This window comes from Podarcis muralis, chromosome 1 (assembly GCF_964188315.1).
Source record: "Podarcis muralis chromosome 1, rPodMur119.hap1.1, whole genome shotgun sequence".
NCBI lineage: Eukaryota > Metazoa > Chordata > Lepidosauria > Squamata > Lacertidae > Podarcis > Podarcis muralis.
Window position 1 is genome coordinate 21,304,912 of NC_135655.1, and position 71,315 is coordinate 21,376,226.

General features: G+C 43.7%; 3 protein-coding genes across 7 annotated transcripts in view; 2 read left to right on the plus strand and 1 right to left on the minus strand.

The window, feature by feature from the left end:
• Nucleotides 1-12,961: 12,961 nt before the first annotated feature.
• LOC144326950 (alpha-1-antiproteinase-like) lies at nt 12,962-22,925 on the minus strand. 3 transcript variants are annotated; one of them, XM_077924416.1, is made up of 5 exons: nt 22,827-22,925; nt 19,076-19,735; nt 18,397-18,667; nt 15,507-15,654; nt 12,962-13,168 (listed from the first exon to the last, which is right to left on the minus strand). In XM_077924416.1, the coding sequence occupies exons 2-5, from the start codon at nt 19,713-19,715 to the stop codon at nt 12,977-12,979; spliced, it is 1,251 nt and encodes a 416-aa protein (XP_077780542.1). In that variant the 5' UTR covers nt 19,716-19,735; nt 22,827-22,925; the 3' UTR covers nt 12,962-12,976. The 3 variants fall into 3 exon arrangements, with proteins under 3 accessions (XP_077780542.1, XP_077780540.1, XP_077780546.1); XM_077924414.1 differs by having other exon boundaries at nt 22,811-22,919; XM_077924420.1 differs by having other exon boundaries at nt 22,856-22,875.
• A 24,015-nt stretch (nt 22,926-46,940) lies between these two features.
• On the plus strand, nt 46,941-58,423 carry LOC144326952 (alpha-1-antitrypsin-like). Of its 3 annotated transcripts, none has more exons than XM_077924427.1 (5): nt 46,941-47,071; nt 48,309-48,996; nt 53,875-54,145; nt 55,638-55,785; nt 58,041-58,423. In XM_077924427.1, the coding sequence occupies exons 2-5, from the start codon at nt 48,330-48,332 to the stop codon at nt 58,242-58,244; spliced, it is 1,290 nt and encodes a 429-aa protein (XP_077780553.1). In that variant the 5' UTR covers nt 46,941-47,071; nt 48,309-48,329; the 3' UTR covers nt 58,245-58,423. The 3 variants fall into 3 exon arrangements, with proteins under 3 accessions (XP_077780553.1, XP_077780549.1, XP_077780552.1); XM_077924423.1 differs by having other exon boundaries at nt 46,953-47,071; nt 48,191-48,996; XM_077924426.1 differs by lacking the exon at nt 46,941-47,071 and having other exon boundaries at nt 47,917-48,996.
• Nucleotides 58,424-67,619: 9,196 nt separating this feature from the next.
• The window catches only part of LOC144326954 (alpha-1-antitrypsin-like), a 5,857-nt gene continuing 2,161 nt past the window's right edge, over nt 67,620-71,315 (plus strand). Inside the window, exons 1-3 of the mRNA XM_077924433.1 lie at nt 67,620-67,766; nt 68,305-69,010; nt 69,903-70,173. Of these exons, the coding sequence (XP_077780559.1) occupies nt 68,341-69,010; nt 69,903-70,173 (941 nt within the window). The 5' untranslated portion in view covers nt 67,620-67,766; nt 68,305-68,340. The remainder of the gene's footprint in view (nt 67,767-68,304; nt 69,011-69,902; nt 70,174-71,315) is intronic.

Sequence of the window (71,315 nt, forward strand, 5' to 3'; positions counted from 1 at the left end):
TTGTGCCTGTTGGGTTCTCTTGGAAGCCATTATATCGCCCGCAACAGTAACCCTTGTACTCCAAGCTTTAATTGTGCAAATTGGTCAAGCAGACCGAGCACTGTTTAGAACCACAAGCCTGTGCCTTTTCCTTTTTAAATTAAGCCTTTGTTACAAGAGGACACTGTAGCCCAGCTGGCCTAGTTCAGTATTGATTAAAGTGACCACACCTGGAAAGAAATCAGATTCAAAAACCAGTAATCCCCAATGGCCAAGGTTAAGACCAGGTGCACAGGTTAAAGACCGCAGGCCTTTTTGTTTCAATTTGATCAATTTGTTTATTATTTACGTATTTTAAAAGGGTCATCTAGTCCAGCCCCCTGCAAGGCAGGAATCTTTTGCCCAATATGGGGCTCAAACTCACAACTCTGATATTAAGAGCCTCATGCTCTACTGACTGAGCTAACCCAGCTGCTTCAAGTTTATAACAACTCAATATTGAACAGAGTTGTATTACCTTTCCCCCCCTCAAAAGGGGACGTGAAAGATACTAAAACAAACACCAGCCTTTATGAACAAATAACTCCAAATCACTTATAATAAATTAATGTATTCAAGTAAACTGTGCCAGGCGTAAAGGCAATAAAACTGCAATGATATAATTAAATTTTATTATTACTATTATTGTTTAAATTATTTTATTTTATTTTTATGCTGTGTAGTCAGCTGCGTTCGGTTCTCCCTATTAACTTTAATGAAAAGCACTGTAGTTTATTTTTTATTATATATATATATATATATATATATATATATATATATATATATAAAAAATTTATTTTTGCCCCACAATCAGGCTCAACAAAACCCACGCAATAGGGACTGCAGGCTAAGAAATGTGAGGCAATTAAATACCAATGTAGCCAGCTATGAGGTGAGACAGGTATTGAGGATGGCGAATCCGAGGAAGGCGGCTGGACCTGATGGCATCACTGGAAAGGTGTTGAAGGGCTGTGCGGATCAGCTGGCGAGGGTCTTTACTAAGATCTTCAATAAGTCCTTACACCAGTCTATTGTCCCACCCTGCCTGAAGTCGTCAACTATTGTCCCTCTGCCTAAAAAATCCACAATCAGTAGTTTGAATGACTACAGACCAGTTGCACTGACTCCAATCATCATGAAGTGTTTTGAGAAACTGGTGCGCCGTCACATTATTTCCTGTCTTCCATCAACTTTTGACAACTACCAGTTTGCATACAGGGCAAATAGATCCACAGAAGACGCTATCACCACCACTCTCCATGCTGCTCTGTCCCATCTGGAGCAGCCGGGGAGTTATGTGAGGCTGCTGTTTGTGGATTTTAGCTCTGCTTTTAACACTATCCTCCCCCATAGACTGGTGTCCAAGCTAGAGGCGATTGGACTCTCCAACTCCACCTGTCTCTGGGTTTTGGATTTTTTGTCAGAACGTTCTCAGAGGGTTAGAGTAGGGTCACATATGTCCACAGCCCTTAGCCTTAACACCGGCTCACCACAGGGTTGTGTGTTGAGTCCCCTGCTCTATGCTCTCTATACGTATGACTGTACAGCCATCTATTCCAGCAACAAAATCATCAAGTTTGCTGATGACACTACGGTGGTAGGGCTCATTTCAGGAGGGGATGAGTCCGCCTATCGGGACGAGGTGGAGCGGCTCTGTGTTTGGTGTGGAGAGAACAATCTGGCTCTTAATACGGCTAAGACCAAGGAATTGGTGGTGGATTACAGGGAAAAAAAGGCGGACATTCAGCCCTTGTATATCAACGGGGAACGGGTGGAGAGGGTGGCGGAATTCAGGTTTTTGGGAGTAACTATCGATCAGGGCATGACTTGGAGCGCAAATACCACTGCTCTGGTGAAGAAGGCCCAGCAGAGAATTTATTTCCTCAGACTTTTAAAGAAGAACAATCTGAGTGAGAGACTGCTGGTGTCCTTCTACCGAGGCTCCATAGAGAGCATTCTTACATACTGTATTTGTGCTTGGTTCTCCAGTTGTACAGCTAGGGAGAGGAAGGTGCTCCAGAAGGTCATAACCACAGCCCAAAGGATTATTGGTCATCCTCTCCCATCTTTGGAAGAACTGTACGGTTCCCGTTGTCTTAGGAAAGCAAACAACATCCTGCAGGATTCATCTCACCCGGGACACAGTCTGTTTGCACTACTGCCTTCTGGCAGGAGATATAGAAACATCAAGTCAAGGACAAATAGACTGAAAAACAGTTTCTATCCAAGAGCTGTGGCCTTTTTGAATGCTGTAACTCGATAGTGTGACCTGGGAGTTTGATGGGTGTTGGTGTGGGTGTGGCTGGAATGTGGTTTGTTTGGTTGTTGTTGTTGTTTTGCTTTTGTTGTTTTTAAGGGATGGCATCCAATTTCGTTGCACTTGTGCAATGTTGCACTTGTGTAATGACAATAAAGAATCTATTCTATTCTATTCTATTCTATGTCACAATATAAAGCTGCTAGCACAGAGAAGCTAAACTAGATTTTAAACAATGTAGCCCACAGGAGGTAAGTAAAGCTGATGATCAGATAAATTCAAGTTCCCAGAGGGCCTCGCATGCAACGGAGCTTAATAATAATAATAATAATAATAAAACCCAAAATGCATCGGATGTGAAAAAGGGGGTCAGCCTTGCAAGAAACTGCCTCTCTTAAAATGGCTGCCCGTGCTGGACCACGTGGTGAAAACAAAATGGTGACGGCCAGGCAGCGGAAACCCTGACAACAATAAAGAACCAGCAGCATGTGAGCCATGGGGGGGGAGGGGAATTAGGCTGAAACCTGATAAACGGGCTGGTAATGCAGTCCGCAGAACAACCCCTTTTTCCCGCTTGCCTCACCCCCCCCAAACAAGAACAATGTACACAAAAGCAACCCCAGTGCTTCCTGACCGTGTTCTACAGTGACCAATTTAAAAGCTCCACATGCCGTGCTGCCCTTTGCAACAGCAAACAGGCTTTTGCCGGCACAACCCCGAGCCCTCGGGCGACCCTGCCACCAATAGCTTAAGCTGCTGCAACAAATTCCTCCCCAACTCCTTCTGCAGTCCCTCCTGGTCAGCCCCACACCAACTCCAAACCTTAGGAAGCGTTGGCTCCAAAGCACCCAGGGTCGAGGGGAAGGCTCCTGAAACGAGGGGAAGGCTCCAAAGCCAGGAAAAGAGACTTGCAGCAGAGGGCTGCAGGACAAAGCGCTACTCACAGGAAAAGAAACGACTCCTGCTGGCAAACTGCAGCTCTTAAGGGGGAAAGCAGCAGCCGGAAAAGGCAGGCAGCAGCAGGCACAGCAACTAAAAGCAAAGGGGGAAAGAATAAGCAGACACATGAGCTCCAGAGCAGGCAACGCAGAGATAAGATCTCCGACAAACTGAAGCAGCTGGGAGTGGCAAAGAGGGAGATCCCAGGCTGCCGCTGCGTTAAATGGAGCAGGCCATGCCCCCCAGGCCAGCCGATTGGCTGGCCAGGGGTTGACGCGATCTGGGATAGCCTCAATCGCGCGGAGGCTGAGAGCCAGCCCCTGCGCCCATGGTGAGAAGGTGAAGCCCGCAACCCCACCTCCTTTCTACGTCGGAAGTGGCTTTGTGGTTCAAGTACCCTAAATTATGTTCATTTGAACATAATTCAGACACGAGGGTACCTCTGGTGGAAAATGGAGGATGTAAGAAAATATAGATCAACCTGTAGAATTTTGAGAAGCCTACCTTGGAAATCTTCAGCTCAGGCTTCCCAGTAATTCCAGAGAGGTCTGCTTCATCTGTGAGAAACAGATCTATTCTCCTGTTGAAAGAGGAACCAGAGGCTAGTGAGGTATTGCTCTGGAATAAAAATGTGCCAGGAGGATTTTGGGTGTCATATGGCAGGGGGAGGAGGGAAAAGGAGGGAACTCATGCCTGTAGTAAAAAAAAAAACTTCCAGGGCTTAAGGGAAGGTCTTGGTTTTGGGGAGAAGTGTCTCCCTCTGTGTGTGAGTGACAGCTTTATTTCTCTGGTGACAGAAAGAAGCAAGAGATAGAACTGGCTGATGGGTGGATGTGGGTCAGAAAAATGCCGGTCACACAACTAAAGTTGAATCCTGAAAAGAAAGAGGTGCTTTGTATTCTGGGCAGTGTTGCACATCCTTGGAAGGAGCAGCTCTGTAGTTTGGCGGTACTCCTGGATACAAAATTGTCACTATCCAAATACTCCCTTCAACTACCGCACAATTGCACTCATTTCACACGCTAGCAAGGTTATGCTTAAAATTCTACAAGGAAGGCTCAAGCAGTATGTGGATCGAGAACTCCCAGAAGTGCAAGCTGGATTTAGAAGAGGCAGAGGAACCAGAGACCAAATTGCAAACATGCGCTGGATTATGGAGAAAGCTAGAGAGTTCCAGAAAGACATCTACTTCTGCTTCATTGACTATGCAAAAGCCTTTGACTGTGTCGACCACAGCAAACTATGGCAAGTTCTTAAAGAAATGGGAGTGCCTGATCACCTCATCTGTCTCCTGAGAAATCTCTATGTGGGACAAGAAGCTCCAGTTAGAACTGGATATGGAACAACTGATTGGTTCAAAATTGGGAAAGGAGTACGACAAGGCTGTATTTTGTCTCCCAGCTTATTTAATTTATATGCAGAATACATCATGCGAAAGGCTGGGCTGGAAGAATCCCAAGCTGGAATTAAGATTGCCGGAAGAAATATCAACAACCTCAGATATGCAGATGACACAACCTTGATGGCAGAAAGTGAGGAGGAATTAAAGAACCTTTTAATGAGGGTGAAAGAGGAGAGCGCAAAATATGGTCTGAAGCTCAACATCAAAAAAACGAAGATCATGGCCACTGGTCCCATCACCTCCTGGCAAATAGAAGGGGAAGAAATGGAGGCAGTGAGAGATTTTACTTTCTTGGGCTCCATGATCACTGCAGATGGTGACAGCAGCCACGAAATTAAAAGACGCCTGCTTCTTGGGAGAAGGGCAATGACAGGCCTAGACAGCATCTTGAGAAGTAGATACGTCACCTTGCCAACAAAGGTCCGTATAGTTAAAGCCATGGTTTTCCCAGTAGTGATGTATGGAAGTGAGAGCTGGACCATAAAGAAGGCTGATCGCCGAAGAATTGATGCTTTTGAATTATGGTGCTGGAGAAGACTCTTGAGAGTCCCATGGACTGCAAGAAGATCAAACGCATCCATTCTTAAGGAAATCAGCCCTGAGTGCTCACTGGAAGGACAGATCGTGAAGCTGAGGCTCCAGTACTTTGGCCACCTCATGAGAAGAGAAGACTCCCTAGAGAAGACACTGATGCTGGGAAAGATGGAGGGCACAAGGAGAAGGGGGCGACAGAGGACGAGATGGTTGGATAGTGTTTTCGAGGTTACCAGCATGAGTTTGACCAAACTGCGGGAAGAAGTGGAGAACAGAGGTGCCTGGCGTGCTCTGGTCCATGGGGTCACGAAGAGTCGGACACGACTAAACGACTAAACAACAACAACAACAAATACTCCCTTGGATATCAACTGAATTGCAGTACATTGTCCACTGCACTGATAAATTTCCCCATTCCCAGAGGGCTAAACTATCCTAAATCCCAATATCACTTTTGAATGCCGGGAAGACCATGGCAGTGATCTGCCCTCTTTGAAGATAGTCCCAGGAAATACTGGATTTCCCTCTAGATTACACCACCATCTTGCTTCCAGGCTTGCTTATAAGAAGATTTTCTTTTAATGTGAAGAGTGTCTGGTTCACACACACACACACACACACACACACACACACACACACAAAAGCATCCAATCTCAGGGGCTGGTCTGAATTGGATGCCAGAGACTGGTCTGACCCTGAAGATGGGGGAAACCAGTCGCAGACAGTTCAGCCTGTAACAGGGAAAGATGGGAAGGATTCATCCCCCATCTTCCTTCAACATTCCCAGAAGCAGTTTTAGAGGCCACACAGTCGGGGGAAGAGTTAGACAGCTTTGAGATTGCAGCTAGGCTATATACACAAGGGCCTATGAAGGAACAAGAAATAGACGAATTTCTTAAAAATTATGGACTACCCAAAATTTCAGAACAAAGTAAGTTGACATTGAATGAGAAAATAACAGAACAAGAAATAGAGGATGCCATTCAAAAAACACAATTGGGAAAATCTCCAGGACCAGATGGCTTGACGGCCAGATATTACAAAGCCCTGAAAGAATGTCTAGTGCAACCATTGAAAGAAGTATGCAACGAAATACTGGAGGGGAAAAAGGCACCCGAATCGTGGAAAGAGGCTTTTATCTCACTTATACCAAAAACTGAGACTGAAAAGAACCAGGTTAAGAACTACCGCTCGATTTCATTATTAAATGTGGATTACAAAATATTTGCAGACATTTTAGCAAAAAGATTTAAGAAAGTGTTGATAGGTGAGATTCATAAGGACCAAGCAGGCTTTCTTCCGGGAAGACACATGTCGGACAATGTGAGGAATATAATAGACATTGTGGAACTGTTGGAAACGGACATTAATAGAAAAGTGGTTTTGATTTTTGTGGACGCGGAGAAAGCCTTTGATAACATTTGTTGGAGCTTTATGAAAAAGAATCTCCAAGGGATGGGGGTAGGCCAAGGTTTTGAAAATGGTATAGGTGCGATATACTCTGAGCAGAAAGCAAAATTAATTGTGAACAATGAGGTAACGAAAGAGATAGCTATAGAGAAAGGAACACGACAGGGATGCCCTATCTCCCCTCTACTTTTTATATCGGTTCTGGAGGTTTTGTTAAACATGATTAGGAAGGATCAGTTGGTTAAAGGAATTCAGGTCGGAGTGAAAGAGTATAAATTAAGGGCATTTGCAGATGACCTAGTTTTGACTTTACAGCAGCCAAACACTAGTACAAAAAGAGTTTTAGAACTGATCGAGATATTTGGTCAAGTTGCAGGATTTAAATTGAATAAACAAAAAACTAAGGTGTTGGAGAAAAACCTAACAAATGAGGAAAAAGAGAGATTCCAGAATGAAACAGGTTTGGGGATAGCAAAAAAAGTGAAGTACCTGGGGGTGAATTTGACATCGAAAAATGTGAATTTATTTAAAGACAACTATGATAAATGTTGGACAGAAGTTAAGAAAGATCTAGACATATGGTCAAGGCTGAAACTTTCCTTGTTAGGCAGAATTGCTGTTATCAAAATGAATGTATTGCCTAGAATGCTATTTCTGTTTCAGACACTACAAATAATAGACAAGATGGACTGTTTCAAGAGGTGGCAGAAAGACATATCTAAATTTGTTTGGCAGGGCAAAAAGCCAAGAATAAAATTTAAGACATTAACAGATGCAAAAGATAGAGGAGGTTTTGCCCTGCCGGACTTAAGACTTTACTATGAATCAGCAGCGTTCTGCTGGTTGAAAGATTGGCTGCTCCTTGAGAATACAGACATTTTGGATCTTGAAGGATTTGATAATAGATTTGGTTGGCATGCATATATATGGTATGACAAGGTAAAATTGCATAAAGGCTTTAAGAACCATATGGTCAGGAAAGCATTGTATAATGTTTGGATACGGTATAAAGATTTGCTTGAAAGTAAAACCCCCAGATGGTTGTCACCAATGGAAGCTAAAGAGGTGAAAAAATTGAACATGGGTTCAAACTGGCCTAAATATTTTGAAATTATAGAACAGGATGGTGAAAAAGTAAAACTGCAAAGCTTTGAGAAACTGAAGTTTAAGGTGAGAGATTGGTTACATTATCGACAGATAAATGAATTATTTAAACAGGACAGAAAGAAAGGCTTCCAAGTGGAGAGGTCAAAACTAGAAACAGAATTGTTAGAACCCAATACTAAAAATTTGTCAAGAATGTATAACTTGTTGTTGAAGTGGAATACTCAAGACGAAATGGTGAAGTCTAGTATGATTAAATGGGCACAAGATATTGGACATGACATTGAACTCGCAGCTTGGGAGCAGTTATGGACCACTGGTGTTAAATTTACGGCATGTAATGCCTTAAGAGAAAACATTATGAAAATGATCTACAGGTGGTACATGACTCCTGTTAAGTTAGCAAGGATTTATCATTTGCCCAATAATAAATGCTGGAAATGTAATGAAGTGGAGGGAACCTTCTATCACCTTTGGTGGACCTGCCCAAAGATTAAGGCCTTCTGGGAAATGATCTACAATGAAATTAAGAAAGTTCTGAAGAGAACCTTTATTAAGAAACCAGAAGCCTTTCTCTTGGGTAGGGTGGGCCAAATGGTGCCAAAGAAGGATAAGACATTTTTTATGTATGCCACAACAGCAGCAAGAATTCTTCTAGCAAAGTATTGGAAGACACAAGAACTACCCACGTTGGAAGAATGGCAGACGAAGGTGATTGACTACATGGGACTGGCGGAGATGACTGGCAGAATTCGAGACCAGGGAAAGGAGGCGGTGGATGATGATTGGAGTAAATTTAAAGTTTACCTTAAAAATTGTTATAATTTGGATGAAAACTAGAAGATCAGGGAAATAAGAGATAAAGAACTACAGCTGTTTTAATAACTTAAGGAAGTTAAATTTATGAAACTTAATAAGTTTATGACGAAAGGGTTGCTGAAAAACTTTGAAACAAGGATGCAGAAAAGGGGTGGTATGGGGAAGTCGATTTTGTGTTTGTTAATGTTTTTGTTTTGTTTCTTTTTATCTATGGAAAATCAATAAAAATTTATATAAAAAAAAGAGATTGCAGCTAGGCAACCAGGAGGGAGGGAGTGTTTGGGAGATTCTTCAATCGAAAGTGGTGGGAAATTCCCTCCCCCCCCTCGAACTCAGAGGACTGAAAAGGCCACACAGTCAGGGCCGCTAGGGGCACCTTGGAAGATGGTGGATAATACCATCCATCCAGCCCGCACGAGGTAATTTGAGGCTGATTATGGGGAGTAAATCAGTCTCCCTAGTCTCTCCAGGGAATGGAAAGAAGCAGTTTTCACCTGCGATTGCCATAAATCACCCCCGAGTTCGGAAGAAGGAGGGGGTGCGAGGCACTGGGTGCATAACCCTCGGCGGGTTTCGGCACTCCTCCGAAGCTGCTTCCAGGAGCGAAACTAGTTGCATTACTTAAAAGGAAAAATTTGGAGAGCTAACACACATGCTTCGAGAGAGGCAGGAGGTTTTATCTGCTAATAATTTTGCCATTGAGAGGAAGAAGATTGAGACAGAAGATTACATCAAAGTACTACAGACATGCTGGTATTTGGAAGGCAACGGAACGGAAAGGAGGGGGGAAACAACTTTTTATTTTTGGTTTCATGTGATTACCTAATAACCCTCCCCCTCAGAAGATCTGTCACAATAACATTGGCAAATGGGATTAAAAATGAGCTGTGTGGGGGAAAATAATATGAATTTAAAGGTGAAGGATTTGGAAAAACAAAGGCTCTCTTTGTGATGCAGCAAGAATTGAGATTTGATAGAGAAGGACAGACATCTGTTGCAGGGAATTTGGTTTTAGGGAGGGCAGCCAAAGATTTGTTATCTGGATGAGATTGTGAACTGGAAGGGGCAGCCCTCCTGGGAAAGACTAATTTACGATGCAACAGGTCTGGAAAGTTAAGGAGCGGGCTATTAGACTGTATTTCATCGGAATGGCAAGATGGCGATTGCCCGCTCGAGTGGAAACGCCTGGACTATTGGATGAGAGTGATTCACGAGAGAGCAATACAGAATCCACACAGAAATATAAATAATTGTTTTTTTAACGCACTTGCGGAGATAATTCGGAGGTGAATGAAAAGGAAAATGAGTAACGACAAGGACTAAGAAGAGGGACTGAAAATATCATTGTAAATATGAAAGCAGCAGAAATATTCGAGGATTGGACTCCTGCCGATCAAGAAGCATGGGTACCCCCCACAAAAAAAATTTACAATTGGGAAATACCGTATTTTTTGCTCTATAAGACTCACTTTTTCCGTCCTAAAAAGTAAGAGGAAATGTGTATGCGTCTTATGGAGCGAATGCAGGCCGCGCAGCTATCCCAGAAGCCAGAACAGCAAGAGGGATTGCTGCTTTCACTGCACAGCGATCGCTCTTGCTGTTCTGGCTTCTGAGATTCAGATATTTTTTTTCTTGTTTTCCTCTTCCAAAAACTAGGTGCGGCTTGTGGTCTGGTGCGTCTTATAGAGCAAAAAATACGGTAATTGGATTATATGATGTGTATGGTTACAATTTGGATTAATTGGTTTGATATGTTTAATTTGGTAAATGGAAACTTAATAAGAATTATTTTTTTAAAAAAAGAAAAAGAAAAGGCCACACAACCGGGGGAAGAGTTAGACAGCTTTGAGATTGCAGCTAGGCATGAGAGATAATAATAAAATACTGTTAACCTGATCTTTCAAATGGCATGATCCTGGAGTGAATGCTAAAGAGCACACTTAAAATAAACAACATATTTTTTAAGATTGTGAGAAAAGAAAGAAAAACGCCGAGTGATTTTGCAGACAATTCTATCAGTGTTTTATTTGTTCGGTTTGGGAACATGTGACAGTAATCACTCTGATACCTAAAGGCATCTTATCAATCATGCTTCATATTGGAAATCCCATGTTTTCTGTGCTGCAACACAAGTTGAGCAATCATGCCTCAGTAGGATTCATGACTTTTCCCATGAAGATGACAGTATCAGTTTCCTCGTCAACAGTCACCGACAGAAAGGGGGCATTGAACACCAGTGCAGGAGGAAGGGAGGTAGGACCAATTTCAATAGCAGTAGTAGCTGCAGCTTCAGTGCCATTCTCGTCGACATTTAAATAAGCTTTGTGAGTAGCCTGCAAAGACATACAACAAAAATTAGTGCAAGATTGTGTCTGACTCAGGATTTTATCATGAGAAAATCTAGGCCTTCAAAACAAACAAATCCACTGAATGTCTTCAGAAACATCATGTGGTTGTTTCTCACACTGATTACCTATTGATCTGGTTCCTCTAACCAGTTCTAAGCATCATATTTGTGTATCAGTCAGCCTCAAGGAACTGAAGGAATTTTCTGAAAATCTTGATGTCAATCATCTCCATAATTATATTTTCCTAGTTCTTGTCTCTCTCCCTTACTGTTGATGACAAGCAAGATCCCAATACCAGGCTCATTATGCAAAAAATACGAACACTTCTTTCATATATACATCATATATAATATTACCCTTTTACTCCTATAATATTATAAACACTAGGTTTCCAAAAGTAGCCAGCACATAAACAGATAAATACAAAAGTTTATATAACTGGATAAAAGACATATTTAGTAATACGCTTTAAAATTACCGTATTTTTCGCACCATAGGATGCACTTTTTCCCTCCTAAAAAGCAAGGGAAAATGTGTGTGCGTCCTATGGAGCAAATGCAGGCTTTCGCTGAAGCCTGGAGAGTGAGAGGGGTCGGTGCGCACCGACCCCTCTCGCTCTCCAGGCTTCAGGAAGCTATCCGCTAGCCGTGGGAAACCCAGCTCTCCCACGGCTAGCGGAGCGCTGCATTAATCCCGAAGCTTGGGGCGTGCGGAGCTCAGCGCGCCCCAAGCTTCTGGGTGCCGGCAAGGTCTCCGCTAGCCCTGGGAGAGCCCCGCGACGTCGCACGGCTCTCCCAAAGCTAGCGGACCACTGCGCTAATCCCGAAGCTTGGGGCATGTGGAGCTCAGCGCACCCCAAGCTTCTGGGTGCCGGCAAGGTCTCCGCTAGCCCTGAGAGAGCCCCGCGACGTCGCGCAGCTCTCCCACGGCTAGCGGACCACTGCGCTAATCCCGAAGCTTGGGGCGTGCGGAGCTCAGCGCGCCCCAAGCTTCTGGGTGCCGGCAAGGTCTCCGCTAGCCGTGGCGAGCCAAAGATTTGTTATCTGGATGAGATTGTGAACTGGAAGGGGCAGCCCTCCTGGAAAAGACTAATTTATGATGCAACAGGTCTGGAAAGTTAAGGAGCGGGCTATTAGACTGTATTTCATCGGAATGGCAAGATGGCGATTGCCCGCTCGAGTGGAAACGCCTGGACTATTGGATGAGAGTGATTCACGAGAGAGCAATACAGAATCCACACAGAAATATAAATAATTGTTTTTTTAACGCACTTGCGGAGATAATTCGGAGGTGAATGAAAAGGAAAATGAGTAACGACAAGGACTAAGAAGAGGGACTGAAAATATCATTGTAAATATGTAAGCAGCAGAAATATTCGAGGATTGGACTCCTGCCGATCAAGAAGCATGGGTACTCCCCACAAAAAAAATTTACAATTGGGAAATACCGTATTTTTTGCTCTATAAGACTCACTTTTTCCGTCCTAAAAAGTAAGAGGAAATGTGTATGCGTCTTATGGAGCGAATGCAGGCCGCGCAGCTATCCCAGAAGCCAGAACAGCAAGAGGGATTGCTGCTTTCACTGCACAGCGATCGCTCTTGCTGTTCTGGCTTCTGAGATTCAGATATTTTTTTTCTTGTTTTCCTCCTCCAAAAACTAGGTGCGTCTTGTGGTCTGGTGCGTCTTATAGAGCAAAAAATACGGTAATTGGATTATATGATGTGTATGGTTACAATTTGGATTAATTGGTTTGATATGTTTAATTTGGTAAATGGAAACTTAATAAGAATTATTTTTTAAAAAAAAGAAAAAGAAAAGGCCACACAACCGGGGGAAGAGTTAGACAGCTTTGAGATTGCAGCTAGGCATGAGAGATAATAATAAAATACTGTTAACCTGATCTTTCAAATGGCATGATCCTGGAGTGAATGCTAAAGAGCACACTTAAAATAAACAACATATTTTTTAAGATTGTGAGAAAAGAAAGAAAAACGCCAAGTGATTTTGCAGACAATTCTATCAGTGTTTTATTTGTTCGGTTTGGGAACATGTGACAGTAATCACTCTGATACCTAAAGGCATCTTATCAATCATGCTTCATATTGGAAATCCCATGTTTTCTGTGCTGCAACAGAAGTTGAGCAATCATGCCTCAGTAGGATTCGTGACTTTTCCCATGAAGATGGCAGTATCAGTTTCCTCGTCAACAGTCACCGACAGAAAGGGGGCATTGAACACCAGTGCAGGAGGAAGGGAGGTAGGAGCAATTTCAATAGCAGTAGTAGCTGGAGCTTCAGTGTCATTCTCGTCGACATTTAAATAAGCTTTGTGAATAGCCTGCAAAGACATACAACAAAAATTAGTGCAAGATTGTGTCTGACTCAGGATTTTATCATGAGAAAATCTAGGCCTTCAAAACAAACAAATCCACTGAATGTCTTCAGAAACATCATGTGGTTGTTTCTCACACTGATTACCTATTGATCTGGTTCCTCTAACCAGTTCTAAGCATCATATTTGTGTATCAGTCAGCCTCAAGGAACTGAAGGAATTTTCTGAAAATCTTGATGTCAATCATCTCCATAATTATATTTTCCTAGTTCTTGTCTCTCTCCCTTACTGTTGATGACAAGCAAGATCCCAATACCAGGCTCATTATGCAAAAAATACGAACACTTCTTTCATATATACATCATATATAATATTACCCTTTTACTCCTATAATATTATAAACACTAGGTTTCCAAAAGTAGCCAGCACATAAACAGATAAATACAAAAGTTTATATAACTGGATAAAAGACATATTTAGTAATACGCTTTAAAATTACCGTATTTTTCGCACCATAGGATGCACTTTTTCCCTCCTAAAAAGCAAGGGAAAATGTGTGTGTGTCCTATGGAGCGAATGCAGGCTTTCGCTGAAGCCTGGAGAGTGAGAGGGGTCGGTGCGCACCGACCCCTCTCGCTCTCCAGGCTTCAGGAAGCTATCCGCTAGCCGTGGGAAACCCAGCTCTCCCACGGCTAGCGGAGCGCTGCATTAATCCCGAAGCTTGGGGCGTGCGGAGCTCAGCGCGCCCCAAGCTTCTGGGTGCCGGCAAGGTCTCCGCTAGCCGTGGGAGACCTTGCCGGCGCCCAGAAGCTTGGGGCGCGCTGAGCTCCGCAGGCCCCAAGCTTCGTGATTAGCGCTCCGCTAGCCGTGTCTAGGCTGTGGATAGCAGCCTGCTTCCCGGAGCGTCGGGCGCCCTGAAAGCAGAGCTCCCGGCGCTTCGGGAACACATCCGCAGCGTGCGGAGCCATGCAGGAGTTCCCCACAGGGCTCCCCACGCTGCGGATAGCAGCCTGCTGCCTGGCGAGTGGGGCGCCCTGAAGCAGAGCGCCCCTCGCGCCGGGCAGACATCCGCGGCGTGCGGAGCCCTGCAGGAGTTCCCCACAGGGCTCCCCACGCTGCGGATAGCAGACTGCTGCCTGGCGGGTGGGGCGCCCTGAAGCAGAGCGCCCCTCGCGCCAGGCATACATCCGCAGAGTGAGGAGCCCTGCAGGAGTTCCCCACAGGGCTCCCCACACTGCGGATAGCAGCCTGCTTCCCGGAGCGTCGGGCGCCCTGAAAGCAGAGCGCCTGGCGCTTCGGGATCACATCCGCAGCGTGGGGAGCCTTGCAGGAGTTCCCTGCAGGGCTCCCCATGCTGCGGATAGCAGCCTGCCGCCCGGCGGGTGGGGCGCCCTGAAGCAGAGCGCCCCGCGCGCCAGGCAGACATCAGCCAGCCCCACAAGCTCGGGGGACAGCAGGGAGGCGCAGCGCCACTATCCCGCTGTTCCTCGACCTGGTTCGGTTTCCCTAACCTGCTTTTGGGGGGGGAAATAAAGGGAATTTTTTCCCCTTTATTTCCCCCCAAAAAAACTAGGTGCATCCTATGGTCCGGTGCGTCCAATCGTGCGAAAAATACGGTATGCTCCGTAATACACACAGCATATGGTTCATCAGCACTATAGTATATTGTATTTTAAAATGGGGTTTTAGCGTTTTTGGGGGTTTTTTGAATGTTTTATGTACATTTTCAATTTCATTGTTCTGTGTGGCACAATGACAATAAAGATATCGTATATATCGTAAAAAAAATTACAGTGCCTGAGCAGGTGAGAGTAAAGCAGGTATGTGATAAATGATACTGTCTGCACAAAGCTTGCAAATACTGTATATCAGATTTCTCCTCCTTCTCCAATGCTAACTGCAGTCTTTGCAAAGCAATTGGTACCGAATCATCTGCTGTTGAAAATTCTGTGTCAGAGGTGGGGAAACTGTGGCCCTCCTGATGTTTTTGGATCCCATCAGCCCCAGATAGCATGACCAAGGGAAGAGGGAGAGCTGGGGCTTAAGAGTCTCTCCATCAGTTCTGTTGGGAGACCAGCTCCATTGGGGCTCCCCCCTCAACTGTCATCAAGCACCACACATGCCATTAGGCTATAGCAGAGGGAGAGATGGGGTTTTGGTGCCTCTTATCCTAGCTGGAATAGCAAATATTTTTGGCTCCTCCTCTCCATGAGAGATGGGATTGTGGTTCAAGTACCCCAAATTATGTTCATTTGAACATAATTCAGGCAAGAGGGTACCTCTGGTGGAAAAATGGAGGATGCAAGAAAATATAAGTCAACCTGTAGAATTTTGAGAAGCCTACCTTGGAAATCTTCAGCTCAGGCTTCCCAGTAATTCCAGAGAGGTCTGCTTGATCTGTGAATACCTCCGTAATATGCATTCTTCTTAAGATCCCTTGGATAACATAGTTGCCAGAGATTGTAAACTTTGGAAGGAATAGATCTATTCTCCTGTTGAAAGAGGAGGTGAGGTATTGCTTGTTTTTGTTTTTAATAAAAAAATTTATTGAAATTTTCCAAATTTATATAACAACAAATCAAACACAACAAAACAACAACAACAACAACAAAAACAAATATAATTTCAATTACCTTATTTTCTTATAACTTACTTCCCCGACTTCCTCATACCTTCCCTTTCTGTATTCTAATTTCCAATTATTAATTCAGCAAATCCTCTCCCTTATTTTCCTTTTACATTTTTAACCTTTCATTTCTATACTTAACCATTATCACTGTAAACCACATATTCTCCAATCCAGCGTCATTCTAACATTCATTAATTTTGCAATGTTTCTTGAGATAGTCCTTAAATTTCTTCCAATCTTCTTCCGCTGTCTCTCTTCCCTGGTTCAGATTCTGCCGGTCATTTCTGCCAGTCCCATATCACCTTCATCTGCCATTCTTCCAAGGTGGGTAGTTCTTGCAACTTCCAATATTTTGCGATGAGTATTCTTGCTGCTGTTGTGGCGTACATAAAAAAAATTCTATCCTTCTTTGGCACCAATTGGCCGACCATACCCAAGAGAAAGGCCTCTGGTTTCTTCAGAAAGGTATATTTAAATACCTTTTTCAGTTCATTATATATCATTTCCCAGAAAGCCTTAATCTTTGGGCATGTCCACCAAAGGTGAAAGAATGTACCTTCAGCCTCTTTGCATTTCCAACATTTATTATCTGGCAAATGATAGATCTTTGCAAGCTTGACTGGGGTCATGTACCACCTATAAATCATTTTCATAATATTTTCCTTTAAGGCATTACATGCCGTAAATTTCAAACCGGTGGTCCACAACTGTTCCCAGTCAGCAAACATAATGTTATGACCAATATCTTGTGCCCACTTTATCATGGCTGATTTCACAGTTTCGTCTTGCGTATTCCATTTCAACAGCAAGTTATACATTTTTGACAAATTCTTAATATTGGGTTCTAACAGTTCTGTTTCCAATTTTGACTTTTCCACCTGAAAGGCAATCTTTCTATCCAGTCTAAACACTTCCATTATCTGATAATAATGGAGCCAGTCTCGGACTTTATCCTTTAGTTTCTCAAAGCTCTGCAATTTTAATTTATCCCCTTCTTGTTCCAAAATTTCCCAATATTTCGGCCATTTGGCCTCCATATTGGGTCTTTTCAGAGCTTTAGCTTCCCTTGGTGACAACCACCTTGGGGTTTTATTTTCCAATAAATCCTTGTATCTAATCCACACATTAAACAATGCTCTCCTGACAATATGATTTTTAAATGCTTTATGTGCTTTAACCTTGTCATACCACAAATATGCATGCCACCCAAAAACGTTGTTGAAACCTTCCAAATCCAAAATGTCCGTGTTCTCAAGAAGCAGCCAGTCTTTCAACCAGCAGAACGCTGCTGATTCATAGTAAAGTTTTAAGTCCGGCAGGGCAAATCCCCCCCTTTCCTTTGCATCAGTTAAAATCTTAAATTTTATCCTGGGCTTTTTGCCCTGCCAGACAAATTTAGAGATATCTTTCTGCCACCTCTTGAAACAGTCCATCTTGTCCACAATTTGTAATGTTTGAAACAAAAACAACATTCTAGGCAATACATTCATTTTTATAACCGCAATTCTACCAAACAAGGAAAGCTTCAACTTAGACCAAATCTCTAAATCTTTTTTCACTTCTGTCCAACATTTCTCGTAATTATCTTTAAATAAGTTCACATTTTTAGCTGTCATATTTATCCCCAAATATTTCACTTTCTTAACCACAGTTAATCCTGTCTCATTCTGAAACCTCTCTTTTTCCATAGCTGTTAAATTTTTCTCTAATACCTTAGTTTTTAACTTATTCAATTTAAAGCCTGCAACTTGACCAAACTCTTGAATTAGTTCTAAAACCCTTTTTGTACTAGATTCTGGCTCTTGTAATGTAAGTACCAAGTCATCTGCGAATGCTCTCAGTTTGTACTGTTTAGCTCCGACCTGTACCCCTTTAACCTGCTGGTCCCTTCTAATCATGTTCAGCAAAACCTCCAGGACTGATATAAAAAGTAATGGGGAGATCGAGCACCCTTGACGTGTCCCTTTTTCTATCTTAAATTCTTCTGTAACCACATTATTTACAATAAGTTTTGCTTTCTGCTCAGAGTAAATTGCACCTATACCATTTTCAAACCCTTGGCCTACTTCCATTCCCCGGAGATTCTTTCTCATAAAAATCCAAGAAATATTGTCAAAGGCTTTCTCCGCGTCCACAAATATCAAGACTGCTTTAGTGTTTATATCCACTTCTAACTTTTCCAAAATGTCAATTATATTCCTTACGTTGTCTGACAAATGCCTTCTAGGGAGAAAGCCCGCTTGGTCTCTATGAATCTCCTCCATCTAGGAGGTGAGGTATTGCTTTGAAAAAAAGATGTGCCATGAGGATTTTGGGTGTCATATGGAGGAGGCTAGTGAGGTATTGCTTTGGAAAAAAATGTGCCATGAGGATTTTGGGTGTCATATGGAGGACAGAATTCTAATCAAAGATGTGCTCTCCCAAGCCCACATTCCTAGCTTGTTTGCACTCCTGTCTCAGCGATGTCTAGGCTCAATTGATCCTGTTCTGGAATTACAACGGACTTGGTCATTACACAGCCTATCACTACCCCTCAAACTCATAACAATATATTTACACCTACACATATGTACTACACTCTTTCCACTACAGCATGCACACTTACTGTGATTTTGTTGAATTCATCCATTTTAACAAAACGTCTTTGCTAAGAGCATTTTCCAACTGTTTCATTTTCCCTTGGTCAGGAAGAATAAATAATGCTGAAACGTTGCTCTTGTAAGGGAGCTTCACAACCTTGCAGGACAGGATCTTATCATGGTAAGTCTCAAACCAGCTGACTTTGTTCATCATAGGGACTTTCACCGTTGTTTCCTCATCCACATAGAAGTCTCCTTCTCTTGTATGCAGAGAATTGAAAGGTTTTTCCCAATTGGCTTACGGAAAGAACAATAACAGCATACATGTCATTTAATTCTTCAATATATTAATTGTTTTACTCATAGCTTTTAATAAAAACTTCTGTTTAGTGGCATCTTACTGTGCTGAGATACCTGCCTTTGCATCTCTGTTCTTAATCTAGTTCCCAATTACTTAATCTCATTTCCAGGAAATGGTAATCACAATATATTTGATTTGTTTCGATAATGGTGGAGGTCAATTTGCTGATTGATTAAAGGAATTTCTTTGTGATGAGAAGTCTGAGAAGATTCTTCTCACACAATGGACAGATGATGACTCCAGACTAAAGCACCAACAAATCTGAACCACAGCTTAAAGTTTAAACCTTAAACTGAGAACATCCAAGAAGCAAAACCTGTATAAAACAAGTCCATCTGACTTACCTCTCATGTAAATATAGTTCACCATAATCATTAGGGCCTCTCGGTTAAGACATTTGACAGCATCAACTATTTTCCCATTCGTTTTTTTCCCTATATAGCTATTGATTTGACTTTTAGCTACTGCAGGATTCTTGAAGTTAGTCGGAAGAACATCCGTCTCATAAAAATGTTTGGCATCATCCACAAACTTCTTCAGGGGTTTCACTTGGTCATCTGTGAATAGGGTGTTCCCAATCCTCAGGTGGAGTTCAGCACTGGGGCGGTTCAGTATACGTAAGAGATGATGGAAACCCTCATGTATTTCCGGTTCAGTGATATCTGATGGGTTAAAGCCAAGTCCTGACAAAAGCTGACTCAACGTGGTTGTTCTAGCTCCCAGTGACACCATGGCCAAGGCAGTGGAAATGCTCAGAGGGGAAAAGAAAATGTTCTTCTCAGTGCTCTCCGAAGCAACGTGGTGGTAGAATCGAAAGGCGAAGTCAGCATTTCCTCTGGCTATCTTCAAAGAGGGCAGATCTCTTTCACCTTCAGCAGGAGCAGAACGGCCATGGTCATGATCCTCATTGTGGTCAGGGGTATAGTGACATTGGGCAAAAGCACAGAGACCAGCAAGAAGCAAACACAGGTAGAGGTGAGACATTGTGTTCCTCTGGAAGTCGTCTGTGAAGACAAATCACATTCAAAATTCATCATTGGGGTTGTCGTTGTGGGAGCGGGACCTAGCTACCACCTCCCCAAAGGCCTTCTTCACCGCTGCCTTGGCTTCTTGTACACTTTCTAATTCTGACACATTGGCCTCAAAGGAATGAACTTGATCCCAGGGGACCAGGAACTCATTGCACCTCTGACATGCCCATAACTTCTGCCCCATGGGGAGATAATCATACATATGGCCGAGGGTGCAAAACACTGGAAATCCCTCCATATCCCTACTGACTTTTTACATGCATGGTTGGTTATGTTGTTGTTATCATTCTTTTTCTGCTGCTCCAAAGCCAATGGATTCAAATGACAAAAAAATGAGTTTCTGACTAAACATGAGGAATAACTTTCTAACGTAAGAGCTGTCCAACAGTGGAATGGACTCCCTCAGAATTTTTAACACAACTGCAATGAGTGAGCTCCAATCACAGTAAGCAAGTCGGTGCATACACTGGTATTGTGAGGGGCAACGTTTGGCTAAACGACCCCTGAAAAGGTTTGGAAGGAAGCTTAAGCCAAAGGAACTTCGGCAGTGTCTTTTTGGAGTCCCGGCACCCCTCACCAAAAGGAAAATGGCAGAGGTGGGGGGGAATCCAGGCACAGAGAAGAAGAGCAGCAACAAAACCTAAAAGGAAATAAGACTGCATCATTGTATTCACATCAATTTGTATGAAAGATAAGATCCTCCAAACAAAGAGTAAGAACAAGTTAACCATAGATGGACAAGTTCTTCCCCTAGCATGGAAGATGAAGAACAGACTCCATTTGAGGATCTCTCCCTCATTACAGTCGATCAGGTATATGAAGACGAGCAGCAAAATGCGAGGGAGATAGTGAAAGATACAGGAAATGGAATGCAGATTTCCAAAGAACAGCAAGGAGAGACAAGAAGGCCTTCTTAAACAAGCAATGCAAACAAATAGAGGAAAACAACAGAATGGGAAGAACCAGAGATCTGTTCAAGAAAATTGGAGATATGAAAGGAACATTTCGTACAAAGATTACCGTAATAAAGGACAAAAGTGGTAAGGACCTAACAGAAGCAGAAGACATCAAGAAGAGGTGGCAAGAATACACAGAGGAATTATACCAGAAAGATATGGATGTCTCGTACACCCCAGGTAGTGTGGTTGCTGACCTTGAGCCAGACATCCTGGAAAGTGAAGTCAAATGGGCCTTAGGAAGCACTGCAAATAACAAGGCCAGTGGAAGTGATGGTATTACAGCTGAACTATTTAAAATTTTAAAAGATGATGCTGTTAAGGTGCTATACTCAATATGCCAGCAAATTTGGAAAACTCAGCAGTGGCCAGAAGATTGGAGAAGATCAGTCTACATCCCAATACCAAAGAAGGGCAGTGCCAAAGAATGCTCCAACTACCACACAATTGCACTCATTTCACACGCTAGCAAGGTTATGCTTAAAATTCTACAAGGAAGGCTCAAGCAGTATGTGGATCGAGAACTCCCAGAAGTGCAAGCTGGATTTAGAAGAGGCAAAGGAAGCAGAGACCAAATTGCAAACATGCGCTGGATTATGGAGAAAGCTAGAGAGTTCCAGAAAGACATCTACTTCTGCTTCATTGACTATGCAAAAGCCTTTGACTGTGTCGACCACAGCAAACTATGGCAAGTTCTTAAAGAAATGGGAGTGCCTGATCACCTCATCTGTCTCCTGAGAAATCTCTATGTGGGACAAGAAGCTACAGTTAGAACTGGATATGGAACAACTGATTGTCAACTGTATTTTGTCTCCCTGCTTATTTAATTTATATGCAGAATACATCATGCGAAAGGCTGGGCTGGATGAATCCCAAACTGGAATTAAGATTGCCGGAAGAAATATCAACAACCTCAGATATGCAGATGACACAACCTTGATGGCAGAAAGTGAGGAGGAATTAAAGAACCTTTTAATGAGGGTGAAAGAGGAGAGCACAAAATATGGTCTGAAGCTCAACATCAAAAAAACAAAGATCATGGCCACTGGTCCCATCACCTCCTGGCAAATAGAAGGGGAAGAAATGGAGGCAGTGAGAGATTTTACTTTCTTGGGCTCCATGATCACTGCAGATGGTGACAGCAGCCATGAAATTAAAAGATGCCTGCTTCTTGGGAGAAGGGCAATGACAGGCCTAGACAGCATCTTGAGAAGTAGAGACGTCACCTTGCCAACAAAGGTCCGTATAGTTAAAGCTATGGTCTTCCCAGTAGTGATGTATGGAAGTGAGAGCTGGACCATAAAGAAGGCTGATCGCCGAAGAATTGATGCTTTTGAATTATGGTGCTGGAGAAGACTCTTGAGAGTCCCATGGACTGCAAGAAGATCAAACGCATCCATTCTTAAGGAAATCAGCCCTGAGTGCTCACTGGAAGGACAGATCGTGAAGCTGAAGCTCCAATACTTTGGCCACCTCATGAGAAGAGGAGACTCCCTGGAGAAGACACTGATGCTGGGAAAGATAGAGGGCACAAGGAGAAGGGGGCGACAGAGGACGAGATGGTTGGATAGTGTTTTTGAGGTTACCAGGATGAGTTTGACCAAACTGCGGGAGGTAGTGGAGGACAGAGGTGCCTGGCGTGCCTGGCGTGCTCTGGTCCATGGGGTCACGAAGAGTCGGACACGACTAAACGACTAAACAACAACAACAACAACAACATGTTACTCGTGTTTGCTCTCACATTTGCTCCCATACAGGATTTCAAAGATGTAATTTCAGAAGGAAATCAACATGCTGATTCTGCTCTGAAATCATTCTGTTCATTATTTTCTAATGCAATTGATACCCATGCATTTTTTCATCAGGGAACTATGCAGCTGATAACATAATTTTTCATTCCTTTGACACAAGCTAAGGATATTGTTGATGGATGTCCTTCCTGCGCTTTAACTCCTGTTCTCTTTACCTTAAATCAATTAACTGTTTCTTTTCCTAATAAATTTTCTCCTCTGGAACGAATTCTGGAACGTCCTCTAGTGACGTACCAGCAACTCCACAACCCGCAGTAGGAGCGACCTGTTCCTTTGATTACCTGTTCCTTTAATTACCTAGGGGCAGGATGCCCTACTGTTCTTACTTCCTCAGGTCCTGTATGGATTCCACGAGGGTGGTCTGTGTGCAAGTGGAGGTGTCTGAAAAGGAGGGTAGCAGAGCAGGTATGAAAAAGGAAGACAAATAAAGGATAATATTAGAAATATAATAGACATAATGGAATATCTACAAGTAAGAAGAGATAAACAAGCAGCCCTAATTTCAATTAATGCAGAGAAGGCTTTCGATAAAATCTCATGGGAATTTATGAAAAAACTATTAAAAGAATTGTGTCTAGGCAAAAAATTCCAAAAAGGTATGAATGCAATATATAACCAAGCAAAAATTATTATTAATGGAGAGTTTGGAGAAGAAATCAATATATTTAAAGGTACAAGACAAGGCTGCCCCCTATCCCCAATGTTGTGGATCGAGGGCCCGACCCCCGCTATGTGAAATAAACACACAAGGACACGTGATATAAGGTTAATGGGCAAGAAAAGGCCACAACTTTATTGATTACAGCAGTGAAAAGGTATTGGCTTAGGCATTGGATGACTATAGGAGGTGGGTTTATTCAACAGTAGGTGGAGCCTGTTGATGATAATCCAACTATAGGCTCACCCTGATGTCACTGAGGGTCGTGCCATGGCCTCCCACCAAGCAGGCATTGGACGGAAAACACAACCGCCAGATTCCTTTAACGGAATAACCCACGGTAGATAGCATAGGCGATGGCCACACCTAGCCCTTGACACACATGAATCCAATGCCTAACCTACCCACCAATACCACAAAAGTTGTGACGATTGCTACGAGGTAGGCGAAAAAACCAAAAAGCCTAATGCCAAATGGAAAAATTCCTACCAGGCCCCCCAGACAACCGGGGCGACCAACCTAAGGTCCATAGCAAGGCCAAAAACCTAGACCCTGAGCTAAATGGGAGTGGAGGGTGGGTGACTCGCTGCGGGTCGACGACGACTGAGGAGGAGGCGGAGCTGGCCCCGCAGCATTAAGCTGCTAAACACGCCTCCCGGAGACACCTGGTTGGCTGCCTCCGGTGGGCGTGGGCGCCAGCCAGGTGAGGAGGGGCGGGGGCTAGGCCCCCGGCCAGGAGGCGGAGCTCGGGCTCCCGCCCACAACCACTCCCCTCTCTTCCAGGGAGGAGAGTCTTTGTTTATAATAGTATTAGAGGTTCTATTAAAGAAAATAAGGCAGGACAACCAAATAAGAGGAATAGCAGTTGGTGAAAAAAGATGTAAGTTAAGAGCCTTTGCAAATGATGTTATGATCACAACAAAAAATCCCCTACAATGCACACCTAGAATATTGGAATGTATAAACAAATATGGCAGATTAGCAGGATTCAAATTAAACTATGGGAAAACCAAAATATTAGTGAAATATATGGAAGAAAAAGATAAAGTGAAATTACAATAAATTACAGGATTGGAAATTAAAAAGAAAATAAGGTATCTTGGAATAAATTTAACAACAAATACTATGGATTTAGGTAATGAGAACTATGGAAAAACATGAAATAAAAAATGATTTGCAAGTATGGGGGAAATTAAATCTTTCCTTACTAGGGAAAATATCAGTAATAAAGATGAACATATACCAAGGATAATGTTTTTATTTCAAATTATCCCAATACTAGGAGGAGATAAATGTTTTAATAATTGGAAAAGAGATTTGGCCAAATTGGTGTGGTCAGGGGAAAAACCAAGAATAAAACACAAAATAATGATAGACAAGAAGGAGAGAGGAGGATTTGGCCTCCCTGACATGGAGTTATATCATGATGTGGTGGGTCTGACCTGGCTCAAATAGCTCAAATGGATCAAATTAGATGACTCGGATGTATTGGATTTAGAGGGAGTAGAGACGAGATTTAGGTGGCATGCCTATCTAATAGATGAGAAAGCCGAAGTACATAAAGGCTTCCTAGGGCATATAGTCAGAAAGTAAATACAGTGGTACCCCGCAAGACGAACGCCTCGCAAGACGGAAAACCCGCTAGACGAAAGGGTTTTCCATTTTGGAGGCGCTTCGCAAGATGAAGTTCCCTATGGGCTTGCTTCGCAAGACGAAAGCCCATAGGGAAATCTCCGGGACAGCGGGGAAGCGCCTCCGCTGTCGCCCGCCAGCATTTTAAAAAGCCCCGGGACAGCGGGGGACTTCTCCGCTGTCCGGGGCGATCTTAAAATGCTGGCGGGCGGGAACGAAGCCTCCGCTGTCGCCCGCCAGCATTTTAAAAAGCCCTGGGACAGCGGGGGACATCTCCGCTGTTCCGGGGCAATTTAAAAGCCCCGGACCATGCCCCGATGCCGGGCGGCGGGCGGGAATGCCTCCCCCCGCCGCCCGCCATCGGGACCATGCCCCGATGCCGGGGGCGGGCGGGAAAGCCTCCCCCCGCCGCCCGCCATCGGGACCATGCCCCGATGCCCGGCGGCGGGCGGGAACGCCTCCCCCCGCCGCCCGCCATCGGGACCATGCCCCGATGCCGGGCGGTGGGGCGGGAACGCCTCCCCCCGCCGCCCGCCATCGGGACCATGCCCCGATGCCGGGGGCGGGCGGGAACGCCTCCCCCCGCCGCCCGCCATCGGGACCATGCCCCGATGCCGGGGGCGGGCGGGAACGCCTCCCCCCGCCGCCCGCCATCGGGACCATGCCCCGATGCCGGGCGGTGGGGCGGGAACGCCTCCCCCCGCCGCCCGCCATCGGGACCATGCCCCGATGCTGGGGGCGGGCGGGAATGCCTCCCCCCGCCGCCCGCCATCGGGACCATGCCCCGATGCCGGGCGGCGGGGCCGCGAAGCCTGGGCGCGCTGATCTCGGTGTGCCCAGGCTTCGGCATGTTGGCAACTCTCCGCAAGCAGCGGCAGCGCTGCCGCTGCTTGCGGAGAGGTCCGCGAAGCCTGGGCGGACAGCTTTTGAAGGCAGGGGGGGAGCAAAGACTTTCGCCCCCCGCCAGCCTTCAGAGGAGGTCCTGGACCTCTTCTGAAGGCCAGCGGGGGGCAAAAGTCTTTGCTCCCCCCTGCCTGCCTTCCCGGGAGAGCGGAGAAACGCGCTGCGTTTCTCCGCTGTCCCGGAGGGCTTTTGAATGCAGGCGGGGGGGAGCAAAGACTTTCGCCCCCCCCCCAGCCTTCAGAAGAGGTCGGGGGACAGAATGTCCCCGGACCTGGTCTGAAGGCGGTTTCCCTAGGAACGCATTAATTGATTTTCAATGCATTCCTATGGGAAACCGTGCATCGCAAGACGAAAAACTCGCAAGACGAAGAGACTTGCGGAACGAATTAATTTCGTCTTGCGAGGCACCACTGTATATATAACATATGGGAGAAATATAAAGAACCGAAAACTCCTTGGTGGGCATCACCGGCAGAAATTGTTGCAGTGAAAAAATTAAATATGAAAGAAAATTGGGCTACTTATAAAATTGTATTAAAGGAAGAAAACGGAGAATTGAAATTAAAGGATTATACAGAAATTAAAGTTCATGTTAGTGACTGGTTCCAATATATTCAAATTAAGTATAGATTAGCGAAAGACGAGAAGTCAGGATTTGAAAAAGAAATATCAAAATTCGATAAATACTTAATACAAGAAAAATTTAAAAAAATCTAAATTGTATAATCTGATCTTAGAGTGGGAAACAAAGGATGAACTGGTTAAGGCATCAATGATTAAATGGGCGCAAGATATTGGGGAAAATATTATGTTTGAACAATGGGGAAAATTGTGGAAAGAAGATATGAAATTCACTATGTGTTATATATTGAAAGAAAATTACCTCAAAATACAACATAGATGGTATTTAACACCTGAAAGAATAGCAAAAATGAATAAAAATTGTAGCGATGTCTGCTGGCGATGCAACACTGGAAAAGGTACTATGATGCATATACAGTGGAATTGTTTAAGCATCAAACAATTTTGGGAAACAATATATAACGAAATGAAAAAAATGTTCAGATATTCATTTAGGAAAACACCAGAAGGTTTTCTATTGGGAATAGTACCAGGAAGTCTAAGGGAAGAAGACAAGACATTATATTTATACACAACAGTAGCTGCAAGGCTATTGATTGCGAAAAATTGGAAAAGTGGTTTTATACCGACAAAAACAGAGTGGCTTGCCAAATTATTGGAGTATTACAATATATCCAAAACAATGGGAGAAATTGGAAGGATCTCAAAAGAGAAGATAGACAGGGACTGGAAGGTGTTTAAAGGATACTTGCAAAACCATATTGAAATATCAGAACTCCTATTAGAATAATTCGTAATATGTGTGTATTAATGCTGAATTATTTTAATAATAAAAACTTTTCCAAAAAAAAAAAGAAAAAGTGGGAGAAATCTCCTTCACTGGGGGTTTTTAAACAGAGGTTGGGTGGCCATCTGTCAGGGCTTATTCAGCTGTGATTCCTGCATTGCAAGGGGTTGGGTTAGATGACCCGTTGGTCCCTTCCAATTCTATGATTCAATGTCATAATTTCCTAACTCCATTTCTGAAGCTGCTTTTCTCTTCTATTTCCCATTTGCACTTCCGTTTCCACCTTTGCCCCTATTTCCATGCCTCCTCCTCACTTTTCCTTTACTGTCATTTCCACTTGCACATAGACCACCCCCATGGCAACCTCCTAGATCTTCCTCCTCCCATACATTGCAACTATTGAGCCGTCTTTCCCCCTTCCTCCCAATTCTAAAGCCGTATCTCCTATTTTTCAGCCCCTTTGTAACTCCCCCCCCAATTTTAGCATCACTCCCATTCCCATGCCTTCAACTCCCTCCTTTTTTGCAACTCTCCCTTGCACACAGACCCCCATTTAGCTCCTTCGATCTTTGCACCCAATGCTAATTCTAACCACCCTTTTCAACTCCCCATTTCTAAAGCTGCTTCTATTCCGCAGCCTCCTTTGAACCCACTCCCCTTTTCACCATCACCTTTTTCATACCTGCTCTGCTACCCTCCTTTTCAGACACCTCCACTTGCACACAGACCACCCTCGTGGTACCCTCCAAGCCAACCTCTGTCATAGCAGCATGGGGAAAGGTGAGTTTGATACTTACATTCAGAGGTGTCTCTTGCAAGAAGAAGGGAAAGCTCCTTGCAGTGAGCTACTATTTATGTGTTGGGGCACTGTTGAAAAATGTCATGTTGTCCTTCACTAAACAGAGCAGGCTAACCTAACAAATATTGACCATGGCATGCATTGCTGGACACCTGTAGTCCCAAGTCCACAGAGTACTCTCCCCTAGAGTGAGGGTTCCAATGGGTTCTCCTGGATCCTTTACACAATATGGGGAGTGGGGCTCCTGCATCCCTCTCTCCTGGAAGTATCTTTGCTTCTGTATCTATTGTTGCAAAATAGATACCAAGCAGTAGCAAGATTCCAGGGGGGTTCCAGGCACCCACCCAGGATCTGTGCTCCTTTGGAGAACTGAAGACATGGCAGAGGCTGTTGCAGCTTTAAGAAATATGGTTTGTTCCCTATTTACACCACTGTAGTCTCCTCTCTATACAAGACTACAGTGGTGTAAATAGGGAACAAACCATATTTCTTAAAGCTGCAACAGCCTCTGCCATGTCTTCAGTTCTCCAAAGGAGCACAGATCCTGGGTGGGTGCCTGGAACCCCCCTGGAATCTTGCTACTGCTTGGTATCTATTTTGCAACAATAGATACAGAAGCAAAGATACTTCTAGGAGAGAGGGATGCAGGAGCCCCAATCCCCATACTGCGTACAGGATCCAGGAGAACCCATTGGAACCCTCACTCTAGGGGAGAGTACTCTGTGGACTTGGGACTACAGGTGTCCAGCAATGCATGCCATGGTCAATATTTGTTAGGTTAGCCTGCTCTGTTTAGTGAAGGACAACATGACATTTCTCAATTGTCCCCCTGCTTATTTAACTTATATGCAGAATTCATCATGCGAAAGGCTGGGCTGGATGAATCCCAAGCCGGAAGATCGCCGGAAGAAATATCAACAACCTCAGATATGCAGATGACACAACCTTGATGGCAGAAAGTGAGGAGGAATTAAAGAACCTTTTAATGAGGGTGAAAGAGGAGAGCGCAAAATATGGTCTGAAGCTCAACATCAAAAAAACGAAGATCATGGCCACTGGTCCCATCACCTCCTGGCAAATAGAAGGGGAAGAAATGGAGGCAGTGAGAGATTTTATTTTCTTGGGCTCCATGATCACTGCAGATGGTGACAGCAGTCACGAAATTAAAAGACGCCTGCTCCTTGGGAGAAAGGCGATGGCAAATCTAGACAACATCTTAAAAAGTAGAGACATCACCTTACCAACAAAGGTCCGTATAGTTAAAGCCATGGTTTTCCCAGTAGTGATGTATGGAAGTGAGAGCTGGACCATCAAGAAGGCTGATCGCCAAAGAATTGATGCTTTTGAATTATGGTGCTGGAGGAGACTCTTGAGAGTCCCATGGACTGCAAGAAGATCAAACGCATCCATTCTTAAGGAAATCAGACCTGAGTGCTCACTGGAAGGACAGATCGTGAAGTTGAGGATCCAATACTTTGGCCACCTCATGAGAAGAGAAGACTCCCTGGAAAAGACCCTGATGTTGGGAAAGATGGAGGGCACTAGGAGAAGGGGACGACAGAGGATGAGATGGTTGGATAGTGTTCTCGAAGCTACAAACATGAGCCTGACCAAACTGCGGGAGGCAGTGGAAGACAGGAGTGCCTGGCGTGCTCTGGTCCATGGGGTCACGAAGAGTCGGACACGACTAAACGACTAAACAACAACAACAACAACAAGTCTTGTATAACACCATTTTGCAGGGTGAGCTGTAAGCCAAGATGAGCCAGGCTGCTCAGGTGGCAGATTTGGGTTCATTCTTCACAAGTTGTACCCATCTCTTCACAGCTGATTGAAATATGCCTCACACATAGGAATCAGCAGAAGCTTCCTTTTACATGCACTTCCGCTTTTAAGGCACTAGGGAGTAGTGGGGGCTGTTAATGCACTGACAGGCAGTGGGGATGGGTAACAACAGCCTGGGCTTCTTGCTCAGGTTGTTCGCTTTCTTATGAAACAGGCTTGAGGCAAGTGAAAAGCCATCTAGGGTGCCCACTGAGCCTCTTGGCCATATTAGGCTGCCTGCCTGGCCCCCTGGCCCTGATTGCAGGAAGGTGGGATCATCCTCAAGAGCTGATAGCTTCCAACACCTTCCTAGAGAAGACATTGCCAGCAGGCATTAGGCAACTCCATGAGCTCTCCCTGTGCCTTGTTTCCTCCTTTCTCTTCTCCTGATACTCTTGCTTTTTTAATTGCATTCCTCCTTCTGTGACCAGAATAAGCATGCTAAGAAGCGATGCTTAGGTAAAAAGTCAATGTGGCGTCTGCCCGTTCTTTTGAAAATGTCTGTACAGGGGGAGAGAAAGAGTTAATAGGTAGACCAATAGAAAAGCCAGAGGCGGAGCCTGTTGTTGTTGTTGTTTAGTCGTGTCCGACTCTTCGTGACCCCATGGACCAGAGCACGCCAGGCACCTCTGTCCTCCACTACCTCCCGCAGTTTGGTCAAACTCATGCTGGTAACCTCGAAAACACTATCCAACCATCTCGTCCTCTGTCGCCCCCTTCTCCTTGTGCCCTCCATCTTTCCCAGCATCAGTGTCTTCTCCAGGGAGTCTTCTCTTCTCATGAGGTGGCCAAAGTACTCGAGCCTCAGCTTCACGATCTGTCCTTCCAGTGAGCACTCAGGGCTGATTTCCTTAAGAATGGATGTGTTTGATCTTCTTGCAGTCCATGGGACTCTCAAGAGTCTCCTCCAGCACCATAATTCAAAAGCATCAATTCTTCGGCGATGAGCCTACCTGTTTATAAAAGGGCTTAGCCCAAGGTTACAGTTTAGAGGCCTGAGCAGCTACTTGCAGCAAGGGACAAAATGGTTTTAAATGTTTTAAGCGCTTTTAATTTGCAGCACCTTAAATGGTGGCTGTTGCTTTTTATAATATTATATTATTTTATTATTTTATTTTTGCTTGGGGTGGGATAAGCATTTAGTCAGGGTGGGGAGCAGTTTAATCTGAGCACTATTGTTTCTTGCTTTGTTTTTATTTTTATTATTCTGTTAAGTTGTTATTTAGTTTGTATTTTGCTTTTTAAGGGGAAGGGTCAGGGCTGCCTGGGAGTGGGCCTCAGCCAATAGAATGGCTGGGGCAGGTTCCACCGGGGGGGGGGATGTATTGGGACACCCGATCTCAGTGATCACTGGTAGGAGGAGGAGTTATGCTAAGACCAAACCATGTCATTACCGAGGAGGCAGGTTTAGTCGTTGTTTGAGGACTATCCCTGCCTCCAGGTCTGGTCCTGATCGGAAGGATACAGGAATCAGCAAGGGAAACCCACATGACCTGAAAGTGTTGCTGTGCAATGCCAGGTCAATGATGAATAAAACCACTGCCATCCACGACCTGATTGTGGATGGAGGATTTGACCTGGCATGTGTGACAGAGACCTGGTTGGATGAGGCAGATGGGCCTGTCCTTGCTGCTGCTTGCCCACCAGGTTTCTCTTACGCACAGCAACCCAGGTCATGTGGGCAGGGAGGGATGTTTGCAGTGATTTTTAGGAAGTCATTAGTCTGCACCAGACGTCCTACTGGGAAGACCCAGTTTTCTGAGTGCATGTTCTGGAAGTTGGGCAATAGGGGCAGTACAGGATTCCTACTGGTGTACTGACCTCCCCGCTGCACCAAGGGTTCGCTGCCCGAGCTGCTTCAGGTCGTGTTGGATATGCTCCTGGAGACACCTAGCTTGGTTGTCCTGGGGGATTTTAACATCCATGCTGACACGACCTTACAAGGGGCCGCTCGGGACTTCGTGGAAAGCATGGACTCCATGGGGCTGTCCCTGAATAAGTTTGGCCCAACTCATAGCCACAGACATGCCTTAGACTTGGTGTTTACCTCTACGGATGTTGGTGATCTGACACTAACTAAAAGTGAAACAAAAGAAGTGCCATGGTCAGATCACATCCTGGTGCAACTGGACTTCTCCGCGACCCTTCCCCTCTGCAGGGAGGTGGGACCAATTCGGATGGTCCGCCCCCGCCACTTAATGGATCCAATTGGCTTCCAGAGAGTGGTAGGGGATGTTTTATCCCAAGTTGATGGCCTTTCAGCTGATTCCCTGGTGGCACGCTGGAATGCGGAGTTAATCAGGGCTATTGACTGTCTGGCTCCGAAGCGCCCTCTCCGATTGCATGGAGCCCGGACAGCCCCGTGGTTTTCCCCGGAGCTGAGGGCGATGAAACAATAGTTGAAACGGCTAGAGCGCCGGTGGCGGAAAATACATTTTGAATCAGACCGGACACGGGCTAGAGCTCAATGTCGAGTCTACCAAGTGGCAATGGCGACGACAAAGAGGGCCTTCTTCGCCGCCTCCATTGCATCTGCAGAAAACAGCAGCAGGAGACTTTTTGAGGTGGTTCGCAATCTATCGGAACCACCGGGGCCTGGTAGGGACCCCAAGATCTCCTGCAATGCCTTTGCAAAGTTTTTTGCAGATAAAGTCGCTCAGATTCAGAAGGCGGTAGACTCCACCGTGGGAGCAGGGCCAGGGCAGGAGAGTGCTAGAGTTCTGTCTGGTCCTGTTACATGGGATCAATTCCAATCTGTTACCTCCGAGGATGTGGACAGGCTGCTTGGACAAGTGAAACCAACCACCTGTCTCCTTGATCCCTGCCCATCCTGGCTGATAAAAGCGAGCTGGGAAGGGCTGGGTGATGGGCTCTGCGGGGTGGTGAACGCTTCCCTCTGTGAGGGAGCCTTCCCAGACCCGCTGAAAGAGGCGGTCATTAAACCGCTTCTTAAAAAAACATCTTTAGACCCGGCCAATTTGGCCAACTATCGCCCAGTCTCAAATCTACCATTCTTGGGCAAGGTGATTGGGCGGGTGGTTGCCGAACAACTCCAAGCATGCCTGGAGGATGCGGACCATTTGGATCCCTTCCAATCAGGATTCAGGCCTCACCATGGGACTGAAACTGCCTTGGACACCATCGACCATAACATCCTTCTGGACCGTCTAGAGGGGCTGGGAGCTGGGGGCACTGTTATACGGTGGTTCCGCTCCTTTCTCCTGGGCCATGTCCAGAAAGTGGTGGTGGGGGATGAGTGTTCAGACCCCTGGGCTCTCACTTGTGGGGTGCCTCAGGGTTCCGTCCTCTCCCCCATGCTTTTTAATATCTATATGAAGCCTCTATCTGCCTGGCGTGCTCTGGTCCATGGGGTCACGAAGAGTCGGACACGACTAAACGACTAAACAACAACAACATGAAGCCGCTGGGAGAGATCATCAGGGGGTTTGGACTGGGTGTTCATCAGTATACAGATGACACCCAGCTGTACCTCTCCTTTAAATCAGAACCAGTGAAGGCGGTGAAGGTCCTGTGTGAGTGCCTGGAGGCGGTTGGAGGATTGATGGCGGCTAACAGACTGAGGTTGAATCCTGACAAGACAGAAGTACTGTTTTTGGGGGACAGGGAGCGGGTGGGTGTGGGGGATTCTCTGGTCCTGAATGGGGTAACTGTGACGCTGAAGGACCAGGTGCGCAGCGTGGAAGTTATTTTGGACTCACAGCTGTCCATGGAGGTGCAGGTTAACTCTGTGTCCAGGGCAGCTGTCTACCAGCTCCACCTGGTACGCAGGCTAAGACCCTACCTGCCCGCGGACTGTCTCGCCAGAGTGGTGCATGCTCTAGTTATCTCTCGCTTGGACTACTGCAACGTGCTCTACATGGGGCTACCTTTGAAGGTGACCCGGAAACTGCAATTAATCCAGAATGCGGCAGCTAGACTGGTGACTGGGAGTGGCCGCCGGGACCACATAACACCGGTTCTGAGAGATCTGCATTGGCTCCCAGTACGTTTCTGAGCACGATTCAAAGTGTTGGTGCTGACCTTTAAAGCCCTAAACTGCCTTGGTCCTGTATACCTGAAGGAGCATCTCCACCCCCATCGTTCAGCCCAGACACTGAGATCCAGCGCCGAGGGCCTTCTGGCGGCTCCCTCATTGCGAGAAGTGAGGTTACAGGGAACCAGGCAGAGGGCCTTCTTGGTAGTGGCGCCCGCCCTGTGGAACGCCCTCCCATCAGATGTCAAAGAGATAAACAACTACCTGACATTCAGAAGACATCTTAAGGCAGCCCTGTTCAGGGAAGTTTTTAATATGTAACACTGTATTGTTTTTAACACTTGATCGGGAGCCTCCCAGAGTGGCTGGGGAAACTCAGCCAGAGGGGCGGGGTATAAATAATAAATTATTATTATTATTTAGGGAGTTAGTTGGCTGGTTAGTTGGGAAAAGGCAGTTGGGAAAGCAGTTGGCAGGCAGATGGAAATAGAGAGACAGTGCAGTTGGTTCTTGTGTGAGGGGAGGTAGAAGAGTTAGAGACAGAATAAAATAAGACTAAGAGGGTAAAGGGTAACAGCGTTTCGAATGCATTTAAAGTTTATTTGTGTTTGCAGTAACCTACAATCTTCATTGTTAACTTAAGAACCTGACTGAGACTAAGTGATTTGCTGGGGAGGACCTGGTTGGTGGCAGCGGATTAGTGGTGTACAGGTCAATAGTCCGTGAGACGACCAGGGGCTCCGTACGAACGCCACAGTAAAGGACCCCTGGATGGTTAAGTCCAGTCAAAGATGACTATGGGGTTGCGGCGCTCATCTTGCTTTCAGGCCAAGGGAGCTGGCGTTTGTCCACAGACAGCTTTCCGGGTCATGTGGCCAGCATGACTAAGCCGCTTCTGGTGCAACGGAACACTGTGACGGAAACCAGAGCACACGGAAACACTGTTTACCTTTCCGCCGCAGCGGGACCTATTTATCTACTTGCACTGGTGTGCTTTTGAACTGCTAAGTTGGCAGGAGCTGGGACGGAGCTGGGACAGATTCGAACCACCGACCTTCTGATTGGCAAGCCCAAGAGGCTCATTGGTTTAGACCACAGTGCCACCCACGTCCTTGTGCTAAGAAGCAAGGCTTAGACATAGTCCAGGGGTGGGGGACTTCAGGCCAAATGGCACCCTTCAGGTCTACTTTTACCTTTTTACCTATCAGGCTCTCCCTAGGACAGACTTCTCACTGGTGCTATACCATCAAGTACATTTGCTTCTCTAGAATGTGTCCTTGAAGGGTGATAAATGCGGAATAACCAGCTTCATATAACCACAATATGCTTAAGTCTACTTAATTCATGAAGGCATTAAGCTGTCTTGCCAGGCTTAGCTATGTCCACTTCCCTTATCTTGACAGGAAATGGACAATCAAGCCTATTATTCCCCCCAGTCTACCTGTGTATCTCAGCATGTGAAGAGGTTTGAGCTGGTTGCTCCACACGGCTCTCATAAGCCACTCTTGAATTCCTATACCAATAATTTAGGAAATTTTGCCCCTTTGTAACTAAGCTAAGTTTTACTACCTGTGCAGGTGTATGGGAAAGCACACAAATCAGACTTTTGAAGAGTTTGTATGGAAACTAATTTACCAAACGTGTTATTTTCCTATGCTGGGGGAAGTGGGAAATTTTGTAAGGAACTTGGAATGGCATTAATAATAATAATAATAATAATAATAATAATAATAATAAATTTATTTATTTATATCCCGCCCTCCCCAGCTGAAGCCAGGCTCAGAGCAGCTAACAACAGTAAAAGTAGTACAGCATTCTAAAATCAATTCATTCTAAAATCAATTCAAAATCTAATTAATGGCAACCATTGGGCTAGAGTTCTGTGAGGATTACCAAAGGCCTGGTGGAACAGCTCTGTCTTGCAGTGTGATAGGAATTTTATGGTCTTAGATATATGGTAATGTTCATAACCGCACCTACATAGATCAACACAGGAAGGCCAATGTGGAACCATTTTGATTCCTAAACTGAGCAAATGTTTTCTCTGCAAGGTCAAACTGGAAAAACCTCCCCATTGTCTTTTCCTTCACAAGTCCTGTCTGGGGGGTATGTCTGTGTTTGAATAAGGGTGTGAGCCTTATCACCACAAAAGACTGGCCAGGCTACCAAGGAAATCCAATCAAGTAGCTTGCCAGACAGGAGATAAACAAGGACAAGAGAAAAACAACATTTAAATTTCTGTGATGTAGATGGGATGTATCTGAGGGGTGGTCTTAGGTTACACCCCTTCTGTGATGTATGTATAATGTTTCTGGGGGTGGTTTTGATCTACAGGATGGGAATTTCAAGTCTTTATAAGCCCTTGCACAGCATTTTGTGGGTCCTCCTCCTTTCCTGCGAGTGAGGGGAACACCCTGTTGCAACAGATCAATAAAGATCAAGCTTACTAGCTGCTTTGCTTCTCAATATTCTCTGGTTGGCCTCTGTTATTCTCTCCTACCAATAGGGAACCTATGTAAGGACTCTATATGGGCTCTTGGATACCCCTTAAGGGAAAAGGGCATATTTTTATTTACAACAGATGGCGACCACACACGAGGGGACTTTTGGTTACCCGGATTCTGGAGGCGAGGAAGGACTGGTTATCCAGCGCGCACCAGGCAGTTTGCCAGGAGGAATGGCCAGTCCTCCATCGATCCCAGGGTCTGGAAATAACTGGAGGTTCAGCGGGGCTAACCAGAGGAAGCAACGCTTGATCAGGCCGGCCTTAAACAACCAGTCAAGAGATTGCAGGATCACCAGGAACAGCGCATGCGGAAGTGAGTATTAAGTAGGAAACACGGGTAGTGGGTTGGGTTCTCTAAACCACAGCAACCAAAATTCTTTAACTCTTCCTTTTCCCTTCAAATCTAAACTTGCTACTTTTCCCCTCATCTAACCCTTTAAAAAATTGCCTTCTCCTCCTTTCTGTAACCCTTCGGAGTATGCCCAGGGAAACTTCTTTCATTTCCCTTCTACAGTCTATATGCCGACCTATTCCTTCGGAGTTTTGCCCAGAAAAGGTCGTGCTTGTTCTTCTGTACTAAAACTATAACTCCCAGGTGCAGCCACATCTCTGCCATGGCAATCTTTGTTAGAGATGACCTGTGAGCAGAGAAAGCAAGGGCACCTGATTCCTTTCCTTCTTTGTCATTTCTGAGTCCCAATCTGGCACTGCGCTACGCAAGCGTCCAGTAGGGAACTCTCAGGTTAGATTGTAAGAGGCAGGAGGTTGCTGTGGGCTCCCTGCCTGAGAAATGACCATAGGGGGGGGTTGAGATCGCTGACCGCACTGTTAGCTTAGTAGCCAGGAAAGGCCAACAGCTGTACCAGCCTAGTAAGTCAGGCCAGACGAACGGTGGTGTGTCACAGTACTAATTCTCGGAGTTGTCCAAATTGAGTCTACTGTGGGTTATTTATTGTGTTTCCTGAAAAGTGGGGATAAAACCCCGACTGCAGTATAAAAGTAAAAGCTAGCGCTATTAAAATTCTTAAAATGGGTGCACCTCAATCAAATGAAATGAACCCGTGGACTCCTGATGGGAAAGAAGCCTAGTTGGTGCTTACTTCCCGCCTGGACTCTGACAGTCCCCTTCAATTTGTGTTTAAGAAACGTTTTTCTTGTGTTTAAATTGGCCTCAGGTAAGATCCAGCAGCTGCTTATCTTAAATGTGCCATCAAAAATAAAAATGCAATCTTGCTTCCAAATTCTAAATCTGAGGAAGCCATGTTGAGCCTTATCAATCTTAAACAAGACAAAATTGAGAATGAAATGTATGTTATTTGAGAGAGGCTCTAAAAGAGAGTTTTCCTCCCAAGTGGTAAATGTTTTGCTGCAATTTTTGAGTTTGTGAGTCTACATCCATGTTCCAGTCTATTTTGGAATGTGCTGCGAAGTTAACCTAATGTTTCTGCTGCAAAACCCTAGTTGAGCACAATGCTCTCTCAAGCTAAAATGCAGTGTATGTATTTCATTAAGCATATGCCTATGAAAGTATGGTGTTCTTTCTAAGAAAATTGTTATTAAATGTAGAGACTTCCATGGCCAGCAAAATTGTCTATCTGAGTCCAGTCCTGATATCAGTCTCTATAACACTTCCTGGCCTCTTTTCTTAGAAAATGCCCCCCCCCTCATTCTGTCTCTTTCGGTTTTTTCTTCTTCTTACTTCTGTGCCAGGTAAATTTACTCCCGAGTAAGCTTCCTTTAAAGGAAACTGCAAAGGGGGGGGGAGCAATCTTTCCTAAGGTACCCTGCATCTCACTTTCCTATGTGTAGTTAAAAAATAATAATAATCTAAATTAGGCTTACTATTCCTATGCAAGTTCAGGAAAAATTGTCCACTTTTGTATTCCTTATAAATCAAATTTATGGATTTGTGAGTGGTTATGTCAATTGAATTAACGTGATGCTTTATAAAGATTCTTTCCCTATCTTATCTTAGGAAAACTGTTCACTTGTATCTTCCTTTAAAAATCATTTCTCTAGGAACTTGCACTCTTTAGTCTAAGGAAGCAAACTCACTCAAACTATCTCAAGATCTGCAAAAAAGGTTCTGTGTAAAGTTGGGTACTTTTATTTTCCTATTCCTTAGTACATGTGTGTGCTTGCATGATAGGAGCATAGATGTTTCCTTTCCCAGTTGTGCATCTGTACTTGCTGTGAAATCTTGCTGCGAACCCTATATTTTGGAGGGTTGGACTAGATGACCCCAGGGTCCCTTTCAACTCTCCCAATTTGTGGCTGTGTGGGAGGCCATGTGTCTGCAAGCATTGGAGGGTAATTCTTAAATTCTGGTGTGGTGATGAGTTGAAATTCAGCCTAGCTTTGCTCTTTGGTTTTAAAAGGTGAGAGGTGAAAGCTGTGATGTTTTTGAAGCAGAGCTGGCAATATCAAGCATTTGAGTGATAACAGTTTTTATCATTTTGTCTATTATTTAAAGATCAGACTTCCAAGTCTATTCAAAGTTTAAGCACATAAAATTCATATAGTCAAGTAGAATGAGCCTTGACCATCCATCCTGTAAATAAAGGGCAGAAAATTTTTGTCTGCAAATGGTAAGGCTGAAATGACTGAGAATGTTAAAGATCCTATGAATTCTGCCTCTGGCCATTTTCCCCCATATATAAGGGTGTGGCTGATTGTTCCATGAATGACCAGAGGGAAATTACACAAAATGATAGCCCACATTTTTTAATAACACCTGCTCTCAATTTGCTTGGGCTGCAGGAAACATGATCCCTTAAAAAACTGCTAGCTTTGGTGAATACTTGAATTGCTGAGTTTGTTTTGTTTAAAATCTAACCCTGTTTTTTAAATCTACTCCTTACCTTTCATTTCCTTTATTCAAATGGTAATTTAGCCAAAAGATGCAACATTTTCAATAGTATAAAAGGTTTGCTGAGACATGAACTCTGCATATGCACAGAGGCTAGATCAGCTTAAAAGAAAAGAGAGAGGGGGGGAAGGAGGGGGGAGAGGAGGTTTGGAGAGCATGTGCTGCAGGGAGAAACCTATCCAAATTTCCTTATGTAAAACTTGGAACCATTGAGGGAAATCACCCTTAATGTGTCCTTTGCTCCAGGGGCTACTTAAGACAAAAGGGTTAAGTACTGGTCCATCAAAAGTCAAGAGGTTGCCAAGTTTCAAATCTTAACATGCCAAATTCTTTTCACAGGTAAATATCAAAGCACTCCCACTGTGAGTTCCTCTCTTGAGTAGTTCGCCTCCCCAATGGGATTTAAATTTTATAACAGCACAAATGATAATGAGGGAATGCAAACAGTGATTTAAATACTCTATAAAAAGTAATTGCATTTGTATTTCATCTTTCTTCCCTTACAGCCAAACAGTCACTTTCTTTCTGTTCTGCAAAACAAGTCTAAATCCCTGCTATATTAGTGACTTCCCTCTATCTCTTTGTGGCTTTGACACTTTTTTAGGTTACAAATAATCTGTTTTTGTTTATTAAATCAGTTCTTCCATTATATCTATGAAATTAAACGAAGCACAACCAAACATTGTTTGTGAAATGGTATTTGTTTACCTTTTTGCCTGAGGATTTCTTATTAATTCTGTCATTTTGGCTAGTTCAAGGTACTTGCACAACTGTAAATTGCCATTCATTTTTTCTTGGTATTAACTCATTTCCCAGTATTTTGCTATTAACATTCTAGCTGATGTTGTCACATCAAGAAAACACTCTTTTATTTTCATTTGGGATGTTAGAATGCCAAAACAGGTTACTTCAGGTTACTTCAGGTTTCTTAAAAATTGTGTGTCTTAGCATTTATTTATTTTTGGTTCCTCATAGGTCAGTGTGTGTGTGTGTGTGTGTGTGTGTGTGTGTGTGTGTTTACTTTGGGGACATGTCCATCACATGTTGAAAGTCATTTTCATCAAGTTCTACTTATCAGATAGCACATGCTGAATTTTAAGCCTTTTCCCATTGTTTTTCCATTTTTTTAGTCCAGTAGTAATCTGTGTGGTTTTGATAATATCTTTGTATTATTTAATAATAATTCTTTTCTGAATCTGATGTCTTTGTGTCAAGTCTGTTTTCATCTGACTGGTAATCTTATTTTTGGTTTCTTTTTATTTTTTAAACTTTCTTGTATTTTTTACAGTTCTCTTTCTATACATGTGGAGTAATTTTTATTTAATAATAATAATAATAGTAATAATAAGAATAAGAATAAGAATAAACCTAAGTGAAGGAAAGCAAACAAACTTAGCAGATAATAACAGTAATTATATGGAAATGTGATAATAATATTAAAATGAGTAAAATGCTTAACGTGCTAAGATAACTCAAGCAGATTGGGGGGGGGGGCTTTTGCCCCTTCCTTTTCTAACTCTGTCTTTTAAGTCCCTAAAAACCCTGCCCCCTTACAGGATGTCACTTCTACAGATGTGTTACTACAGACCTATGATGAAAAAGCTTCGCCACCACAAGACTATTACCTGCAACAACAACAGCACCAAAGTTTTCAAAGTGCCCACAGCTATCTCTTTCAAAGGATATAGACTGACGGGGGAGTGGGGCTGACAAAGGGGGGAGGAGTTGAATTGCAAGTACATTTTCTCACTTTTGAACCTTAAGACTGTGCTCCAGGATTGAGAAGATTGTCTCAAGATATGCAACTGATATTTAATTAGTTTGTTGTGTATTATGTGTTATTATGTAGGAATGCTGAAATGTGTCTGATAGTGTGTTACCCCCACAAAGGGGGGACAAAATTTCTGTGTGTAATTGTTTCTGTATAATGTAGGGTGCATAACTATGAACAGAAGGGTTTGGCTTACACCCCAAGTTTTTTTCATGGAGGATTCTCATATATTACATGCTTTCCGATAGATCAGTGCTGATCATATTTGCTTGCCCCACCTGGCACTCTGCAGTGTGCCAACCTTCTCTACCCATTTATTTATTTATTTTAATTTTGTAACAAAAAATAATTTTTTTATTATTCAAAGGACACAAATAGTGATTTGTTTTTTCTATACACGAAGTTCCCAGAAAGAAATTGCTTTTTACTATTTCTTTCTTTCTTTGCAGTCACTTTCTTAATGTTCCAGAAAACTATTTTGAATCCCTTCTATGACTTCTCTGTATCCCTTGCAGATTCAGTACTGTCTTTAAGTAGCAATTGTTCTGTGTTTATTTATTAATCTTATTAATAAATTAAATTTATTAATTTATTAATTATTAATTATTTATTAATATTATTTATTAATATTTATTTATTATACGGTTTCCCCGTATAGCTGTGAAATTAATCCGACCACAACCAAGTATTATTCTTGGAACCATATTTTATCAGGTAGTTTTGAAGCAACACTCTTTATTATTATTTGGGATGTTTTCATTATAATGCCAAATGGAAATGGGTGTGGTTCATGTCCCAAATTTTATTTATTTATTTATTTGTGGACACGTCCACCATATGTGGAATAAGGTTCCTTCACTTTGTTTACATCTCCAACACATTATTATTTATTTTATTATTTTTTTGCTAACATCTGCATATCATTTTCATATAGTTTCGCCCCCAGATTGCACACAGTGAATCTTAAGGTTTTTCCCCCATAATTGCTCCATTTTTTCATCTCAATTGGACAACCAAATTTGTGTGCTTACTCTTCTCTACCGAATTTTGATTTTACCAAGGAGAAGCTTCAGAAAGGTGTATATGCTTTGGTTTAGCAGGAATAATCCCTTATATAGTTAAATTGACTTACTTGGACAAGTGCCCTTTTAAGAATGGTTTTCTTTTAACAGTTTGTTTTGATCAGTTGAGAACCATGGGCATATAAAAATTCAAACTGGACGCAATCAGCTTTTTGGTCCTTTATGAGCAAGTGAGAAACTTTCCTAGAGTGCAAGACCAATGCCAATAAAATAATAAAATCCCATAGAAAGGCCAAGGCAAAGACATCTCTCTCATGAGATGTCCAAACCTGTGCCAGCTATAATGAATGCCAGGCGACATGGTTAAATGAAAGCCCCGAGGGGATTCAACAGAATATGTTGCTATACTACTATACCGGTGTGAGACCACAGAAGAGCTACCTTGACACCTGAGAACACAAAAAATGGCAAAGGACAAAACACCAACTGCATTTTTCAGTCATTAGTGGACCTTCCTGCTAGGTGTAAAGCATAAAACACTATTGAGTAAATGGTCTCTCCCAAAGTGTTAGAATGCCGCAAGTAATTTAGTAACAAAATGCAACATGTGGGGTTTTTTTACACAAAGGCATCCATTTACAACATGTGATGTTATTATTTGTGGGGCAAAAAATTTTAAGAAAAATTCTAGCCCCAAAGGGGGGATAATGTGATAGGAATTTTATGGTCTTAGATATATGGGAATGTTCATAACCGCACCTATATAGATCAACACAGGAAGGCCAATGTGGAACCATTTTGATTCCTAAACTGAGCAAATGTTTTCTCTGCAAGGTCAAACTGGAAAAACCTCCCCATTGTCTTTTCCTTCACAAGTCCTGTATTGGGGGTATGTCTGTGTTTGAATAAGGGTGTGAGCCTTATCACCACAAAAGACTGGCCAGGCTACCAAGGAAATCCAATCAAGTAACTTGCCAGACAGGAGATAAACAAGGACAAGAGAAAAACAACATTTAAATTTCTGTGATGTAGATGGGATGTATCTGAGGGGTGGTCTTAGGTTACACCCCTTCTGTGATGTATGTATAATGTTTCTGGGGGTGGTTTTGATCTACAGGATGGGAATTTCAAGTCTTTATAAGCCCTTGCACAGCATTTTTGTGGGTCCTCCTCCTTTTCTGCGAGTGAGGGGAGCACCCTGTTGCAACAGATCAATAAAGATCAAGCTTACTAGCTGCTTTGCTTCTCAATATTCTCTGGTTGGCCTCTGTTATTCTCTCCTACCAATAGGGAACCTATGTAAGGACTCTATATGGGCTCTTGGATACCCCATAAGGGAAAAGGGCATATTTTTATTTACAACAGCAGGCCCTGTGGAAAGATGTCAAGTCCCGCAGGGCCCTAGTCTCTTGTGACAGAGCGTTCCACCAGATCGGGGCCACAGCCGAAAAAGCCCTGGCTCTCGTTGAGGCCAGCCTAAGCTCTCTGTGGCCTGGGACCTCCAAGGTGTTTTTGTTTGAAGACCGTAAGGTCCTCCATGGGACATACCAGGAGAGGCGGTCCCATAGGTACGGGGGTCCTAGGCTGTACAGTGGTGCCTCGCAAGACGAAATTAATTCGTTCCGCAAGTTTTTTCTTCTTGCGAGTTTTTCGTCTTGCGAAGCACGGTTTCCCATAGGAATGCATTGAAAATCAATTAATGCGTTCCTAGGGAAACCGCCTTCAGACCAGGTCCGGGGACAGTCTGTCCCCCGACCTCTTCTGAAGGCTGGGGGGGGAACAAGGGCTTCTGAAGGCTGGGGGGCTGGGGGGAACAAGGGCTTCGCTGCCGACCCCCAGCATTTTAAAATCTCACCGGGACACGGGGAGATTTTAAAATGCTGGGGGTCAGCAGCGAACGCTTCGCTGATCCCGGGACGGCAGGCAGATCTGCACCGCCATCCAGAGCGGGGCGGGACTTAGCCCCGCTCGGGATGGCAGTCCCGAGACGGCAGACAGCTCTGCGCCGGCATCCAGAGCGGGGCGGGACTTAGCGCCCCGCTCGGGATGGCGGCACAGATCTGCCTGCAGTCCCGGGACGGCAGACAGCTCTGCGCTGGCATCCAGAGCGGGGCGGGACTTAGCACCCCGCTCAGGATGGTGGCGCAGATCTGCCTGCAGTCCCGGGACTGCAGGCAGCTTTGCGCGGCCATCTGTAGCGGGGCGGGCTTCGCCCCCGGCTCCCGATGGCCGCGCAGACTGCGCTGATCCCGGCACGGCAGACATCTCTGCGCCGCCATCCCGAGCGGGGCGGGACTTCTCTGCTGTCCCGGGGAGATTTTAAAATGCTGGGGGTCGGCAGCGAACGTTTCGCTCCCGCCCGCCAGCATTTTAAGATCGCCCGGGGCAGCGGAGAAGTCTCCGCTGTCCCAGGAAGGCAGGCGGGGGGGAGCAAAGACTTTTGCCCCCCGCCGGCCTTCAGAAGAGGTCCAGGACCTCTTCTGAAGGCCGGCTGTGGGCGAAAGTCTTTGCTCCCGACCGCCAGCAATTTAAAACAGGTCCCCGGAGATTTCCCTATGGGCTTTCGTCTTGCAAAGCAAGCCCATAGGGAAATTCGTCTTGCGAAGCGCCTCCGAAACAGAAAACCCTTTCGTCTTGCGGGTTTTCCGTCTTGCGAGGCATTCGTCTTGCGGGGTACCACTGTATATGGCTTTAAAGGTTAAAACCAGCAGCTTAAACCTGATCCTGTACTCCACCGGGAGCCAGTGCAGTAGGTATAGCACCAGGTGAATGTGATCCCACGGCAAGGACCCTATAAGGAGTCTCGCCGCAGCATTCTGCACCCGCTGTGTAATTTAAAGGTATAACAGCCTATTTTTCCACGCTTTACTTAGCTGAATGTTTTGTGATTTTAAATCTCTGTGGGAGTTTTCTCACCAAAGAGCATTTGCCCCAAACTTGGATCTTGGCATCTAGGAATTCTCTCTCTTTCTCTTCTTATTATTATTAATTTTTATTATTTTCAATAATCATAGTAACCAGGGAGTTTAACATATATATTTTTTCATCCGATACTCTGGGTAGAGATCTGCTTTGTAAGTACTCTGCTATCTCCTCCTCCTTTTCATTACCCTTTTCATATATTTTTTTGAAATATTTAACAAACCTATTGGTGATTTCTTTTGTTTTATCTATGATCTTCCCTTCATCCATTATTCTATTAGTAGATCTTTCTGCCTTTTCTTCAGTTGTCATGCCAGTAATTTCCCAGTTTTGTTTGCTGACTCAAAATACCTCTGTTTCATCCACCTTAAGTTATTTTCTATCTCCTGATTAACTAATGCTGACAAATGATTTTGTAATAGCTTACAATTTTTCCTTGCTTTCTCATTTTTAGGATGTTTGGCTAGTACTTTTTCATTTTCTTCAATTTCCTTTTTAATTTTATCCATCTTCGTTTAGCTTCCCTATTCTTTTTTTGAATTGCATGTTGTTGAATATAAAAGCCTCTTATAAATGCTTTACTCACATCCCATATTACCCTAATATGTGTATCCTGCACCTTGTTATTTTGGAAGAATTCCATAAGTAATTCTTGTGCTTTGGCTAAAAAAATTTTGTTTAGGATTTTTTCATTCATTCTCCATCTTTTGTTTACCCTTCTATTTCTTAGTTCTACTGTAACCAAGTTGTGATCAGTTATCGATCTAGGTAGAATATCTGATTTTTTTTACCTTCGGTAGTAGATTCTTAGTTATCCATATTCCATCAATTCTGCCCTCTGCCTTTTTTGCTTGGGAATGATGGGTAATTTTTTTCTCTATAGGATGCTTGTAACACTGCACATCCTTCAGATTCAAACTCTCCACCATACTAAAAAAAGTAGGGGAGAGTCTTCCTCTCGGTCTACCTCCTGAGTCTGTATGATCAAATTCCAAAGAGGTAACTCCATTTAAGTCTCCTCGCAATATAATCTCCTCATTTATAAATTCTAACAACTTATCTTCCACTACCTTGAAGAACTCTGTCTTATTCCTATTTGGAGCATAAATTCCTGTTATCACAAATTTTTCGTTACCTTTCCCCACTTGTATACCCAGAATTCTACCTTCATTGTCCTTAAAAAAAATTGCTTCAAATTTCGGGTTAACGTATATTACAACGCCTCTCTTTTTCTTTAAATCTGAAGATATAAATTCTAGACCTAAAGATATAAATTCTAGGCATCTAGGAATTCTCATTTGCTTCTCTTTCTTCCCTAGGTGGAGGATGGAGAGATGCAGACATGGACATAGAGAAACCTCTTGACTGAATGTAACCTACTGTAGAAAGATCAGAGGCATGTTTGTTACTCCACCCACTTTTGTCCAGCCCGCGGCTGGCATGTGATCCCTGTAGGTTGCCCATAAGGAAATGTGACCCATGAGCTGAGAAAGGTCTTCCCCTACCTGCCATAGCCCATGGGCTCTCCCCTGACTCTTCCGTCTCATTGTTTATTCCCATCTTCCCCTTTCCTGTTTCTCACTTTGTCACCTTCTCTATGGAGTCTTTGCACATCTCTCCCCCCCCCCCTTAGTCCATTATTCCAGATACCTCTGCTCTCTTTAACCCTTTCATTTTCTGCTCCCATACCGTTATCATTTAGTTAGCTGCTCTGTCAAGGAAGTGGAGGAGTGGGAATCTGCCTTTCCTGAGGCATTGTTATAAGTGGATTCAGACTGGTGCATTAAGGTATTCCTTATTTATAGTACTTTCAGATCACCCAATAACCGAGGCTCTGCACATGGTTTAAAATAATAATGAAATATAGAATCATAGAATTGTAGAGTTGGAAGGAACCATGAGGACCATCTAGTCCAGGAATATAGTCAGGTATCTGTGCCTCTGAGCAAGCAGTGGTGGGTGCCACAATAAATGGCCACAATATGAGCTTGGACTACTCAGAAACGAGTGACTTGAGATCCCTTTGGTCAGGGAAGTTCATGCTTATTTTTTTTAAAAAAGCAGCTCTTTATCAACCTGTAGTACCATTGCACAAAGGTCAGCCGGAAGCTACAAATCCCTTGCATCACATTTTGTACCCGACTCCCTTTGGCAACCCATATTTGCTCTGCTTAATGGTTAATAATAAATACTGCGTACAAGCCTGGTATATAAATTACAGGTTTAAGAGGATTGTAGTGCAGAAGGGTGCTGCAATATTCTTTTGGTGATCTGTAAGTAAGCTATACATTCTTTTTTACTCCTCTCTCTAGCTTGTTTTGGCATAGCTTATGATATCCAGTGTTTATTTCATTTCCTTTTCTGGGTTAACATCCATGCAGATCTAAATCAATCTCTGTTTAATGTTCAGACAGATCGGGATTTATAGGCTAGATCAATGGCTATATTCTAAGTGGGGCTTAATCTCAGATGCAGCAACTTGTTATGGTAGCATGAAATCTCACCCACTCCTATTACAGGACTGGTTCATCAAACTGGAAGCTCAGAAGTTCCACGACAGGTGGTGCAGAGCAGCCCAGTAGCGTCAACTGCTGCACCATAAACCACATGGACATGGCAGATGTCAGAATCTTCCTCTGCTATGTAAAGGGTACCACTGCACACTTCTTAAACAAGTGCCTGCATGTTCGGGCCAGCATCTAAGAATATGAACCATTTCTTTGGTTCTGTGTGTGGCTTGTTGTTGTTTAGTCGTTTAGTCATGTCCGACTCTTCGTGACCCCATGGACCAGAGCACGCCAGGCACTCCTGTCTTCCACTGCCTCCCGCAGTTTGGTCAGACTCATGTTTGTAGCTTCGAGAACACTGTCCAACCATCTCGTCCTCTGTCGTCCCCTTCTTCTTGTGTGGCTAGGTGCATAAATAACTGGAACTACTGACACAGTTCTATCCCATTCAAGTTAATGGCAGAATTTCATTAATTTTATGACAGAGCAGGGATAAACCAAAGTTGCCTAAAGGAGTCAGTTAGGATTCTCAGGTAAGCATCAGAATGAAAATGAAATAGTCTTTGCTATTCAAAAGTTGATTTCAAAATGATATGTGAAAATAACTATATACATAGATACAGGCATATATAGGTATAGATACATAGTTGTCAAAATTAATATTACTATGTTAAATTTCAAAAAGTGTGAAAACTTGAGAGTATCACAGAGAAATATTCCGTGGTTAGAATGTGCCAGTTTTATTTTTAAATAATAAACTTTTTTTAAAAAACAACAACCATTGAAACACTGAAAAACACAAATGTGGAAACCATTTTCTATCAAAACTCTATTCTGTATGTGATTTAGTGAAACTAACATCATTCTTTCTTACGCCACTCACAGGAAAGGTGAATTATTTCTGTTGTATAAATGTATAGGTCTAGGGCAGAATTCGCCTTTGTTGCAGAGTACACATGCATTTTTGGATTGATCCTTTAACATCTTGTGTGGGAATTATCAGCAGAAGAATTACAAATCCCAAATGAAGCTGGTCATCACCCTCTCCTTGTTACTGATTAGTCTTGAAGTCCAGTGCTATCAACTCCCAGGACACAACGATGACCAGGCTAGCCAAGGAGACAAGACATTACTGGAACATCTACATCTTTCTTCAGAAGAACAGAGACAGGATTCCTCCAGCTATCTTAAGATAGGTCCCAGTAACTCTGACTTTGCATTCGCATTCTACAGGAACATAGCTTCAGGCGCGGGTTCAAGGAACATTTTCTTCTCCCCAATCAGCATCTCTGCAGCTTTTGCACTGCTGACCCTGGGTGCCAAGTCGGAAACCCAAAGTCAGATTCACAAAGGACTCGCGTTTAACCTGTCAGTGACTGAGGAGAATGAGATACACAAAGGATTCCGCCACCTCATCCATGCCCTTCACCGCCCGGATAACAAAGCACAGGTGAAGATGGGAAATGCCTTGTTCATTGAGCAGTCGTTGAAGTTTCTGCCTAAGTTCTTGGAGGATGTCAAAACCTTCTATGAAGCAGAAGGCTTCCTCACCAACTTCACCATTCCCAGAGCGGCTAAAAGGCAGATAAATGATTACGTGCAGAACAAAACTCAGGGGAAAATAGCCCATGCGCTCGAGGACCTCGATCCAAGCACTATACTGGTTCTTGTGAACTACATCTTCTTCAAAGGTGAGTTGGAAGAGTAATTAACTGAAGGGACTGGCAACACAAATTTCCTTTAAGAGGAGTGCTCTGGTTCAGGGCTCCAGTCAGCCCCGAATTAGGAGCCTTGGAACTCACTCCCACTCAGTGGCGTAGCGTGGGGGTGCAGGGGGGGCCGGCCGCACCGGGCGCAACATCTGGGGTTAGGGCAAATCCACAGGTTAGGGGGCGCAAATCCATGGGTTAGGGGGCGCAAATCCACGGGTTAGGGGGCGCAAATTACTTGCCTTGCCCCGGGTGCTGACAACCCACGCTACGCCACTGCTCCCACTAGAGGCAGTAATGACCACCATAAGATGGTGGGACAAATTCATGGAGGAGGAGGCTTTCAATGGCTCCTAGCTATTGGCTATGAATCCCAGTTGTTGGAAACCTCAAGCGTGGAGATTGCTTATGAACTCATGCCCTGCTTGCAGGTTTCCCCACAAGCATCGGGGTGGCCACTGTGAGAACAGAATGCTGCAGTAGATGGGCCATTGGCCTCATCCAGTAGACTCCTATGTTCTTACGCTTGCAGTGCTGTTCAGGGAATTTCAGTACTGGGGAAGGGAAAAGAGACACCTTTTCTCTCTGCCCCCCCTACACTTCCCCTGCTGTGCTGGGTACCATTAGAAGTTTGCCAGTCCCAAACCTAAGTGCTTTATAGTTATATGGCAGAGATGGGCATTCCATGCTGGAAATTGAGAAAAGGGAAAAGATGTGCCTCTTTTCTTATTTGAGAGACGAAACGGTTCCATTTCCCTTTCTTCCTCCTGAAACTTCCCTATAATAACTCAAGGGGTGAGTGGGAGCTATTATAATTAGCATTAGCATTCATTGTGTTAATAATGTTATTATTACCATTCTGAAGAAATTTTCAAATATCCCTGTTCACCCAGGCATTTGATTGCTAACAGATACTGCTCCTGGCAACCATGAAATTATGAGCTGTAAGGACAGGCCACTGTTTGTAAATGTTTTTAGATGTTCTAAATGTGTTCTTAATTATCTTGATGTGCTTATTCATTATTATTTTTTGAATTGTATTGTCATCCTGCTTTGCTCTTTGCCATCCTGGGCTCCTCTGGCAGGACAGGCAGCACAGAAAATTAATATATTCATAAATTAGGGCATGCAAATTCCAGCCCTAATCCCAGTTCCCCACCCAAGATGCTTAGTATAAGCATACCTACCCAAATACTGCATACCTGCTGTTCTCATTCCTGAGCACTATGTGTATAAAGTACGATCATACCACTTTAAACAGTCCTGGCTTCCCCCAAAGCTTCCTGAGAACTGTAGTTTAAGGGTGCTATTCCTCTCACAGAGCTACAATTCCCAGAGTGCTTTTACAGTCAATCTCTTTTCCCAGGGAACTCTGTGAGGGGAATAGGGGCCTCTTAAACTCCAACTCCCAGGATGTCTTGGAGGAAGCTAGAACTGTTTAAAGTGGCATGATATTGCTTTAAATTTACAGTGTGGATGGGGCCCTAGGCACATTGCAGTCATGAGGGGAAACTTGAGTAGAAAAGTGCTGAGTGGCTGCATCTTGAGGCTTACTTTTGTCATCCAGTGCACTCTCTCACTGTGATTAAACTGATCTTCCAAGGTCCTTAATCATGCAAGGAGCCTTTCTGCTCCACAAGTTACACTAGAAGACAAGGAAGAAGAAAGCACCCACATGACAGTAGGGACAGGGCTAAAGCTCTGGCCCTACAGCTCTTTTCTACTTTTTTTGCCCTTCCACCATTATAATATCTGAAGAGGGCTAGAATCTGCCTGGCTCCTGCTTTCATTAGACTGTTTCTCTCTCCCTTTCTCTGTGAACTGGAGTACCATTGATCTTCTGAAAGGAACCTTTTGTCACAAGTTCTTCTCAGGCAATTTATGTAGCTTTAATTTTTTAAAAAAGACAATGTTTTATTTTTATTTTTTAAAAAAAATAACCACATTTCTGTATACCTAGGAGGTCCTCCCCAAATATTTAAAAACCACCTTTCCTGTTGCTTCCATTTTGTGATCATTTTTTTTCCAAGCTGATAGGCATTCAACCAGCTGACATCACTATTAAAGGGAATAAGTGGGACCTGAAACGCAATGTTGCAGATATATATCCCTGTTAGGTGGGCATACAAACATGTAATGATGGCAACTTTTTAAGGCTCTGATAAATACTCATTCATCTAAAACTCTCAAGAGCTGTTGTGCTCACATCTTTCATGTGTGTTTCCCATAGGCACTGTGAGAACAGGATGATGGACTAGGTAGAAAAGCCAGTTGGATCAGACCAATGGCCTGTCCGCTTATGCCTTTTTGAAAAAAATGTTGTTCCTGAAACAACAGAGAAGGGTAGTGGAGATCTCAAATTTTTGTGTTTGTAGTTGGGTTTTAGAGCAGAGTATAGCGCCAATGAAATTGCAGCCTGCCATGGAATGTCAAATTTTAATTTGTTAAGAAGAGCAAACTTCCAGTAAACATGAGCAGTTGAAAAGAAAGAAAAAAACAAAACATGCTAAAAGGTTCAACATAACGATTAGCTCAAAGTCAGAGAGGAGGACAAGAGACTCTTTTGGTAGAAGCTTCATCCCTTTGCATGGCAAGGCCCCATGACCTCCCTGTTCCCTAAGGTGCAAATAACTAGACAACACACAGCTTATTGGGTTTTGGGGATCAAGTAAGGCCACAACTTTATTGGTTACAGATACGAAAGGTTTGGCCATAGGCATTGAGGTAAGCAATTGCGCATGACACTCCCACCCGTCCGCCAAGAGGGTGAAGCCAGTGGTCCGCATTTGAAAAGTGGGATGGCCCTAGCTCCCATCTGGGCATCGTACAGGAGCTGCCTTTTAACAGGATCTCCTTACTCATGGAGGGGCAGACAGAGGCTATAACCTCCCCTCCAACCAAGTCTAGGTTTACCCAATGCCTAACCACCTTACAAAGTAGTGACAATTGCTATGAGGCAGCCAAAAACCCAAATGATGGAGCCAGTTTGCCAGGTGGAAATAAATTCCTGACCGGGCCCTGAATCTAGCGACCGACATTGTCCATAGCAAGGTCGTACCACTGGTAAAAAAAACCACCAACCCTAATCTGAGGGAGGGTGGGCGGGAGAACCGGCACAGAGAGAGAGGCCAAAAGACCCTGCTGGCTTGATATTTATCCTTCCCCTGGGCATGGTACCAAGTGCTACTACTGGTCATTGGCACCGTGGCCAGGTGATGCCCCATGCATCACTGCCACCATTGGCCAATTTGGTGGCAGGAGTACAATCTGGCTGGCAATAGGCCAGTTCATAGGGGAGACACAATGCCCGCCCACCCCAGGAGGGCAAACGAACTTACTCTGTGAGTATTCCACTGTGTCCCATTGACATTTTCACTATTTTGTGTACTGTTTTGCAAGCAGCCGCTACAGTTACGTATTTTTCACTCTATTTTTTTTTATTTCTCTTTATTAATTTTCATACACACATATGTACAGAAAATAAATTATTCACGGGAAAAAAACAATAATAAGAACAGCATAACTTAATTATAAGAAAACAAAACAAAAACAAAGACAAACATGTAAGTTATTGACTTCCCTCCACCTCAGTTTTGGGTTATGTACTACATTTTTTCCGCAGTTTATCTTTAAAACTTTTGTATGTCAAAGGGTTATATTAAGCCTACTGTGATCTTTGGATTTTTTAAAATCTACTTCAATATAGGTTATGAATTTATTCCATTCTTTAATAAACTTTGTTTCTTTCTGGTCTCTGAATATTCAAATAATTTACTTTGCCAATCTCTTACTGTTGGGATATTGATTGATTTCCAATTCTGGGCGATTAAAATTCTAACAGCTGTTGTTGCGTACTGGAATAAGATCTGGTCCTCTTTCTTAATTTCATTGCCAATCATGCCCAGAAGAAAATTTTCAGGTTTTTAAACAAAAGTATATTTAAACATTTTTTTTAGTTCATTATAAATGAGCTCCCAGAAGTTCTTAATTTTTTCACAAGTCCACCACATGTGGTAAAAACTACCTTCCTTGTTTTTACACCTCCAGCAATTTTATCTCCATTCTTATAGATTTTTCCTAATTTTACAGGGGTGATGTACCATCTGTACATCATTTTTTCCATGTTTTCTCTTAAGGCAACACAAGCAGTGAACTTCATATCTTTATTCCAGAGCTTAATCCAACTATCGTATTCCAAATTATATCCCAGATCTATCGCCCATTTCACCATAACTTCTTTTATTTCCTCGTCCTTAGTATCCCATTCTAACAGTTGATTATACATTTTTGATAAGAGTTTTGAATTTCCTTCCAGTATTTCTATCTGGAATCTTGATTTTTTTCCTGTTTATCCCGATCTTTTTATCTTCTGTCCACAGTGCATTAATTTGATGGAATTGTAACCAACTCATTAATTTATCTCCTAGTTCTTCATACATATGTATTTTTCACTCTATAAGACGCGCCAGACCACAAGACACACCTAAGTTTTGGAGGAGGAAAACAAGAAAAAAATATATTCTGAATCTCAGAAGCCAGAACAGCAAGAGGGATTGCTGCTCAGTGAAAGCAGCAATCCCTCTTGCTGTTCTGGCTTCTGGGATAGCTGTGCAGCCTGCATTTGCTCCATAAGACGCACACACATTTCCCCTTACTTTTTAGGAGGGAAAAGGTGAGTCTTATAGAGCAAAAAATACAGTATTTTGTCTAGGTTTTGGGATATATATTTTAATCACTCACTTCTATGCCTCTTGCATTTCCTGTACGTACATGATGAAATACTTACCTATTGCACACAAAGTTGCCTTTGGAGGGAATTAAAAATCATGCAACTCTTTTGCCTAATCTTTTTCTTCCAAGCTTACTGGCAACACCCTTTTGACACTCACATGATCCGGGAAAAAGACTTCTTTGTGGATGCAAACACTACGGTGAAAGCCAGCCTGATGTATCGAAAAGGCTACTACAAATACCTCCATGATGAAGACTTGTCTTGTTGGGTGGTGGAGATTCCATACAAAGGAGATGCCACGTCTTTCTTCATTCTGCCTGACGAAGGAAAACTGGAGCATGTGGAAGGTGCATTGGTAAAAGAAAGTCTGTCTAAATGGATAGCATCTTTTAAAACTGAGTAAGTCTTTTCTCTGCACCGTTTCTTCAAATGCTGCTAATTCGAAGAGTTGAAGCTTTTTGTTTTAAAAGGATACCAGATATATATATATATACCAGTTTCAGGGGGCCACTGGTAAGGACACCCCATAGACCTAACCTCGGCTACTGCTGTCAGCCCCCTAACCTCAGGTTTATCTAGATGTGGGTTCAGGCTGGCCGATATCTGGTTTTCAACATTGTGACATATCACCAGCTAAACATTGTGATGTACCGATAGATCACAATGTCTGAAATAAGGAAGGAACTATGCAGAGGCAAACAGTAGGGCTCATGTCAGGATGCTGCCAGTGGCTCCTGGCTGTTTGCCCAGGAAAGTATAAAGACAAGAAAAGGTTTCTTGCCATCCTTTTTCATTTCAATACTTACAGTGAGAGGCTATAGAGCCCAGCCTCTTGGATAAGGGCATTGTCCCGAGTGAATCTCCACCCCACCCCCCGTCTCTCCCACTTCCTCCTTCATCACTTCTATGGGTGCTGCTACGTGCCCTCTGCCTTTGAGCTCTTTGTTCTCCTACCTTTATGGCCAGGTTCTGGGAGATGGAGGGTCTGGGATGCTTTCTGATGGCACTGTGTCAGCCAGCTGCCTTTCCGCTTCTGCCTCCTCCTTCTCTCCCATTATTTCCCAACTTTCCCCCTCATCTGCCTCTGAGCTGTGACCCCCCAGCAAACCCCTGTTGTAAATCTATACTGTCTTCCTCTTCCTCTTCCCCTTCCCTAGAAGGGTCAGGATGGGGACGCAGTCTCCATCATTCCTTCTCTACCCAGTCCCTGACACTGATGGTTCCAATCTGCCTGATGAGCTACCTGTTTTCGAGCCATAGGCTCCCAAGGTGTGAGGCAATGGGAGCTTCCCTGGGAGTGAGTCCTCTGAATCTGAGGAGCCCATTAAAAAAGCAGTGAGAAATCTCCATCCCATGGGCCTAATGGAGCCCAGTAGGGGTCCTAATTTGTCCTATTAGTTCATCTCTCCCTAAACCACATTCACCTGCCCACACAAGGCATTATATATGATGTTAGTTGTGGGGCAGGTTATGACACAGCACCTTGGCATAATAACTGTGGTTTGCAGGTGCTGCCAATCAGCTGATCACCAGCACTTGCAATCCCCTGAGAATTTGTCGCCATGATTTGATTTCAGCAGACATTATGGCGATATCAGTCCCACACACCTCTCAAAATGGCACATGGCAGTTGCTGGAGGTCAGGATCTGGCCTGCAAGGTAGATCCAGTTCCTAACTCCCTCTACTTAAAGCAATGTATTCTGGCCTGGGAGGACTTGGAGTGGAGAAACAGTGACCCTTTAAGAGGCTTCAAGAGACCCTTCCTATGCACTGGGGCCCTTTTCCAAGCTTGAATGTGCATCAAGGCCAGGGAATGTCACTGTGTGGGTCATGACTCAACAGCTGAACACCAATGAAATAACATGGATTCTTTTTCTATTTCTTCATCAGCAATATACGTCTTTTCATCCCCAAATTTTCCATTTCTGCATCCTATGATGTCAAAGACTTATTACAGAAGATGGGTGTGCAAGACGTCTTTAATGATGCTGCTGATCTGTCTGGCATTACCGGGGAACGTGACCTGATGGTTTCCAAAGTAAGTGCTTTCTCTCTTTGATCAAGTGCTTCTTTAAACCTTCATGCTCTGTCATTTGGTCCTCGATTAAAAGAGGACAACATTACCTCCAATAATTTCTCAGAAGCACGTGAAGAACATCTGAGAAGGAACTCTTCTTGTTGATATTTTTCTCATTTGCAGGAAGCCATGAAAACGTTGCAAAATGTGAATCACAGATCCATACCATACACTTAAAGTGAATTCAGTGCACATTTAAAGCACATGCTTCCCTCAAAGAATCCTGGAAGCTGGAATTTCGCCTCCACAGACTTACAATTCCCAGAACCCTTGACAAACTACAGTTCCCAGAATGCCCTGGGGAAAGTCATGTGCTTTAAATTTGCATTGATTGTGCCTTAAATCTAGACTCTGCCACACTTCCTTTTGTGCTGCATTTCTAGGCATGGGTCCTGGCTTTCCAGGTCTGAGCAGAGATGTATTATCATTATTATTATTATTATTATTATTATTATTATTATTATTCCCTGTGCTTTCTCCAGGAGAACCCTTGTTTTACTGCTGAATTTGAGCAAATGGCAATCAGGTTTTCAAGCATTGTCATTTGCTCTGATTCAGCAGTAAAAGGTGGGTTTTCCTGGGGGAAATGCTGGGACCAAAAAAAAACCACCCACAAAAACAAATCTGGGAAACCCAAACCTGTGCGTAGAAAGCATGGAGTGACGGGAAATGTGGGTGAGCCTTCAGTGACGTTGGTTTGTCTTTAGACTGACACCTGAAGAATGCATTCTTCCAGGAGTCTCATGGTTAAATGTCGATTGGATGGTACATCAAGGTTATCTGGGCACTGAACAAAAGAGAACACTGAAACAATTCAAACTGCAATTCAAATAAAACCAGTCAATACGGCATAAAAATGCATAGGCAAAAGTGCTACACTCCCCTTTGAAGGAGCAGGTCCACCGCTGGGGGTACAAATTGATCCACACAGTCCCTGAAAGTTCATTGGCCTCAGTGGTTAGGAGTGCCTGTTTCCTGCTATATAGTCCCTTTTGGACAGAGATGACTCAGCCATGGTACTCCCTGCTCTGGTAACTTCCAGAATGCATTATTGCAATCTCTGCTTTGTGAGGCAGCCCCTGAAAATGACTTGGAAACTTCAGCTGATCCAAAACGCAGTGGCCAGATTACGAGCTGGGGTTCCAACTAGAACCTGCATAAGCCCACATTTTAAAGCACCTACCTGGTTGCCAGATTGCATCCAGACCAAATTCAAGGTGCTTGCATTAATGTTCAAAGCCCTAAATGACTTAAATCCCAAAGGTCTGAAATACCTTCTCCTTCTCTACAGCCCCCCTTGGGTGCTAAGACTAGCAAGGGAGGTCCTCCTGGTAATAATAATAATAATAATAATAATAATAATAATAATAATAATAATTTATTTATTTATATCCCGCCCTCCCCAGCTGAAGCCGGGCTCAGAGTGGCTAACAACAGTAAAATAATACAACATTCTAAAATCATTTCATTATAAAATCAGTTCAAATCAAATGCCCTCAGAATTCAGGGAATGAGGTCCTGGGAGACAGCATTCTCTGCAGCAGCTTGTGGAATTCCCTCTCCACAAAGGTGTGTCTTTGTTTTGTATTCCCCATCATGTGCTGAAGACACACTTCTTTACCCTGACTTTTGACAGCGCAGTATATTTTGGGACGCACCATATTCTTGTGGACTGTGGAGACATTTAGAAGACCCCATTTCTCCTCAGAGAGCTACAATAGCCAGAGCAGTTTAACATTCAACCCCCTTTCCTGGGGAACTCTGTGAATTGTAGCTCTGTGAACAGAAAAGGGGTCTCCTAAGAACTCTTAGCACCCTGGACAAGCTACCCCCAGGATTCCTTGGGGGAAGCCATGATTGCTTAAAGTGGTACAGCACCACTTTCAATGTACAGTGCAGAAGGGACCTAGGTTGCAGTATGTGCTTGTTTGTAGTGCTGGCATGGTGCCCAGGACATTTTCTCCTGTTTGTGAATGTGCTCACGCCGCCCTCGCCCACCCCTCCAGGTTAGTAACCCCTGCTTTAGCTAAAAGAGCAAACACCCTCTTGGATTTGAAGGTCATTGTGGACAAGCTATCACAGAGAGAGAATTACAGTAGATAGAACAGCTGCTTCAGGGAGGTCTAATGGAAAGATCCTCAGTATGAGAACAGTGATCATCACAAGGGTGTCCATATGTGACCTGCAGACAATGATATGTTGTTCTTTCCTCACAGGCCATTCACAAGACTGTGCTGGATGTTAACGAGAGTGGCACTGAGGCAGCGGCAGTCACCACGATAGAGTTTATGTTCCGTTCCGCTCCATTTCAACCTGTACTTACTATCAGTTTCAACAGACCCTTCCTGATTATTATTTTAGATAAGGCAACACGGAGCATTCTCTTTCTGGGGAAGATCATCAACCCTACCGTGCAATGACTATTAGAAGAGCCAGAGTATTACGAGTACAGCCTTTTTAGGAGATTAAAAAACTGGATTTCCCGCTTTGCATTTTCATAGCCCAGTCCTGGTGGTGCCCATAACCAGTTGTCTCTGGGATGAATAAGAAGACGACTGACTTCAAAGCCATTTTATAATAAAATGATTTTAAAACATTGTGATATTGTGGGTTAATTTCATGCTCCACCCTTTTGAATCTGGAATATGTTTCTGTCCTTGAAAGGGGCCCACAAATCCCTAGGTGACCTCCTAAATCCCATTTTAGAAAATCAAGTCCCTAAATGAAGGCTGAGCAGATGGTAGATCACAATCAGCCAGTAGATTTGCAGGAGAGTTTCTGCCTCCCAGTTCTTTGAACGGCAACAACAAAATGAGTTTGCCCAGGTAAAGTAGGCTGATGAAATGAGGGGAAAAGCTAACCAGAAGTGGACTTGTGTATGAAACAATAATAACCTCAGTTCAGTTCTGGTTCTGAAAATAAATTCAAACCAACTCAGAAGGTGCTCAGAGGCATCCTGTGTTCTTTAATTCTAACTGCATCTCTTTTACATAGGGCTCTGGTTGGTAGATATTGGGGTTCTGCAGGGGAAAACAAACTAAAACTGGGAAGCCTTCCATGCCCCTATCATAAGGAAGAATTTCTCTATGGAGATAAATGGATGGCACTAGGCCAGGAGAATCAGGCATGATTCTTAGTGACTCTCATTTTTCTTCCATTGGACAAAGCAAGCAGAATGCAATCAGGACACGTTAGTAAGTAAATGTGTAATAAGAAGGCAACAACCGCAAAATGTGGCAAGTAGACTAGCACCCCAAGAGAAGTCATCATCTTCTGTGCCCTGCCTGGGGGCTCATGGGCAGGTGGCTCCCAACACTCTTCCTCATCCAGCCAGTCCCTGACATCAGGAGACCCCATTCCGCTCACAGTTACAATTCCCAGAATGCCCTGGGGAGACGGATTGATTGTTAAACTACTCCGAAGCCTTCCCCCCCCCCCCCCGAGAACATTTCTGAGGTTTTTCTGAGAAGGCCACTTTTCAGAACGTTCTCCTAATATTATCCACCACTATGTTGGGGAACCAGCTTCTGTGGGCCTTGACATACCCGTTTGGCCCAGGTGCTGATGCTAGGCCTGTTCACTACTGTACTCTTGGGGGGGGGGGTGTCATTTGGGACTTCAGGCCCAAGATCCAGCTCTAGTTGCACCACTGGGGTGTGCAAGCCACCAAGAGAACTGAGCAGTCCCAGCAACCACAATTTACTAGTTAATGTTATGTCTAAAAGAGAAAGCCCAAAGCAGAAAAGTCAGATTTGGAAAGCAATACAGCATAGAAACAAGAGGCAGCTCTGGAAAGCTCTTGGGTAGATAACAGTCAAATATTTTGCTGCTGATTTCGCTCTCACAAGTCCACTCAGCCTCTCTGGTGGGTGTCATTGAGGGCTGGCATCCCCAGAGGCGTAGGAAGGGGTTTGTTGGGGGGGCAGACCACCCTGGGTGTCATCGCTGAGGGGGGTGACATTTGACATGCTGCCCGCCCGCGACTCCCAAGCCTCCCTGGAGCCATTGGGGGAAGGGGGAGCTGTGCCGCTTTGCTGGCGGCCTTCCCCCCTTCCCCCTTCGTTTTGACAGCTCAGGGGAGACTTGGGAGTTGCGGGTGGGCGGCACACCCGGGGGTGACATTTGGCACACCGCCCACCAGTGACTCCCAAGCCTACCCCGAGCCGTCAATGTGGAGGGGGGGGGGTGACAAAAAAAAAATCAGTACCGGGTACCACCTGACCTTGCTATCCCTCTGGACAAACCCCTCCCCCCCATGTGCCAGGATCCGATTTGGGAAATCCCAAGGACTTGTTTCCCAGGCAGCAAAGGAAGCCTCTGGGCTGAATTTGCTGCCTGGGTAATTGGTCCTGCCCACTCGCCTAATCAGCAAATCATGAGTGAGCATAGACCACCAGGGGGTGGGCCTAGCCTGCCTCTTGGGTATATTACATAGGCACATGGTTTGCTCTGCAGACACTTTCTGTTGGCTTCCCCACCCTCCCACCCTTTATATATTACTGTTGCATGACCTTGGTATGGCATAGCCGGTCGCCGTATTCAGGGCCAAGTTACACACCTCTTACATCTCTTGTGGCCTGATTTCACCCAAATATTTTGCTGGCGATTTTGCTCTCACAAGAAGTAGTGACGGCCACTAACCTGATGGCTTTGAAAGAGGAATACACAAATTTGTGGAAGATGAAGATAGCAGCCATGATGTCTAGGTTCTACCATCAGAGTTGGAGACTGCATGATTCTGAATCAGAATGGGGGCGAGTGCTGTTATGTCCTGCTTGGAGCTCCCACAAGCATCTGGTTGGCCACTGCTAGTAGAATGGGCCATTGAACTGATTCAGCAGACTTTCTTATGTTAGTATTTTTTTGAAAAACTATCTAAAAAGAGACAACCTTTTAAACAGGGTGCAGGAACCTTTTTCACCTTCCAGTAGTGGGTAAGAGCAGGGGCAAAAGTGAATAAATGTAATTACCTTTATATAGTAGGCTAGGTTCTACACCCCACTCTGATCTCCATCTAGAAAAACAGGATGAATTATCAGAGTTCATTGACACATTCTAGCCAAGCAAAAACACTCAAGGGGAAGACAACAGCCAGTGAGAGGCGCATACTGGGGGGGGAAGTATGGAGAGAGTTTGGGGGCCCAGACAGAGAGGCCTGAGGATCCTGGCACCCTCACCTGAAACCTAAAGAGATGCGGAAATGTGACTATTAGCATCTGTGAAAATTTGGGAGAATATGAGAGAAGACATGGGGCCACAAAATGACTTGAGGCTATAATGTTTGGGGCCATGCATGCATATGATCCCTTATCTTGGCTGCTGATACCATTGTGCAAAGTCTAGAGACCACTTGAAAACCCATTGCTTCACATTTTGCTCTCTGTCCCTTTGATAATCCATGTTTGTTCTGCTTAATGGTTAATGCTGAAGACTAAGTATTATATAAGTCTGATGCATAACTAAGCAAGGAATCACATAGCCCCTAGAGTCAGTTGGAGATTCTGTAAGTATGATACGCATTTTTCTTTTCCTCTTTATGTTTTATTGAAATCTATGCATGGGAACAGGACAGTTCCACTTCCCCTCTTCCCCCACCTTCCTATCCCTTCTCACTGACTTTGTTTTATCACAAAATCAGGGATGCAATACACGACAGTCAGAATCACCAATTATCTCCAGCACACACATAACAAAAATACTAACCACCACCAACATTTTTTGTTGATTGGACTGGATACTTTTTTATTCTGCAGAGATCACCATTTGGGATGCAATATCTCAGAATGCATGTTTTCATGGGAATTTGTCCCAACCAGAGTAGGGCACATTTAACCCCAAACTGGAAGCTCAAAAGTTCTGCAAAATGTGGCCCGTTGCCAACACTGGACATTAATGAGTATGTGTCTAAAGCACAAACTGGACTTTCCTTGTGTTATACTAAAGGACTGGGCACTAATGCAGACTCACTGTTTTTTAAAAACGTTACATCCAGCTTTTAAAATGTGACATATTTATTCAACAGCACTATTCACAAGAAAGGTGAACTATATGTGATGGGTGTTGGGCAAGGTAAGTAAAAATGGGACAGACATGGTATAATTCAAATCCTACTGGAGTCAATGGCAGAACTCTATTGATATGTTCTAATGCATACCAATGAATAGAAATGTAAAAAAAGGCAATACTAGAAGAGGAGGAGGAGGAGGAGTTTGGACTTGATATCCTGCCTTTCACTCCCCTTAAGGAGTCTCAAAGCGGCTAACAATCTCCTTTCCCTTCCTCCCCCACAACAAACACTCTGTGATGTGAGTGGGGCTGAGAGACTTCAGGGAAGTGTGACTAACCCAAGGTCGCCCAGCAGCTGCATGTGGAGGAGTGGGGAATCGAACCCAGTTCACCAGATCACGAGTCCACCGCTCTTAACCACTACACCACACTGGCGGTTTCCTGGTTGGGGGGGGGGAGTCAAACCCTTCACCCAATTCTCTAAAATAAAATGAAATAGTTTTTGCCTTTAGGAAGATGATTTGTTAATGATGCAAACATATATTTTGAATGAATATTTTATTAAATGCATTATGATCACTCTAGAATGCAAGTTAAGAAGCTTGCAAACTTACACACAAAAACAAATACATTTGATATATGGAATAATTTAATAGTAGCTTCTTTTAAAAAAAATGGAAATTTTATCAAAATGTCATTGTTCTATACAAAACCTATACAAACCTGCGCAGCTAACATTTGGAATGTCTTGTTATGCTATTCACAAGCTCCATGGATGAATCATGTTGTGTGATTTACAAGCCTAATCCACCGTTTCTACAGTCCCAGTCATTTCCAGTGGAATCAATTCTTTAACAAAACCTGTCCTTTAAACAGAGTTGAACAGGATAATTTGATTAAAAATAATTGCCTTACTGTCTGCAGGCTATTTTCTTTTTGGAAAAATAGTTACTGATCCCATTGAAGGCCTTAATCCACCTCTCCTTACTACTGAGTGTTCTCCAAGTTCACTGTCACCATGTCCCAGGACATCATAAGGACTCTGAGGGTCATGGAGATATGCTATTGCATTAACTTGTGAAATAGCTCTCTCCCTAAACAACAGGAAAATGATAGGGCAGACAATGCGTAACTCCAGCAAATCATTGGGGTGGAAATAATGGTGGCTTTATGAAAGGTTAAGGCAAGGAAGATATAGCACCAATGAAGCTTCCCTCCATCCACAAAACAGATTATTTCCTTTCCAAAGGGCACAGACCAGAAATAGTATGTCAAAATGGGAGGGGGCATTTCAGCTAGCCCTTCATGGTAGCTGGACTGGATTTCTGAAGCAAATGACTGCCCAAACTCATATAATTGAAATTGAAATACTTTATTGTCACTTGTACAACTTGTATACAGTGAGATTACACGAGCACCCCCCACTCAGCTCTCTTAGTCTTAATTCCCCTTGTTTACTGATGCATACCCACCAAACCCAAAAGTCAGTTGCCCTGTTGTTATCTTTTCATTCAGTGGCCTAATAGCCCACAATAGAAGCTGTTCTTTACCCTGTTGGTGTGACTAATCATGCTTCTGTATCTTCTGCCTGAGGGCAGGAGATCAAGAGATCAAGAAAGTGCGGGCCAGGATGTAAATCATCCCTGAGAATTTTCCTCACTCTTCTGCTATTTCATCCAGCGGATTCACGGGACAGCCCATAATATCTTGTGCTGTATTCACCACCCTCTGTAGGCACTTCCTATCAGATTATGTCAAACCAGCATAACACACCAAAGCAATATTTTGTAGCCTAAACTTTCATCTGTACTAATATTATGTCTTAAGAGTACGGTAAGCTAAAAGTCTCCAGGCACTGCAGTTGCCCACTAGGGAATCTCACTTGGTGAGTTACAGATAGGTAGCCGTGTTGGTCTGCCATAGTCAAAACAAAAAAATTCCTTCCAGTAGCACCTTAAAGACCAACTAAGTTAGTTCTTGGTATGAGCTTTCGTGTGCATGCACACTTCTTCAGATACACTGAAACAGAAGTTGCCAGATCCTTCTATATAGTGAGAAGGTGGGGAGGGGTATTACTCAGAGGGGTGGTGGGAATGGGTGATTGGCAGATAGCTGTGATGAGCCTGTTGACGACTCTTAACGACTGCAGTAGGTCTTACAGGAAAAAGCAAGGGGTGAGAAGGTGAAAAATGGCTTTGTTATGTATAATGAGATAAGAATCCAATGTCTTTGTTCAGGCCAGGTCTCTCCGTGGTTTTAAGTTTGGTAATGAGTTCCAATTCAGCAGCTTCTCTTTCCAGTCTATTTCTGAAATTCCTTTGTAGTAAAACAGCTACTTTGAGATCTTGTATAGAATGTCCTGGGAGATTGAAGTGTTCTCCTACTGGTTTCTCTGTCTTGTGATTCTTGATGTCAGATTTATGTCCGTTTATTCTTTGGCGTAAGGTTTGGCCTGTTTGTCCAATATAGAGAGCTGAAGGACACTGTTGGCATTTGATGGCATACACAATGTTAGACGATGAGCAATTAAATAGTCCCGAGATGGTATGTGTGATGTTGTTGGGGCCAGTAATGGTGTTGTCCGGGTGTATGTGGCAGCAAAGTTGGCATCTGGGTTTATTGCAAGCTCTGGTGCCAGTGTCCGTGTTAAGTCTGGTTGTAGTATTATTGTGGGTTAGGAGTTGTTTAAGATTGGGTGGCTGTCTGTAGGCAATGAAAGGTCTTCCTCCCAGAGCTTGAGAAAGAGAACTGTCATTGTCCAGGGAGAGGTTGTAGATCTCTGATGATGCGTTGTACTGTTTTAACTTGGGAGCTGTATGTGATGACTAGAGGTGTTCTGTTATTTTCTTTTTTGGGTCTGTCTTGCAGCAAGTTCTCTCTGGGTATCAGTCTGGCTCTGTTGATCTGTTGTCTAACTTCATCTGCTGGGTATTTTAGTTCTAAAAAGGTTTGCTGTAGATCTCTTAGGTGAGAGTCTCTGTCTGTAGAATTGGAACACACCCCACAATCAACCTAACAATGAATCAATCTATGCAAGAAATACATTTTTTGGACACTACTATAAAAATACAGGATGGGCGCATAGACACCACCTTATACCGTAAACCAACTGACCGACAAACATATCTACATGCCTCTAGCTACCATCCCAAACATACCAAACAGTCCATTGTATATAGCCAGGCACTACGTTACAGCCGTATCTGTTCCAATTCTACTATTTAATTGCTCATCGTCTAACATTGTGTATGCCATCAAATGCCAACAGTGTCCTTCAGCTCTCTATATTGGACAAACAGGCCAAACCTTACGCCAAAGAATAAACGGACATAAATCTGACATCAAGAATCACAAGACAGAGAAACCAGTAGGAGAACACTTCAATCTCCCAGGACATTCTATACAAGATCTCAAAGTAGCTGTTTTACTACAAAGGAATTTCAGAAATAGACTGGAAAGAGAAGCTGCTGAATTGGAACTCATTACCAAACTTAAAACCACGGAGAGACCTGGCCTGAACAAAGACATTGGATTCTTATCTCATTATACATAACAAAGCCATTTTTCACCTTCTCACCCCTTGCTTTTTCCTGTAAGACCTACTGCAGTCGTTAAGAGTCGTCAACAGGCTCATCACAGCTATCTGCCAATCACCCATTCCCACCACCCCTCTGAGTAATACCCCTCCCCACCTTCTCACTATATAGAAGGATCTGGCAACTTCTGTTTCAGTGTATCTGAAGAAGTGTGCATGCACACGAAAGCTCATACCAAGAACTAACTTAGTTGGTCTTTAAGGTGCTACTGGAAGGAATTTTTTTGTTTTCACTTGGTGAGGTTGATGTTGCCAGCCTTCATGTCACATTTGCCTAAGACATCAGTATAGGGAAACCTTCCTGATGCTATTGGATCCCAGCATCCCTCAGCTCCAGATAGCACAGTTCGTGGTCAGGGATGGTGGAAGTTGTACTCCCACAACATCTAGAGCATGGGTAGGCAAACTAAGGCCCAAGGGCCAGATCCGGCCCAATCTCCTTCTAAATCCAGCCCATGGACAGTCTGAGAATCAGCGTGTTTTTACATGAGTAGAATGTGTCCTTTTATTTATAATGTATGTTGAAGCTCTATGTGGCAGTATTGTTTGTACCCACATGAATCAGAAGGAAAGGGTAGTGGTCAATGGGATTTATAAGACTTGGCAATTTCTCTGTCACATCTTTGCATCTGGAAGAAAGCATACCTCTGCACACTGGGACAGCTTGTGGGCTTCCCATAAGCATCTGGTTGGCCAGTGTGAGTCAATGAGCCATTGAACTGATCCAGCAGGCATAATAATAATAATAATAATAATAATAATACCCCACCCACGTGGCTGGGTTTCGTCAGCCACTCTGGGTGGCTTACAGAATATATAAAACATAATAAAGCATCAAACATTAAAAACTTCCTGATACAGGGCTGCCTTCAGATGTCTTCTAAAAGTTATGTAGTTCTTAATCTCCTTGACATCTGAAGGGAGGGCATTCTCATGTTCTTATGTTTTTGAAAAATTATCTAAAAAGAGGTAGCTTTCTAAAACAGGGTATGGGACCCTTGATCAGCCAGAGGGTGACATTGGCTGCTATGCAAGCTTCTGAGGGCCACCTTCCAGTAATGGGAAAGAGCACAGGCAAAAACAGTGCTTTTGGGGTGGGGGGCTACTCAAGGGCACGCAGTGTGTTGTTGTTGTTGTTTAGTCGTTTAGTCGTGTCCGACTCTTCGTCACCCCATGGACCAGAGCACGCCAGGCACTCCTGTCTTCCACTGCCTCCCGCAGTTTGGTCAAACTCATGTTCGTAGCTTCGAGAACACTGTCCAACCATCTCCTCTGTCGTCCCCTTCTCCTTGTGCCCTCCATCTTTCCCAACATCAGGGTCTTTTCCAGGGAGTCTTCTCTTCTCATGAGGTGGCCAAAGTATTGGAGCCTCAACTTCACGATCTGTCCTTCCAGTGAGCACTCAGGTCTGATTTCCGTAAGAATGGATGCGTTTGATCTTCTTGCAGTCCATGGGACTCTCAAGAGTCTCCTCCAGCACCATAATTCAAAAGCATCAATTCTTCGGCGATCAGCCTTCTTTATGGTCCAGCTCTCACTTCCATACATCACTACTGGGAAAACCATGGCTTTAACTATACGGACCTTTGTTGGTAAGGTGATGTCTCTACTTTTTAAGATGTTGTCTAGATTTGCCATCACCTTTCTCCCAAGGAGCAGGCGTCTTTTAATTTCTGGCACAATTTTTGTCAAATGTTAAAAGTGTGGCACCTACTATAAGAACTTTATGGTAAGTAGCAGCACCTTTTTTTCTATATAAAAAAAGCACTGAGCAAAAGTGAAGACAGACAAATGTAAATTTTACCTTTGTACAGTAGGCTAGTTTCTACATCCAGCTCTGACCTCCACTTAGATAAACAGGATGCATTATCAGAGTTCATGGACACATTTTAGCCAAGCAAAAACTTTCAATAAAACAGGCGGTGAGAGGGAAGAATACAGCCTGTGGGGAGAGAAGTATGGAGAGCTGCATGAAGAGAGTTTGGGGGCCCAGACAGAGAGGCCTGAGGATCCCCATACCCTGACCTGAAACCGAAAGAGTTGAGGAAATGTAGCTATTTCCATCTGTGAAAACTTGGGAGAGTATGAGTGGAGACTCAGGGCCACAAGATGGCTTGGTGCCATCAGGTTTGTAGGCCATTCAAAGGACCCCTTATCTTGGCTGCTGATACCATTGTGCAAAGTCTAGAGACCACTTGAAAATCCATTGCTTCACATTGTGTCCCTTTGATAATCCATGTTTGTTCTGCTTAATGGTTAATGCTGAAGACTAAGTATTATATAAGTCTGATGCATAACGAAGCAAGGAATCACATAGCCCCTAGAGTCAGTTGGAGATTCTGTAAGTATGATACACATTTTTCTTTTCCTCTTTATGTTTTATTGAAATCTATGCATGGGAACAGGACAGTACAAGTCTTCATCCATTTTCTCTCTTCCCCCACCTTCCGTGAAAAAGAAAAGTCAGCCCCTTCGCACAAGCCTCTAAAAGAAAATCAAATGGTTTTTACTTGGCGGAAGATGATTTGATAATGATGCAAACATATATTTTAAATGAAAACATTAAATGCATTATGATCATTCTAGAATGTGTGTTAGAAACATAAATATGTTTTATATTCAGAATAACTTAATAGTTTTTCTTTTAAAAAATGGAAATAACATTTTATCAAAATGTCATTGTCCTACCAAAACAGCATATCTAACTTTTGAAATATCTTATTCTATTCACATGCTCCATGGATGAAATATGTTGTGTGAATTACTAGCACAACCCACTATTTCATGTCCAGTGGGTTGAATTCTTGAACAAATTCCTGTCCTTTAAACAGAGTTGAACAGAATAATTTGATTAAAAATGGCTCTTTTACTTTTTGTAGGATATTTTCATTGTCGAAGAATACTTACCAATCCGAATGAAGGCCTTAATCACCCTCTCCTTACTACTGAGTGTTCTCCGAGTTCACTGTCACCACGTCCCAGGACAGCCTAAGGACTCTGAGGGTCATGGAGATAAAATGATATTTGAACACCCACATCCTTCTGTGGAAGAAGAACAGGGTCAGAACTTGACGTACGCTCATGAGATTGCTCCCAGTAATGCCAACTTTGCATTTAGATTCCACAAACAAATAGCTTTAGGTGAAGCTGCCAAAAATATTTTCTTCTCTCCAGTCAGCATCTCCAGCATTTTTGCAGCACTGACGCTGGGTGCCAAATCTGAAACACAAAGCCAAATTTACAAAGGACTTGCTTTTAACCTTTCGGAGACAGAAGAGCACAAAATACACAAAGGATTCCATCAGCTCATCAGTGCCCTGAATGATCCAAACAACAAGGCCCTGATTAACACAGGGAATGCCTTATTCATAGATGAGCCACTGAAAATACTTCCAAAATTCCTGGAAGATGTCAAAACCTTGTATGGAGCTGAAGCCTTTTCATCCAACTTCCAGAATTCATCGGGAGCTAAAACTCAAATAAATGATTATGTGCAGGCCAAAACTCATGGGAAAATACCCCATGCGGTTGATGAGCTTGATCCAACGACTGTGATGGTTTTACTGAACTACATCTTCTTCAAAGGTAAGTTGAAAGAAAGATAAATAAATTGGGGGTTTGTAAAAAATAAAAATATCTCCAGGCATCTTCTAATCTGCTTTGCTCTGCCACTGGCTTTTGTAATTGCAATACTGGAATAAAATAAAAATTAAAAATCATCTTCAGGCATCCTCAGAATAAAAAGGGTTTTGTAGATGCAAATTAACAGCCATACAGGCACACAGGCAGGTGTAATAAAATTACCAGTAATTAAGGGGAGTTTTGGTTTTGAGGTAGAATGAAAGTCATAGCATGGAATCATAGGGGTTTTTTTTAATTAAAGAAATGGGGGGTAGAGAGACTTCCCCATTCTTTTATGTTGGTTTATGTGTTGGGTCTTTCAGCTTGTTCAACATCACAGAAGGTCAACATGGAAGCAGGGATACTTCTAATGGACAATAAGATATGATCTGTGCTTACCTTTGCTTTGCTAGTGTAGGGGTAGGAAACTTCTCCTCCAGACTTCGCTATCCATTCCTCGGGACTCTTCCCAGACCATATTCCCTTCCTCAGGGTCATGTCTCCCACTGACCCTGCTCTGTATTTTTTTCAACACAGAGAATTGTATCCCCCAGGCTGCATCCCTCAGCCTATCTGTTCCACATCCTCCATGCATTTGCATGGCAGGAATGTGTCCTTGAGGTGCGGCAATACCTCCTGATTCCCTGGATCAAGGATAGAGAGATCCGTGGGGAAGTCTTTCTCTGAGCATTTATACCTCTGGCCCCAACTCACAATTGGCATTTTGCCCTTGGAAGATTTCCCAGGAGAAATTGAAGCCCCTAGGCTTAAAAAGATTGTCCTCCATTGCCCTGGTGAATTTCACGATCCATTTACTCGGTTCTTGGAACTTTTCTTTTCTTTTCTCCTTCCAAAGCCCATTGGAAATATCCTTTCAACACTCACTTTACAAAGGAAGAAGATTTTTTTGTAGATGCAAACACAACTGTGAAAGTCAACCTAATGTATCGAAATGGCTATTACAACTTCCTCCATGATGACGAGCTGTCTTGCTCAGTGGTGGAAATTCCATATAAAGGAGATGCCAGCGCATGGTTCATTCTGCCAGATGAAGGGAAAATGAAGCAGGTGGAGGATGGCTTGAGCATGGAATTTCTGGATAGATGTAAAAGATCCTTCATATACGAGTAAGTCTCCTATGTGCTGTAATTAAAATGTTGCTGCTGTTGAGTTGATATTCCATGGCATTTTTCCTTTGGCCATTTTGGGGAGAGAGGGCAAAACAAAACTGCCACCACCACCCAAAGAAAAAGAGCGGCGGAGAAGGTGGGAGGAGACATTATGAGACATTTCATGAGGATAGAAGTGTGGAGACTTGTGCCCTTGCTCTTACTATCTTTTACAATAATAATAATAATAATAATAATAATAATAATAATATTTATTATTTATACCCCGCCCATCTTGCTGGGTTTCCCCAGCCATTCTTGGCACCTTCCAACTGATTTTTTTTAAAAAAATACAGCATCAGACATTAAAAACTTCCCTAAACAGGGCCACCTTCAGTTGTTGACAGCTGCTGGGAGGGCATTCCACACGGCAGGCACCACTACCGAGAAGGCCCTCTACGTGGTTCCCTGTAACCTCACTTCTTGCAGCAAGGGAACCGCCAGAAGGCCCTCAACGCTGGACCTCAGTGTCCAGGCTGGATGATGGGGGTGGAGGCGCGCCTTCAGGTATAGAGTGGAGGAGTGGAGACCCTATAGCCCTCAAGATATTGTTGGACTACAACTCGCATCAGCCCCAGCCAGCACAGCCAATGGTCAGGGAAGATGGGAGTTGTAATCCAAAACATATGGTCAACCAGAGGTTCCCCACTCCTGTTTTACAAGCAGGCCATGAGAAATAATCAGAAAGAAACACCCTCAATTTCTCAAGGGATGAGGAATTTTTGGGAATGGGGGTGGAGTTTGGCACAGCACTACCTTTATTATAGCTAATGCCTTTATAGTACAGGACAAGAGTCATCAGTTTTGAAATCTAACTTGGATACATAGGAAGCTGCTTAACCCAAGTCAGACCATTGATCCATCTAGTAAGCATAGTCGTAGGCAGCATTCACGTGACAGCTTATTCCATTTTCACAATATTCTCTTAATCATTAAGTTCCTCATTATATGTGAGCTTTCATGTGATATAAAAGACACCTCTGGAACTATAGGAATTAAAGGAGAGAGATGCAGGGATTATAGAGTCCCATCTACAAAGGTCTGCAGTTGTTTGGCCTCAAGCCTCTTGATCATCTTCTCCAGAAGTTGCAGTAAGCCAC

Excerpts from the sequence above, each read along its gene's own strand:
- LOC144326950 (XM_077924416.1), bottom strand. The coding sequence starts at position 19,715 with ATGTCTCACCTCTACCTGTGTTTGCTTCTTGCTGGTCTCTGTGCTTTT. Across the intron at positions 18,668-19,075 it reads GAACTATATTTACATGAGAG|CCAATTGGGAAAAACCTTTC; the intron begins GTAAGTCAGATG and ends TCTTTCCGTAAG. Across the intron at positions 13,169-15,506 it reads CTGAGCTGAAGATTTCCAAG|GCTATTCACAAAGCTTATTT; the intron begins GTAGGCTTCTCA and ends ATGTCTTTGCAG.
- LOC144326952 (XM_077924427.1), top strand. The coding sequence starts at position 48,330 with ATGAAGCTGGTCATCACCCTCTCCTTGTTACTGATTAGTCTTGAAGTC. Across the intron at positions 48,997-53,874 it reads GAACTACATCTTCTTCAAAG|CTTACTGGCAACACCCTTTT; the intron begins GTGAGTTGGAAG and ends TTTTCTTCCAAG. Across the intron at positions 54,146-55,637 it reads ATAGCATCTTTTAAAACTGA|CAATATACGTCTTTTCATCC; the intron begins GTAAGTCTTTTC and ends TTTCTTCATCAG.